A 72,089-nucleotide genomic window follows, 5' to 3' on the forward strand; every position below is an offset into this window, starting at 1 on the left:
TCTGCTAATACATTGATTAAGAAATAAAGGAAGAGGCTACCAAAAGCCTGGACTTTAACTATTACCTTTGAAAACTGGAGAAAAATAGATGGTTAGAAATATTTGCTCATTTTTTGGTAGGGTGAGTCATGGCGAAGGCTCCAGACATTTAGAGAAATTATCTCTGAAATACCAAATGCCTTCCAGGACTGTCATTCAAGGTATACTAATGCTGCCATGGTGGCTCCTTTAAGAGGCAAGATTTTCAGTAGGCACTCTACTCTGCAGGTGCAACCAAACAAGAGACCTCTTTATTTAACAGCTTACCTTCATATGAGCTTATTCTACATTTGGTTTCCTCAAGGTGTTAGTCCTTTAATTCTGGTTTTTTTCATTCTTTTGCTCTGGCCTCACCTCTTCCTTCTGGTCAGCTCAAGCTTTGGTGTGGTTTCTGTTTTTGCCTGCTTCTCTATTTGTTAGCTTTGCTTTGTTTCCCCACTTATCCTGATTTCTCACTTCTTCATTAGTGAAAATAAATAGTCATCTCTCAAAGAGACTTTTATCCACTCCTGGACATGGCTTTCATCTCTTAACTTGCCAACACACATGCCAGACTTCTGCTTGGGTCCATGACTGAGAGAAAGAAGTTGGTAAGATGGATGATAGTTTTCAGATTCATAGAATTTGAATTCAATAGAACTCTCACATAAACGAAAAGGAATCTCTCCTGACCCTTGTGCTCTGCTTCCTATTCTAATGCATTTCCAAGGTAGGCCATAGTCATCTGTTTTAGTTCTTAAAGGCCTCACTCTTCCCTGAACTTCAAGAAGATAGTGGCACTTCTGGCACTTCTATGAAAGTAAGAGATCAGATAAAAGATAAAATGGGGAGGGGGAACCTGAGGGAAGCATGAAACTTATGTTTTATCCATTGTTTTAAAAGGCCCGCAGAGAAGAAACTACACTAGTTCCCTCTATAAGCCACCCCAAGGATCAACAGCGCTCTCCTTTAAAACATCCCATTTCTCCTCTACTCTACCTTAGCGAAAACAGAAGGCACCAATGTCTTCAAAACAGTCCCTATTATCCTTAAAAATCACCCAGTCAATTTCTACCCTATCTCAACTCTAAGACAAAATCTCAAGTTCGCAGAAAATATGTATCCTCCCATTGTGAAAGTAACTATGAAATATCATCAGGACAAATGCAGAGATGGATGGGCTAATGAGATATTACTTCCCTGTGCCATGTGAAATATGGGTTTAATACAATTTTTCATTTTTCTCCAAGGCATGCAGCCCATCCCCTCACTGCACTTTGCCAGTGTGCCCTTATGGATTAGTCATTTTATTTATTTTTAATTTCACCTATACATTTGGATAGCTGATGATGGCTGTGTAGGTGGCAAGATGAACTGTTAATGAGAGGAGTTGTTGCTGATAACCAGAAGGAGTAAAACCTTTAATCTCTGTCAAGGATATAGTGTAATTTTGCTGTGGGAATGACAGTATAATGAACACTGAAATGAGATTTCCATTAGACCTTTCCCTCACTGCCATATCCCACCCCCTACCCCCAAAAAGAATTTCATTTAATGTTGCTATTTAAAAACAACTTGATTTTATAAGAAAATATTTCCTTTTTGTTTTGTTTTAAAAGCTAAACAAGGGCTAAACATTAATTCCAATGGGGCAAAAAAATCAGAAATTCCCTAGTCCAAGGGACAACAATTAGCCTGAATGCTGAGGGCCTCTAAGAACGCCTAAATACCAGCAGACCTCAGGGCTTCTGTTTCTTTCAAGATTCAGCTCAAATGCCACCTTCTGCGGGAGATCTTTCCAGTTCTCCCAGCCCCTCATGCCTTCCCTTCTGAGGCTATTTTTTATCAGCTCTGCAAGTATCCTGTAGGTACCTTTTTATTTACATGCTCATCTTTCCCTTTAAAGTGTAAACCTCTTAAAGACCAGAACTGTTTTTACTTTGTATCATCAGGGCTTAGCACAGTGCTTGGCACAATGCTTAGCACAGTGCTTGGCACATTGTAAACACCTAATAAATACTTGTTGATTGACTAATGAGGCAGAAAAGCAGTAAAGGAGTTAGAGAATTAAGGAAAGAACCATGGAAGAAGAGAAAGAAATGGAAATAAAGAACTTTGTACTTTGTAGGAAGTGGGAGAGGATCACGAGAAACTCTTAAAAATTCCTCATGGCAACTTATAAAGAAACTAGGTACTTCAACATGTGCCTTGGTAAGATAGGAACAATAGCTCAGTATCTCACCTCATTGAAGGTTAGCCTCATTTTCCTTAAAGGTGTTGAGATATTCTGATATTTTTCTAGACGTGATTGGCTTAGTGGACAAATAGTTCAGACTGTTGGCAGCACTTCCCCATCACCTGAGTACAAAGCAACCACAAGTATTAGGAATTCTCAGATACTTAGCTGTTGGGGGAGAGAGTTTTGTTCAAGTGAATCACCTCAGTGTCTTTCATGCCTGTTCAAGTTGAATAACCACCTGCTATGGCTAAATATTAGCTATTTAATGATCTTTGAGTGCCTCATTTTGTTCTAATATGGAATCTAGAATACTGGGGGATTGATCCAAGTCAATCCCAGCCTAGAACACTTGGTCCTTATTGCACAACAATAGTAGCTCTGTTGTCCAGAACGCTTTCTTCATTTTCACTGGAAATAGCTCCTGGATTTCACATGGCATTCTGATGCTGAGTTATGATATCATAACACAATTATGGCATGTAAGAAATAGTATGCAAATTTCCTATTAAGATTTCTTATCGGTCTGTTTACTTTTGCCTCTACTGTTCTACCTGCTTCTTCTCTCAGTCCCATGCCACACTTTAGAATGTTAGAGATAGAAATGTACTTGATATTCTGATCTAGTCTCCTACCTAAAGCATGAATTGCATTGGCAAGCTGTAATCTATTATCTGCTTGAAGAATTCCAATGGCAGGAATCTCACTATCTCCCAAGGTAGCACATAGCATGTCCTGATTATTCGGATTTTTTTTTTTTTTTTTTTTTTTGCAGAGCTCAGATCTGTCTCCTTCTGGCTCCTGTTCATTGGTTTTAGTTCTTCCCATTAGAGCGAAGCAAAATATGTCTAATCTCTCATATCAGTTCTTCAACTACTTAAGATGTCTTCCATGCCTTCCTTACTTCTTTTCCACTCTATGCTAAGCATCTCCAGTTCCTTCAGATCGTTCCTGGATGGCATGGATTCAGTTTCTTATGTATCTATTCTAGTTTGCAGTGTGTTTAGATGACAGTGTGAACAATGGGAAAAACTAAAGCAAAATGAAACACTCAATTTGGAGTCAGATGACTTCAGTTCAAATCCCTGACCTTTAAACTTATTATTTCTGCGATACTGGAAAAATTATTCAACTTTCCTGGGTTCCACTTTCCTCATCGATAAAAATGGTTTTGAAGTAGGTGACTTTACCATCCCTCACAACTCTAAAGCTATCATCCAGTGATGCTTGAAATGTTCCGTGACGAATGGGGCACAACTTTAAAGAAACACAGTTTTGTGGAGAGAAAACTAATATCAGTCAGAAAAGACCTTTGAAGATATATCTGCATTGCCTTTGACACACTTGGACAATGTAACCAACAGAAAGACACTAAAGTTCTCAGTGGCACAGGCAATCCTCTAACGTTTAAATTGTTGGTGTTGACCTACATTGGAAAAAGGGGTTTCCTTACCAGGAGTTCCCACATTATTAAAATCACGAGTATAAAACCAAATAATGATGATGATGATGAAAAGAAGGAGGAAGAAAAGAATGTTAACAGATGAAGTTTGACCAGGGGGTTATTGTGGTAATGAGAACAATCCACAGAGGCCATAGGAGAGTGGAATTTGGGGTTTCTCTTGAGTGACCACACCATTTCTAATAAGAAAGGCATGAAAAGTATCAGAACCTTAATTACTGTTTCTGTGTGAGTAGGAAGATCTTTCCTCTGGAAATAGTCACTGAAGCTATACTTATACAAATCTTCCAGTAGCTAACTTATGCCCTAGTGGAAAGGAACCACGCGGTAAATAGCAAACCCTAAACAATACATCTACATTCTCTTGGAAGAAGTAACATGCCAGTTATATTCCTTATTGATAATATGATTTTGTGCATCTTAAGGCAATACATGATGCATCTGGAAACCATACACAGTGGAGCTTGTTGTTTGGCAGGTTTTTTCCTTGGGATGACAGATTTGTCAAGGGAAGGGTAGAGAGGTTGAAAAAATACTAACAGACAGATTGTCAGAGGTTCTACTCAGAGGTCTGAGTAGAACCATTATTTGCACCACAAGTATTTGCAGTGATGGTGGAGAAATGTGGAGAATTGCTATACCATCATAATATTGGTCAGAGGTTTTGCAAGCCCACAATAGTGTTCTATTAACACAAGGATGTGAGATTTAAAAAGTAATCTACTAATACTGTTAGTGGCAGAATTATGTCAAGGACACAAGGTGCTACATTCAAGGCTGAGGCTGGTGCCAGCACCTTAAAGTGCTATGTCAGAATCTGTGGGCAAGCCTACCTATATTGGGTGTAAACCTACACCTGTGTCAATAGGCATAAATTTTATGGCTAAATTACCACCGTCTCCGATATTATTTCCAATTTATCAAGGCAGGCATCATTCTCTTAAGGACCATTTTTCTAGGATGTGCTGTTTCATTCTTGAGCCCAGTTTACTATCATACTGCAGAAAACAAGCTCTGCCTTTCACATTTTATACTTTGAACTAATGTGTTTTTCTTGAAATTCCATAGAAGCAGTAAGAATGACTCACACTTGGTTAAGAAGGATCTACTCTTTATAAGAAGAGTGTGAAGGAAAAGAGAGTAGACAATATAAAAAAACAAACAAATAAATAACTAAACAGACAAATAAATAGATGAATGAATGAAAATTAAATAAAAATAAAAAAGAAAGTAGATAAAAATTTAAAAGTTAATAACAATGATAGTAGACAATCATTGATTCTCTGAGTTGGAAGGGACCTCAGAGGCTATTTAGTACAACCCATACTTAACTGAGAATCTCTTCTCCAGTATACCCAAGGAATGGTTATTTAGCTTTTGTTTCAAGACCCCCCAGTGAGGGGGAGCCTTTGTTTGGGCTAGGTCTAATTGGAAGGGAGCTTTTTCTTTCAAAATCTTTTTTGAGCTCTTCCATGGCCTGAGCCCATTGAATATTTATTTTGGATGATTGGGATACAGAAGCCTTGATTTCTATGTCTTTCCCTGATGGTAAGCATTGCTCTTCCTCATCTGATAGGAAGGGAGGAGATATCTGTTCACCAAGAAAGTAGCCTTCTATGCTCTTATTTTTCTCCCCTTTTCTGGGCATTTTCCAGCCATTTACTTGACTTCTGAATGTCCTCTCCACACCCACCTCACCTCCAGGTCTGCCCAGCCAGCACTTGGGGTCTGATTCAAATGCTGCTTCCCAGCCTCAGGGCTTTGGGTGGGGGCAGGGCTGCTATTCAGTGTGAGATTAAATTCAGGTGCTCAGGTCAGGGCAGGGCTGCCACACAGGGCTCAGTTCCCTCAGGGGTTTTATGCAGAGACCTTTGACAATGGATTCAGGCTCCTGCCTGCTTTGGGAGCCCCTGTCTTCTGCTGCCTCTATGGCTGCCTCCTGATGTGGCCTGAGTTATGGGGACACCCCACTCCCCTTTCGGCTAGCTGAAAAGACCTTCTCACTGACCTTTGGCACCTGTGGGTGGAGGGACCTGTGCTGCCACTGGAGATTCTGTCCCTGAAGCCTGTTTGGATATGCTCTCCTTGGTGCTGTGCAGCCAAGACAGGGCTGGGATCTGCTCCCGGTACGGGTGCGCGACGGACCATTGGTGTTGGTTTTTCAGCGCTCTCTGGAACAGAAATCTCCTCCACTCCATTGTTCTGTGGCTTCTGCTGCTCCAGAATTTGTTGGGAGTTCTTCTTTACAGGTATTTTATGGACTGTGGGTTAGGAGCTAGCATATGTGTATCTTTCTACTCTACCATCTTGGCTCTTCCCCCAGGAGTTTTTCTTATATCAACCTGAAATCTATATCTGTGTAACTATAAATGAAATTTATATCTAGGAAGCTGTGTTTCCTAGATCTGATGCTCAGACTAAGCAGAATAAGTCAAAAATCTCTTCCACTTTCCCATGAAAATTTTTCAAGTTCTTGAAAATCATGCAGTATGATATTGTGGATTAAGTATTAGAGGAAGGCATGGGGTTGAATCTTATCTCAGAATCTTAATTAGCTCCATAGAAGGAGGAAGCTCTCACCTGATAGTTCTGTTGTGAAGATCAAATGAGATAATGCGCATAAGCACTTTGCAAGCCTTAAAATTCTATATAAATGACAGAAACTTTCTATGCTTGAAGACAAGTACCAACTAAGTGGCTCAGTAGGTAGAGGGCTGGGCCTAGAGTCAGGAAGACCCAAATTCAAGTCCTGAGAGCTGGTCTCCGACACTTAATAATTGTGTGACCCTGAGTGAGTCACTTAATGTGTTTGCCTCAGTTTCCTCAACTAAAAAATGAGGATAATATACCTTTATGAGGATAACCTATCTTTCAGAGTTGTACTGACTTGCAAATGACATAATATTTGTAAAATGCTTAGCACGCTGCCTGGAACATAATGCTAAATAAACGCTTATCCCCTTCCCTAAGTCGTTTCTACGCTAAATATTCCAGTTTCTTCAGAAGCAGGGATGTGCTAGAGCTACTGGCTCATAAGAACTAATTGTTTTATTTTCATTGTGAGCATTTATACCTAAAAATGGGAAAGTGCTATCAATTGGGGCTTGATTTATTGTTTTGTTGAATTCTAGACTTAAAGGAGGGATGGAGAAAATGTTGATAACAGATTAAACTTGAAAGTGCATCACGCATGCTTTCTTTTTTTCTGGAGGGCTAGATATTAAACTTTTACCAGCACATCTAAGCCCCTGTGGCATGTTCTCTAATTCACTCACCATCCTGGTTGTTTTCCACTGAATATACTTCAACCCTTCAATGTCCTTCATAAAAGAGAATGCTCAGGATTGCCCATAGTACACAAGATCTTGGATTATAGGCAGATGTGAGGTTAATAATAGAATGACTATTTAGCTTGGAAGGGATACAAACAGTTATCCTTGGGAGTTGGTGGAAGATGTCTATAGCCCCATGCTCTTGGAATTTTCACCAGGGATACTCCAGAAGTAGTGGAGCACTCTGAAAGAAAGTAGAACAGTATATACAAGAATATGAGTCCTTTCTGAAATCCCAAAGGGTTAGTGGTCTCTCTCTCTTGAACTTGCTTTTTTTTGTGCTTTTTTATGCTCTTTATATGAAAGAGGAATTATGACATAAGAAGATTTGGGTTCAAGAACCAATTGGCACACACTGACAGGGTGCTTCTGGACAAGTCATGTAACCTCTCAGTCCCCAATCCTGCAATGACCTAAGATTCTCAGTTACTGAATGATTATTCACCTGTGCATACTCAATATATCTTGGGACAGCTCACATAGATTATGTACAAAGTAATTTCACAGCTTTCTTGCAAGAACTCATGTTAGCTACCCTAATTAGCACTCTACTCTATTACACTTATTTTTTTCTTGGAAATGTGCCTTGTACATAGGAGGCTTTAATAAGTATCTGCTGTTTTAATTGAATTCAATTAAAACAGAGAATTCAATAAAAACAAAGAATGGATACTCAGCTATATTAAAGGTAGCCAGGTTCTTAAGGACAAATGCTACCTGTCTCAAAAACAACACACACACACACACACACACACACACACACACACACACACACACACACACACACACACACACACACACACACCCCACCTTGTCCTTGAAAGGTTTCCTGAAACTTTATGCATTTATAAAAAGAGCTGTTAAGATGGAAGGGATCAGGTAAAGCTACTTTATAACTGATTGCATGGTCCAAAAGAGCTCAATTACTTCAGCAAAGTGTATTTGTGGTAAGTTTGGGGGAAGAGGTGAATACCTTTACAAATGGATAGTAGTTAGCTTCAAAGCCCTGTTGTTTTAAAATACTTTTGGGGGAAAAATGTTGAAGTCAGATACCAGGAGGTGAAGACAATTTCATCTAAGTTATCTAAATGACGTGGACTTTGCCCCCATGGAATGAATCTAATCCAATCTAATAAATCTTTATTAAGGACCTAACTATGTGCTGTGTGCTATGGTGGAACAGGGGGCAGTGGGCAGATTAGGTGGCACAATGATAGAGCACCAGGCCTGGAGTCAAGAAGATGTATCTTCCTGAATACAAATCTGCCTTCAGATTCTTATCATATGACCCTGGGCAAGTCACTCAACCCTCTTTGCCTCAATTTCCTCATCTGTAAAATGAATTGGAGGAGGAAATGGCAAACCACTCCAGTATCCTTGCCAAGAAAATCCCAAATGTGTTCACAAAGAGCCAGACATGACTGAAAATGACTCAACAATGACAAATGTGCCAAATATTACACTAAGTTCTGGGGACACAATTAATAAAAAGAAAAAATAATCCCTGCCCTCAAGGAGTTTAAAACTAAAGGGGGAGTTGACACATAAAAGGAGGAAGGAAAGAAGGATCTCAGTATACCAGGGGCTATCTGGCACCCTACATCTTTTTTCATGGAGTTAAAACTAGGCAGGCCAGCTGATGCCAATAAGAGTCTAGTTATGCCCTTTATAAAGGGAGGCAGTGGGAGGAGTTTGGAACTCTGCTCTCCAGCCCCCTAATCAGAGTGGACAGGAGACTGAGGGAGGTAGTGTCAATCAAAGTTTGAATTAACTACATGGTAATGAATTTAGAAGTGATGAGTTTATTCTGGGAGGGGCATTTTGTTCCATGAAATTAAAATCAGATTGAATGGATGAATGAAAAATTTGTTAAGTACTTGCTATGTCAAGTCTATATACCAAATCTATTAAGTACTTACTTGTACCAAGCAGTGCGAAAAGACAGACAAACAAAACCAATGATACCTCTTGCCCTCAAAATGCTTTTATTCTGCTGTGGAGACAACACCAGTGCATGTGTTCCATTGTTTTTTCTATGTTAGGAAGATAGTCAGCGGGAGGAATCATCAGTGCTATTGTACATTAAAATCTGAGTTGAGACCCTAATTCAAATTTAACAGTGGATTTTGAATTTCATTGGTGAACACCATACCATTCCCATCCTCTCTCTCCCTTTCTAATCTAAAACGAATTTTATAAGGCAAATGGACCATTTAGCTTCCTGTCCTGCCTTGGAGCCTCCTACAAGGTAAATACCATGTATAGTACATAGTGAATAGTATGAAGGATGAAATATAGAGTGAGCCCCTCTCCTGATAAATAGCTTCTCAGAATTTACTTTTTCAAAATGAAATATTTAAAGAGTTATTACATGGAAGAGGGACCTACTTGACTTGTTCAGTTTGATCTCAGAAGAAGAATTAGGAGCAACGAGGGGAAGTTGAAGAGGTTAAAGATAAGCAAAAAGTTTCATAACAGTTAGAACAATCCCAAAATGCAATGGACTTCTAGTTGGCCTCCTTTTACTGAGAAATCATCTGTTGAAGATGTTGTAGGAAAGATTCTTCTGCAGGTACCAGCAGACCTAGAGTAAAGGGTTTTAACCTTTTGTGTGTCGTGGTATCCCTTCTGGCAGCCCCAGAAGAAATTCTGTGTTTCTCTTTCATATATGGAGCCAATTCACTATAGTCTGTGTGCCTAGAAACACATTAACAACAGAGAATGTGTGTTCAGTTATGTTAAAAGTATTCAAGTTCTTAAAGACAAATTCCACCTTTCTCAAAAAAAATAAAAAATAAAAAGCAAAGCACCCTTCCTTCCTGAAAGGTTTCCTGTAACTTTATGCATTTTGACTGCTAAATAAAGCATAACAGAAAAATAATACATCAATTTGATTTGAGATTCCACAAATTTCCCGTAATAAGGATTACTAATGCTTCATTTAGGGTCCACTGAATAACTAATTTAAACTTTTTTTTCCTCATTACATAGACAATTCATCTAATTTGAAAAGACCAGATTTTATTTCCCCCTACTTTTATTAGGTTTTGGCCATTTCCCAACTTGTCTTAATCAAAATGCTCATTATTTGTGTCTTGCCATTAAAGCTAATCTAGTTAGAATAAGGATAGAAAATTACATCTGAAAAGGGGAGAATTCAGCTGCTGCACCAAATAGTTCTGTAGTTCTTTCTAAATAAAAGCAAAATATTATTCAAGTCAGCAGTATTGAGTTGGTTCTAGGGAAGAAGCTAAGATGCAGCTGTATCTTACAGGAAGACAGAGTATGAATGAGTATCTTTTACTTGAAATGTCATTGACTATTTTCCCCAATTGACTTATAAGGGAAAAATAGAGCTTTCCAAATATGATCCAAAAATGTATGTATGTATGTGTGTGTGCGTGCATGTGCACCACTTCTCCCTCCCTTACAAGTAGTAATGGTCACAAACATATTTAGAACTACTTTTCGTTCATCTGAATTCTCTACATTCATTTCATAGGTTTATAGTTGCATGTCTTTTAGAAAAGTTAATAAATGATCATCTGCTTAATTTTGACTTGAAACAATTATTCTAAATCTTTGCCTTTCTTTGATAGATCATGGATGTGATAGAAATTGATGGGCTCAAAATATCCCGAGCAGTGAATAAAACTGAGATTTATACCATACTTCTCTCAGTCTTTTACATGTGAATCAAGAGATATACTCACAAAGAAGAACTCCTTTATCAGTATATTGATAATTCTCCCTCATATAGTGCTTTACAAAGTGCTTTTTCCTAAGTAACTTTGTGAGTCAGGTAGTTCAAAATTTAGTATCCCCATTGTACAGTTGAGGAAACTGAGGGCTATAAGTTAACAATCGTAGCTAATATTTATGTAAGCATTTAAAAGTTTTCAAAGCAATCCTTATAAAACATCACAAATCATTTAATCATAAACAGCAACCCTATAAAGAAAGACTACAGGCATTGCTATTTCTATTTTTCAGATAAGGAAACTGCGAATCACAGAGATCAAATGATTTACCTCAGATAATGCAGCCAGGTACTTGACAAGGTTTTGGGAACACAAAGACAGTAGTGAGACAGTCCTCACCCTCAAGGATCTTCACATTCTAAGAGAGATGTAGCATATTCCTAGATAAACAAATGCAGGATGTGTACAGAATAAGTAAATGGTTCTGAGAGAGGGATTAACAACTAGGGGGACTGAAAAAGTTCTGTTCAACTGGAATTGAGGGCTGAGTTAAACCTTGATAGGAGCAAGAGCTTCAAAGAGGCAAAAGTGAGGAGAGAGAGCAGTCCAGGCATTGAGAATCTGGTGCCCAAAGATATGAAATTGAGGTGAACATTCAGGTTCATGGAAAGTTAACAGCAAGTGAGCCAATATAGGCTGTGAGGTGAAGTAATGCATAATCTTCCTGGTAAGATGCTGGAGTCAGATTGTGAAAAGCTTACTTTAGAGTCACCAATGAGATTTGAACCAAGGACTCTCTTGACTTTTAATTCAAGGCTCTTTCTACTCTGCCACACTAAAATTATATAAGTTGCTCAAGATTACACAATTAGTAAATGACAGACCATTTTTTCCAGTATTCTTTACTTGTGCCTTTGAATGGGTCTGCAACTGCACGGACAACTCTGCTAAGTATTTGTCACCTGGAGATAAGGCAGTGTTGATAGTTGAAAATTGAAATTATCCTTGCTCAGAGCCAACTTGTAATCGTAGAAAAGTCCTTTAAAGGAAAATTACGTCCCTGAGGGCAACCCAGTCTTTATCTTGTTTTCCAAACTCTAATTTTCTACCCTAAAAGGATGAAGTAATAAGATAATGTCCCACTTAGTTTCATGTCAAATTTCTAGCACCCTCAGCCTTCCAGAATATAGCCCTGAGGTCTTCCAAATAGCTGCTACAAAATATGTGAAGTAAACCTGGGCTCTTGAACTTTCACCCAGAACCTTATGAAGTCTTATTTATTGTAACTAAATTTGTTATGAATCTTATCTGGTTTCCCATCCCACAGAAGACTAGAAGGAGCAACCTACAGGAGAATGGACACTGACAGAGCCACATGGATAGAGTTTATAAGTGACAGCCTGTTGGTGATGAAATGCTCCCCAAAATCTCCAAACCAATTGCTGTCCTGTACTGCATATTACAACAGCATACAAGGGTGAATGGTCATGCTGATGACCCTGAGGCATGAAGGAAAAAAAGCATTATATTTGCTCCTACATCCTTCATTGCAGGAAGCATGGGTGTATATAATGCATTTTAGAAAGTATCCATCAAAATGGTCAAAGTAAACCAAAGTTAGGTGCTTGGAGGTTATAACCAGTTATTTGGAAAATTCATGTGAAATACCATATTCCCCATAAGTTCTAGTTAAACGTGGCATGACTAGAACCAAGCATGCAGAGTCAGCTTCGTTCATTCAAACTTCACTAATTCAGAATCCATGATGATCCAGACATTGGTTAATCTGAAGCCAACCTTTTTTTTGTAGCAAAGTCATAGCATAGTCATTCTAAAAGAGGATAGTTAAAATACTCGAAAAGCCACAAGTTTTCATACCTTTGGAAAGGGTCTGTAGCTTTCCTATATAGAATACTTATCAATGCTGATTATAAATGATACTTTTTTTATTCATTAAAGCATGTGTTTGGCACCTTTTCATCCATCAATCCAAATTAGTGAAACTAAACTCTGTGTAATTTAGCTTTAACCTTTTGTTATGAAGACTACAGACATCCAATATCCCATCTGTCTAATGACTCTTCTCTACCATCATCCACATTGCATATACCTAATTCTCTCTCTCCCTCTTTTTCCCTCCCTCCCTCCCTCCCTCCTTGCCATTGTCCCTCCCTCCCTCCCTCCCTCTCTCTCTCTGTCTTTCTCTCTCTTCCTCTCCCTCTCCCTCTGTTCCTCTCCCTCTCCCTCTCTTCCTTTCCCTCTCCATAAGCCTGACAAGCTCACCAAATAAATGCAAGTCTGTACCTGTGTCTCCTGTGGGTCCAAATCATTTCAGCCCTGTCTTGTCAAGGAATAATCATCTATGTTCAACTAATTCAGCAAGAGATATATGGGAAATGGATATAAATATATTAATTACAGATACAGGGAAATTAACATTAGTCCTAAGGGAGGTAGATATAAGACTTCTAAAAATTAAGAATTTATTTGAAATAAGTGAATCCTTCCTTCTCTTTTAAGCTTGTCTTACTCAACAATTAAAGTGCATACTTCCTAAGACTTTTCTATGTTCTGGAGCTCATAATGGTAGGCCCCTAACATGTGGGTATTGATTGCTTGATTGAATCCTGTGATCTTTAAATATGAGGGAACCAAAAAAAAAAAATCCTTCACATGAAGCACTCCTTATGGGACCATTCCCTTCAACTGAACACACTCATATTTACAAGCTGGATGAAGAAGGTGACTCCAGAAGGTGGCTCCAGAAGGTGACTCACTATTTTTCCCCTTGGAATTCTAAGCATAGCTTAGGAGTCTAAGGATAACTCTGAGCAGCTGAGAATTTCTAGCTCTGTCATAAATGAATCTCTAATTCTGTATTTTCCCATAATAGTTAGTCAGTAGTTATCCATTAACAGTTAGAAAAGAGATTTACTGAGAATAGTTAACAAAAAGAGCTGAAAAACATTCATTCATACAAAACATCCCTCCTCACACTTGGGGGCATATACCCTCATACCTTATGTAATACAGTTCCTGAGGAATGTGGGCTTAAACTTAATGTGGTAGTCATGTAGAGAATACATGTGTCAAAGGAGTACCTTCTGCTTCTGACTCTGAAAGTCCTTTTACTCCTTTTGAGGAGGTCTCTCTTGAAGTGCCCCTTAGATACGGCTCTGTGTTGACTGGGCCACTGAGCTGAGATCCCTGAATCAGTTCATTTCTTGAGTCCACAAACAGGCATTTTTTTCTGCAAGGTTTATGCTCACTGAAGTTACCAATTTTCTTGGGTTACTGTCTTTTTTCATCTGTCTGCAGAAGCTTCCACAGTCATCAGTCACTAGTGGCTTCTATTCCAGTGGCTACTGCTACTACTTCCAGTTGCAAGTGTGACTCTGGATCAGTGGAACTCATAAGTTTTTTTCCTGGACATGCCTATTTTGGAATATATACTTGAGAGGGAAGGAGGGAGGGGTGGAGAGAGGGAGAGAGAGATAGAAGAAGAAGAAGAAGAAGAAGAAGAAGAAGAAGAAGAAGAAGAAGAAGAAGAAGAAGAAGAAGGAGAAGGAGAAGGAGGAGGAGGAGGAGGAGGAGCTATATATCTACACTCATGGGGAAAGGTAAAGGAAAGACATCTTCCTACTAAGACCTTCACACAAGCTCATGATGCCTAGAACTAAAAAGGAAAGAAAATAAGAGATAGGTGTGTCAGCTTTTTGTGTTCACTTAGTTACAACTAAGCAATCCCCCAGTCATTGGTTCTTACAGCTCTGTAGTCAGTTAGACTACAACTGTCATCACACAGCACCAACCACTGAGCCATGAATATATAGACATGTTATTACTGTATGTTTCCAAATGGTGACTTAGTCTGGAAGCATGCCAGAGATATTGACAAAAGCTTCAAGCGTAGTCCTTTATAGACTAGTTTGTCTCTGCTAAATGTAAAATAAAGTTAAAATTTTAAGAAAGGGGATGAACTTATAGACTTTGTGGTAGGGTTATCTAATCTCTATTGGAGCAGCTAGGTCATGGAGTGCATAAAGCACCAGTGCAGGAGTCAGGAGGACCTCAGTTCAAATCTCATCTCAGACACTTGACACTCACTAGCTGTGTGACCTTGGGCAAGTCACTTAACCCCAATTGCCTCATCCTGGGTCATCTCCAGTCATCCTGATGAATATCTGGTCACTAGATGCAGATGACTCTGGAGGACAAGTGAGGTTAGTGACCTGCACAGCCCTCCCTCACTCAGAACAAAGTCAAGTGCAAGTCATGTCATTATTGAATGGTGTTCTTTGGCAACAAAGAACAAACATACTACACTCTCTAATCCCTACTTGGCCACTAAATAAGTCAGTCTGTTAACCTCAGCGTCAGTCTTCTCATGAGACACCTGGAGGCAGAGTAGAGTTAGAAAGACCTGGATTCAAATCCAACCTCAGATACTTTCTAGATTCATGGCCCTGGGTAAGTCACTAAATCTCTATTTGCCTCAGCAGCCTCAGCTGTAAAATGGGGATAATAATAGTACGTACCTCACAATGTTGTTCTGTGGATCAAAAGAGATGATACTTGTAAAAAACACTTGGAACAGGGCCTGGCACATAGTAAACACTACAGAAGTGCTCATTTATTGTTTCACTTTCCCTTCCTTTCTCTGTAAAATGAAGGAATCCATCCAGAGCAGTGATTGTCAAAGTGTTGTCTGCAGATTCTTGGGAATTGACGCAATCTTTTCAAAGGATCTGCAAAATCAAAACTATTTTCATAATACTGTTAAGATGTTTTCATTCCTATTACAGCATGTCTCATATGTCATTTTGAAATCATTTATTCCCTCATTTCTTAAAGAAAAATAGTATTTAATCAAATTTATATGGCACGATTTATTCAGCCATTTCTCAATTGATAGACATTGCAATAACTTCCAGTTTGTTATTTCTGCTGTTGTTGTTTTGCCACTACAGAAAGCTGCTATGAAGAGTTCTGTACACAAAAGACCACAGAATGAAGCAGAACCAAAGAACAGTGGATGCCATAATAGCAATATTATAAAATGATCAATTTTGAAGACTTTTGTATACTGATGAAGAATGAAATGTGCAGAAGCAGGAGAACAATTTGTACAGTAACAACACTGTAAAAAAAAACATTTTTGAAAGCTGAAGGAACTATAAGCAATGCAATTACCATTCATGATTTCAGAGGACTGATGATAAAATATGTAATCTATTACAGAGAGCCGATGGATTTGAGGTACAGAATCACATACACATGCATACATGTATGCATGCACACAAACATATATATGTGTATATAGATGAAGAAATACACACATATATAAACATAATTTGCATGTAGACCTTAAAATTATTTTGATTGACTGTATTTTTTGCAAGAAATTTGCTTTTATTTTCTTTTTTCATTCAATGGTATAATGTAAGAAAGAGAGAAAGTAAATTTCTGACATTTTACTTTTAGTAGAGAGTTATGGGGGTCCTACAGATAAGAAGTTTTTAATATACTTTCAGATGAGGTAACTGAATTACTCTTTTTGCTTAACTGTTTTACTTTGCTACAACATACCTTGAAAATAAAGTGATAGTAATTTGAAAATATTAAGTAAAAGCTTTTTTCAAAACTCTTGAAAATGGGATATATTTACCCACATAAAGCAAAGTTCTTGGGAAGGGTGGTTCTCAATATTTTAAGAGTATAAATGGGTTCAAAGATCAAAAAGTCTGAGAAACATTAGCCTAGAAGATATAGTCTAAAATCTTTCCAGCTATAATAATAGTCTGAAGTTACCAAGAAAAATAAAGTTTCCTGATGGACACCAGACCATATCAGCCTAGATGTCTCAGGGTAGTTCTGGTTCCCTTTTGCTCTATCCCCTGCTTTCCTTGATTCTCCAGCATAACAGTATTTTTATTTCATGCAGTGCCTGCAGCAAGCCAGCTCCCTGCTTCCCCTGCTCTACCAGAAATCTCCTCTGTGACTCTGGAAGAGAGAACATTTTTACATTCTTTTTGAAAAGGGAGCCCAGCCTTGTCTAGAACCTTTCCTAGGAGACCAAGGGAGCTACCTCCTGCCTGAGGTGTCTGGCTTGAAGATTTCCCTGCTTTTATTTCAGGAAATGCTCTTCCTTCCCTTTCTCTTCTGGGAAATGCCACTATTCAGACCTGACACTAATTAAAGGATTCTTAAAAAAAAAAATAAAACCCAAAACTTAAAAAAACACTATTTGTGAACATTCAGCCACTGTCTATTCTGAGTATTTAAAATAATGCCTTCCAATAATTAAAACACAAGTGATAATGTCAGCAATTGGAGCCCTTAATTGGCTGAATATATCTAAGGCAGAATTAGGGAATTTGTTTAATCAGGACATTCCTGTGTGACTTTAATGCAGAATGACTAACATCTTCATTGGTGGGGAGGGTAAGGACCTTGACGGCCAAGAAAATAAGCAAATCAGAGACCTTACAAATGGGATAATCTGTATTCATCTACACTGACCAACATACCATAGTGCACATTAACGTAACTCTAGCCCATCCATAACCACCATCCAGGTCTGAAATATATGGAGTATAAGTCACTGCTTAACTAGTTACCTAAGAGGTATGTGGGTTTGGGGGAGGGTTGCTGGGAGAATAGGATAATTGACATTTACATTATGCTTTTCAATAACCCATTTTTTCTGAGATGTCATTTCATTTGATCTCGTATTAAATCTGAGGTAATTAATAAAAGCATCATTCTCATTTTACAAAAGAGGAAACTGAGTTTTGCAAAAGTTAAGTGATTTGCCCAAGTTCAAAAAACTGTTTATTAGTAGAACCAAGGCCAGAGCCTAGGACTTCAGACTCTGAATTTGGTGCTAATTTTACTATACCAGGCTCAGTTTCTACAAAATTTTTAATCTCTAACCAAACCCCTAGACAACTAGGCCCTAAACCCTAATAAAACCAACCAAGCTACGATCCCTAACCAAATATCTGATAAAAACATGTTGGAACCTGATCATAATTAATCCTTCTAACATATAACACTTGGTTTTCTTTTCTAGTGTTTGATTTGTTTTTTTTTTTCATTTTTCTTTTTATGCTCATAAGGTCTGAATGCTGATTTTTTGCATCTAATTAATATTCATAATACCCTGAGGATAAAGGTTGTTTCTTCCTCTTTATCTTCCTCTTCCTTTCTTCTTGCTCTGGTTCCCATACCATCTTTGTAATTGCCCTATTGTGGCCTCCCTTTGTCTTCAAAGGGATTCTGTTCATATAAGTACATGCATTAAGAAGGCAGGAAGTTGAGCTTCATGCTAATTTGTTGCCAGAATTAGGTACTAGAGCTTTAAGCAGTAATCCTTGATGGACTAAACAGGTACAGGGTTAGAAAAGTCCAAAAACACCTCTAGACTTAACCGTAATTAATGAAAGAAATTCCTGTTGGGAAATATCAGGGAGTGGCTGGAGACAACAATGACTTTAATAGATCATTTATACTACAAATATTAGCCTTGGGCTTTCCCAACTCATGAGAATATGAAACTAGTAAAAAAATAAAAGGATAAGTTATCTCTTAAGTTCTTGCCTCTAAAAAATTCGTTTTCCCCTCAATAGCATTGTCAAACAAAACTGATATGCTATCAGGCCAAACTATGCTTTCCCCTATAGACAGCAGCAGCAGCAGTGGCTGTTTCCAGAGCTCTAGGTCCAGATTGTGGGTGATGGAGCAGCTATCAGTACACATCCCATGCTCCTGGAAGCAGAGAACTACCTTGACAAAGAGTTCAAAAGTCAAGTAGTTGACTGGGAAAATGAGTAAAAACAGGAAAAAATCAGGAAAAAATATAGAATCTTACTTTGGTGACAAGGAAGACTATAACATACAACCAGAAGAAGACAACAGAGATAAAGCCCTCATGCCAAAAGCCTCCAAGAAAAAAATGAATTGATCTCAGACCATGGAAAAGCTCAAAATGTATTTAGAAAATCAAGAGGAAAAATTGGGAAGGAAAATGAGAGTGATGCAAGAAAATCATGAAAGGACGCATCAACTACCTGCTAAACGAGATGCAAAAAATTGCTGAAGAAAATAACTTAAAAAATAAACTGACTGAAATGGCAGAGGAGGTCCAACAAAACAATAAGGAGAAGAATGCCTTAAAAAATACAATTGGCCATATGGAAAAAGGAGGTCTAAAAGCTCACTGAGGAAAATAATTCCTTAAACATTAGAATGAAACAGATGGTAGCTAATGACTTTATGAAGAATCAAGAAATTATAAAACAAAATCAAAAGAATGAAAAAACAAAAGACAATGTGAAATATCTCATAGTAAAAACAGTTGACCTGAAAAATAGATCCAGGAGAGAAAATTTAAAAATTATTGAACTATCTGAAAGCCATGATCAAAAAAAGAGCCTAGACATTATTTTTCAAGAAATTTTTAAGGAAAACTGCACTGATATTCTAGAACTATAGATATAGAAAGAATCCATAGAACATCTCCTGAAAGAGATCCCAAAAGGAATACTCCTAGGAATATTGTAGCCAAATTCAAGAGTTCCCAGTTCAAGGGGAAATATTGCAAGCAGCCAGAAAGTAACAATTTGAGTACTGTGGGAAAATAATCAGGATAACACAAGTTCCAGTAGCTTCTCCATTAAGAGATTGGAGGACTTGGAAAATGATGTTGCAGAGATCAAAGAAGCTGGTATTAAAGTCAAGAATCACCTATTCAGCAAAATGGAGAATGGTACTTCAGGATTAAAAAAGAGACATTCAATGAAATAGAGGCCTTTCATGCATTCTTGATGAAAAGACCAAAGCTAAAAAGAAAATTTTACTTTCAAATACAAGATTCAAGAGAAGTTTGAAAATGTAAAAAGGAAAGAGAACTCATAAGGTACTTACTAAAGTTGAACTGTTTACAATTCTACATAGAAAGGTAATATTTGCAGTTTGAGAGTTTCTTTTAGGGTGGTTGGGGGATTAAATATAGAGACAGAGGGCACAGGGTGAGTTGAATATGAAGGGGTGATATCTAAAAAACTAAAATTAAGGGGTGAAAGAGGAATATTTGGAGGAGAAAGGGAGAAATAGAGTGGGGTGAATTATCTCTCACATAAAAGAGGCAGGAAAAGCGTTTTCAATGGAGGGAGGAAGTGAGAGGGAATGAGGGAACCACAGTCTCATCATATTTGCTGTAAGGAGGGAATAACATGCATACTCAATTTTGTATGAAACTATGTGTTATATTATTTATTTTCAGAGTTCTACAATCACTTCCACATAACTTAGATTTTTCCCCCTCCTTAACTCCTCCTTCCCCTTCCCTCCAAGAGTTGGCATGCAATTTTATATAGGTTCTACACATATATTCCTATTAAATATATTTTCATCTTAGTTATGTTCCATACAAGAATTAAAATGAAAGTGAGAAATCATAAAACAAACCAAAATGTAGTACAAAAGAAAAGGATTTGTTACATTCTATGATAAAATTTCATAGTTCTTTCTCTGAATGTGACTGCTGTAAATATTTTTGTACATATGGGACCATTTCCCATTTTTATGATCTCTTGGGGATATAGTCCTAGAAGTGGTATTGCTGGTCAAAGGGTAGGCACGCTTTTGTAGCCCTTTGGTCATAGCTCCAAATTGCTCTCCAGAATGGCTGGACGAGCTCACAGTTCCACCAACAATGAATTAGTGTTCCAACTCTTCCATATCCTCTCCAACATTTATCATCATCCTGTTTTGTCATGTTACCAATCTGACAGGCGTGATGTTGTATCTCAGAGTTGTTTTGATTTGCATATCCCTAATCAGTAGTGATTTAGAGCATTTTTTCATATGACTATAGATAGTTTTGATTTCTTCCTCTGAAAACTACCTGTTCATATCCTTTGACCATTTATCAGTTGTATTCTTGTACAATTGGCTCAGTTCTCTATATATTTTAGAAATGAGGCCTTTGTCACAGACACTAGTTGTAAAAATTCTTTCCCAGTTTTCTGCTTTCCTTCTGATCTTAGTTGCCTTGAGTTTGTTTGTGCAAAAACTTTTCAATTTAATGTAATCAAAATTATCCATTTTGCACTTCATAATGTTTTCTATCTCATGTTTAAGTCAAAAATTCTTCCCTTCTCCATAAATCTGATAACTATCCTATTCCTTGCTCCACTAATTCATTTATAGTATCAGTCTTTATACCTAGATCATACACCCATTTGGAATTTATTCTTATTATGTACAGTGTCAAGGACTGGTCTATGCCTAGTTTCCACTATACTGTTATCCAGTTTTCCCAGCAATTTTTGTCAAACAGTGAGTTCTTATCCCAGAAGCTGGGGTCCATGGGTTTATCAAACAGTAGATTGCTATATTCATTGACTACTGTATCTTGCGTACCTAACCTATTCCACTGATCTACCCATCTGTTTCTTAGCCAGTACCAAGTCGTTTTGATAATTGCTGCCTTATAATGCAATTTGAAATCTGGTAGGCCTCCTTCCCTAGCATTTCTTTTTATTAGTTCCCCTGATATTCTGGACTTTTTGTTCTTCCAGATGAATGTTGGCATTATTTTTTTCTAGCTCTGCAAAATAATTATCTGATAGATTGATTGGTATTGCACTGAATAAGTAAATTAATTTAGGTAGAATTGTCATTTTTATGATATTGGCTCAGCCCACCCAAGAGCCACTAATGTTTTTCCCACTTACTTACATCTGAATTTATTTGCGCAAGAAGTGTTTTCTAATTGTGTTCATATAGTCCCTGGGTTTGTTTTGGCAAGTAGACTTCCAAATATTTCATAGTGTCTACCAAAGCTTTAAACTGGATTTCTCTTTCTATTTCAGGTTGTTGGGCTTTGTTAGTAATATATAGAAATGCAAAAGATTTGTGTAGGTTTATTTTGTAACCTGCAATTTGGCCAAAGTTGTTTATCTAAGTAGTTTTAAACTTGATTCTCTGGGTTACTCTAAGTATATCATCATATCATCTGCAAAGAGTGATAACTTAGTTTTTTATTTGCCTCCTTCAATTTCTTTTTCTTCTCTTATTGCTACAGCTAACATTTCTAGCACCATACTGAATAATAGTGGTGATAATGGACATCCTTGTTTTACCTCTGACTTATTGGAAATGCATCTGGCTTATCTCCATTGCATATAATGCTTGCTGATGGTTTTAGGTGGATACTGCTTATTATTTTATGGAAAGTTCCATTTATTCCTATGTTCTCCAGTGTTTTCAATAGGAATGAGTGTTGCATTTTGACAAAAGTTTTTCTGCCTCTATTGTGACAATCATGTGACTTCTGTTAGTTTTGTTGTTGATATGATCAATAACGTTAATAGTTTTCTAAATACTGAAACATTCCTGCATTCCTGGTATAAACCCTACCTGATTATAATGTATTATTTTCTTGATTAGTTGCTGTACTCTTTTTGCTAAAATCTTGTTTAAAATTGTTGCATCTATATTCATTTCTGAAATTGGTCTATAATTTTCTTTCTGTGTTTTGACTGTTCCTGGTTTAGGTATCAAAACCATATTTGTATCACAAAAAGAATTTGGGAGTATTCTTTCTACCTCAATTTTCCCATAGTAGTATTTCCCTATATGGTATTGGAATTAACTGCTGTTTAAATGTTTGATAGAATTCACTTGAGAATCCATCTAGCCCTGGAGATTTTTTCCTAGGAAGTTCATTGATGATGTTTTCAATTTCTTTCTCTGAGATGGGGTTATTTAAGTATTCAAGTTTCTCTTCTTTTAGTCTGGGCAATTTGTATCTTTTAAAATAATCATCTATCTCATGTAGATTGTAAAATTTATGGACATACAGTTGGGCAAAGTAATTTCTTATTATTGTTTTAATTTCCTCCTCATTGGAGGTGAGTTCACCCTTTTGATTTTTGATATTTGTAATTTGGTTTTCTTCTTTCTTTTTTTAATCAAATTGACCAAATTGATCAATTTCATTGAGTTTTTCATAAAACCAACTCCTAGTTTTTTATTAGTTCAATACTTTTCTTAATTTCCATTTTATTAATCTCTCCTTTAGTTTTCAGTATTTCTAATTTGGTATTTACTTGGGAATTTTCAATTTGTTTTTTTTCAAGTTTTTTCAGTTGTATGCCCAATTTATTGATCTCCTTTATCTCTATTTTATTCATGTAGGCACTCAAAGATATAAAACCTTCCCAAGGAATTGCTTTCACACTCCCCCATAAAACTTGGTAGGTTATCTCATTATTGCCATTTTCTTGAATGAAGTTGTTGGTTGTTTCTATAATTCATTGTTTAACCCACTCATTCTTTAGGATTAGATTGTTTAGTTTCCAATGAGTTTTTGGTTTATGTTTCCATGGCTTTTGATTACATATAAGTTTTATTGCATTATTATCTGAGAAGAATGCACTGACTATCTCTGTCTTTCTGTACTGGATTGTGAGGTTTTTGTGGCCTAGTACATGGTCAGTTTTCATATGTGTGTCATGTACCACTGAGAAAAAAAAGTGTATTCCTTTCTATATTCATTCAGTTTTGTCCAGAGATCTATCATATCTACCTTATCTAAAGTTCTATTCCCCTCCTTAACTTCTTTCTTGTTTATTTTGAAGTTAGATTTATCAAGTTCAGAGAGGGGGAGGCTGAGGTCCCCTGCTAATATGGTTTTATTGTCTATTTCTTCTTGTAACTCCCTTAACTTCTCCTCTAAGAATTTGGATGCTATACCACTTGGAGCATATATGTTTAGTAATGAATTTGCTTTGTTGTCTATGGTGCCTTTTAGCAGAATATAGTTTCCTTCCTTATCTCTTTTGATTCGATCTATTTCTGCTTTTGCTTGTCTGAGATTAGGATTGCTAACCCCACTTTTTTTATGTCAGCTGAAGCACAATAAATTCTGTTCCAGCCTTTTACCTTTACCCTACGTGTATCTCCCATTTTCTTATGTGTTTCTTGTAAACAACATATTGTTGGATTATGGTCTTTGATCCATTCTACTATCCATCATTGTTTTATGGGAGAGCTCATCTCATTCACATTCACAGCTATCATTATCATTTGAGTCTTTCCCCCCATCCCCTTTCCCTTTGTTTATGCTTTTAATTCTCCCTTCTCCCTTCCCCTCCCCAATAGAGTTTTAATTTTTGACCACCTCCTCCCTCAGTCTTCCCTCAGTTCTTTCAGCCTCCCTTCTTTTTAATCCCCTTTTGTCTTACTACTTCTTCCCTCCCTTTTAGCCTCCTCTCCCTTTTTCTTTCCCCCTTACCCTCTATTGCCTATAGAGTTAGTTGTATTTCTATACTTAACTGAGTTTGTTGTGTCCTCCTTGAATCCAATCAGATGAGAGTACCTCTCCAAAAATACTCATCTCCCTCCCCTCTTTCCCTCTACTATAATATATTTTTGTGACTCTTCCTGTGATGGAATTTATTTTTTTCCTGTCTCCTCCCTTTGACATCTCCCATTACAATCTCTTCATTCCTTTCAATCATTTTTGTTTTCATCACATCATTTAATTTATAGTCACTCCCTCTATCTATGTATAGCCCTTTTACATTTCATAATAAATATACAATTCTCAAGATTAACAGGTATTATCTTCCCTTATAGGGATGTAAACAGCTTGCTCATATTGTGTAACAAGATTTTTTTTCCCATTTACCTTTTTGTGCCTCTCTTGAGACCTGCATTTGAAGACCAAATTTTCTGTTGTGTTCTGGCCTTTTCATCAGGAAGTTCTGGAAATCCCTTATTTCACTGAATGTCCATTTCCTTGTCTGAAATATTTTGCTCAACTTTGCTGGGTAATTAATCCTTGGTTGTAGTCCTAATTCCTTTGCCTTATAGAATATCATATTCCAATTCATTCGATATTTTAATGTGGAAGCTGCAAGGTCCTGGGTGATCCTGACTGTAGCTCCTTGATATTTGAATTGTTTCTTTCTGGCTTCCTGGAGTATTTTTTCCTTCACTTGACAGTTCTGATGATATTCCTTGGTGTTTTTAGTTTGGGGACCCTTTTGGGAGCTGAACTGCGAATTCTTTCAATGACTATTTTGTCCTCTGGGTCTAGGACTTCTGGGCAATTTTCCTTGATGATTTCTTGGATGACATCGTCGAGGCTCTTTTTTACATCATGGCTTTCTGGTAGCCTAATAATCCTTAGATTTTCTCTCCTGGATCTATTTTCGAGGTCAGTTGTTTTTCAAATTAGGTATTTTTCATTTTCTTCTTCCTTTCCATTCTTTAGACTCTGTTTGGCTGATTCTTGATGTCTCATAGATTCATTAGCTTCTACTTGCTTGGTCCTATTTTTTATCAAAATGTTTTCTGCAGTTAATTTTTGCATCTCCTTTTCCATCTCTCCAATTGTTCCTTTTAAGGAGTTATTTCCATCAGTTAGGTTTTGTATTTCTTTTTCCATTTGTCCAATTTTCCTTTTAAAGGAGCTGTTCTCTTCAGTGAATTCTCTTTTCATATTTTTAAAATCATTGGTCAGTTTTTCTTCTATTTCTCTAATTTGGGTTTTAAAATCCTTCCAGAGCTCTTCCAAGAAGGTTCTTTGCTCTTCTGACCAGTTCATATTCCCTTCTGAAGTTTCAGATGGGAGTACAGTCTCAATGCTGACCTCTTTGGTATTTGTGCTTTGGTTCTTGTCCCATAGAAAGATTCTATGATCTTTCCTTTTCTGCTTTGCTTTTCACTCATAATAATAATCCTTTTCCAGGCTTTTAAGGTAGAGTTCTGCATCTGTGGCAGAAGGAGCTCTGTCCCACAGTTCTTGTGCCTAAAACTTGAGACTTTTTGTGTTTTGGCCTCTGGTTCTTTCAGCTAGAAATTAAATGCTTCAGCTTACCTGGTGCTGAGCTGACTGGTGTTTGGAAGCAGAGGCCGGTTAGGTTTTTTTGGGTTTCCTTGCAGTTACCCTGGAGGTAGCATGTTAAGTGTGTAGGAAGAGTGGTCTGGACACTGGAGGCTCCTCTGCTGAGCTAGAGCATAAGCAAGTTCAGCTGTCTGCACTAGCGTCTTCTGGATTCCACTGAGTTGCTGAGGCACACCTGCAGTCCTGGTGTTGGCAGTTGCTGCCTTCACCTGCCTGGGGTTCAGGGTCCTCACCCAGTTTGTTGAGGTAGGACTGTCTAGGACAGCTCTGATCCTGCACTGGTCCCCTTTGGTCACAGCAAGAGGAACCCTTCTTAGGGATCTTTCTAGCCTCATGGGCTGAGATTCTGTTTACCCATTCTGCTGCTCCCACTGTTCCATGGCTTTTTCCTACGGAAATAAACTCTGGGCTGGTCAAGGTCAATAAGGGGAGGAAGATAGCAGTTACTGATCACTCTGCCATCTTGGCTTCCAGAACTGGAAATGGGAAACTAGAAACTCTATTTTACACTACAGAAAAGTAGGAGGGAAGAGAATACAGGGGGTGATAGAAAGGAAGGCAAATGGAAGGAGGGGGTAATTAGAAGGAAACACTTTTGAGGAGGAACAGGGTCTAAAGAGAGAATTGAATAAATGGGAACAGGATAGAATGGAGGGAAACACAGTTAATCTTTCACAACATGACTGTTATTGGAGGTATTTTGCATGACTACATATGTATAATCTATATCAAATTGCTTGCCTTCTCAACGAGGGTGGGTGGGGAGTGAGGAAGGGAGAGAATTTGAAACTCAAAGTTTTAAAAACAAATGTTAAAATTGCTTTTACATGCAACTGGGAAATAAGACATACAGATAATGAGGTATAAAAATCTATCTTGCCTTACAGGAAAATAGAGGGGAAAGGGATAAGAGAAGGGGGGAGAAGTGATAGAAAGGATGGCAGATTGGGGAAGGGGTAATCACAATGCACACTGTCTTGAGGTCATGGTTGGGGAGAGATGGAGAAAAAATTTGGAGCGCAAAATCTTGTGGAAGTGGATGACAAAAATTAAATTAATTTTAAAAAGACATCACATAAAATGAACTGTATTCATGTGGAATTAGATAAATCTGAGAACATCCCATAGGGTAATGTTGCTCAATGGATTGACCATAGAATAGCCATCTTGAATCTGAAGTTGATTTCTGTCTCCTGCTAGTCAGCCAAGGTTCTTCATTAGGCTACAGAAACATAGAATTCTAGATCTAAAAAGGATTCCTCTGATAGTCATAGAAAAAAACCATCATGATCAATTGACAGACAAAGGTAACTATTTCAGACCCTTGACTTTATCTAAAGATGCCCATAACAAGGCCTTCTTAATAACCCAAGCAATCATTTACAAAATGTAACATTCAGTTACATTTCCATTTATTGATCTCATTTTGCCAAGTCCTGTGTCCAGTGATGTGAGAGAAATAAGAGAGGTAGAATGTAAGACATAATCACTTTCCTCAATACATCAACAGTCTCAACTGAAAAGTAAGTCTACCACACATGACATAGCTTACAATACTAGCAATTCTCCAACAAACAAGCCTTATTACAAAATTTCATTTATATGTCAGTTATTTGGGACTTCAAATATTGATCAGAATAATAAGTGGGAGATAAATTCTTAGCTAGTCTTCTACTCACTTTCACCATCACTATCATCCCAAAATAATTATTTAATACATAATATAGCACAATTCCTGGCACATAAGTAGTAATTAACAAAGGTTTATTGCTTGAATGAATTATGGCATCTCCAGGACTAGCCTGAATTCTCAGTCCTGGTGAGCAGGGAACTGAGGAAGAGAATGGTGGATACCTATCACTGATCAATATGCTTCAACTCCCTATAACCAGCCAGTGCCCAGATTAGTGAAGATTTATCTTAGATTTTCTGCCACAACACCTACTTTGCCTTTTACTATGACTAGATCCAGAAAGGTTGGGTACCGTGTTCATACTCAGAGATTGATTTTGAAAGGTTTCTCATTCTGGAACCTATAATATTGTGCCCATTCTGTGCTCAATCACTGAATTGTTCCTGAAAAGGCTTGATTTCTCCATAATCACCTAGATACAAGTCCTCTGCTCACCAGGACAAGCACCTGAGATACTGGTCTCACTACCAGGATCAGATCCAGGACCAAGGCTTCAGATATAAATATGATCAGAAGCCAAGTGGATGCTTGTGATCAGATAAGTGTCATCATTTACCATCTTGGCTTGAGGCAAAGGAAAAGGTGCCAATAGTAGGTTCAGTGAGATTCCAGAGATCTTTATCACTAGGAATTTATCAGCTAGGGAAGCTGAGCCATCTTCCCTGCCTCCTCCACCCCAAACTCCCAGAGCTTCATCATTTGTAACATAATAGTACCCTAAATTACTACCTTGAGAATCTATTTGGATTTGGCCTCAAAAATAATACAATAATGTACAGATCTCCAATCCACTGAATCTTTTCCACTTTATATCAATCATATGACTTCACATCACAAGGGAAACCAAAACAGTTTACCTAAAGTAGAAAGCACGAAAGTTCATCAACAGCATTAATTCCTTTCACTAATGGTCCCACTCAAATCAGAAATTTATTCCATTGTCCAAGGAACAGAAACTTGTAAGTGTAGCCCAATACTCTGTAACCTGGCCTAGGCCTGGTTGTCAGTCTAGAGGAGCTGGAATCATTGGAATAACAACCTGACCTGTGGATGACCATAAAAGGTGATATGACTTCATATCTCCATAGCTTGTACTGTTCATTTGTACACATAGATAAAAGAATAAGAGTTGGCTACTATATTCCATCACAAAAGTGTTGTGATGTCTTCCTGGGATCTAGAAGAACAAAGGGGAAAAATGACAATATATCTCAACCCTACTCCACTGCATAGATAGAATTCCCACTGGTGTAATGTATTACAGATATTAAGTTTGGTGATTTTTTTCACTTATTTTTCTTGCTCTTTTTTTCTTTAAAAATATAGTTTTATATGAGATGTCTGTCTGGAATTGAAAGGGAGAAAGACACTGAAAGAAATATTCTCATAATGTAAAAGAAAATCAGTGAAATTTATTTTTTAAAATAAATCATACATAACAGTATAAATAAAAAACACCAAAACTTCTTCATGTCCCACATAAATTGTTACTGTTAAAATATCAACCATTTCTTTATTGTTCTCTGTTCTCTGAATTACTGTTATGAAATGGGTTGTGTGTTAGTATTGTGACTAATGGTTTGCATGTAGTGTATTCATTTGGTTATTCAATCATATTAGGGAGGTTTGGGTGCAAATAATTTCACTATTTTTTTCATCCTATAAGTTTCCAAAGGGAAAGTACAAGATTGGGGTATCTATAATCAGTAGCATCTCTATAACATCAGCAGAAGAGAGGGTGAAGTGAACCAGAGTTAAATTTCTGTCACTGCATTGAAAGCTGTCATGTTTTGTCTGTTTTAGGTTTTGGGTTTTGTCACAGGACCATAGTATCAGGCCTCATTCGGAATGATAACTTCTCTCCCTACTTGAAATGAGCTCATTGTCCTTATTTATTTTCATCCAAGGTTCAAAAATAATCAGGGGATATATCTTGACATTTCCTTATTATTTCTAAAAGTTGTACCACCTTTTTATTAATAAATCAATCACTTCCTACTCCAGTTTATTAAATAATATTTATTCATATCATTAAGCATGGAGAAACCTGTTCTTTAATAAACTTTTTTTTGTCTTTCTCTTCTCAAACTCCTCAATCTCCTAAGCTTAAATAAACATCAGCGTTATTGGCTACACTTGCATGATCAACAATGAAGAGTTAAAGACTTCTTTATAATGTATCAGCTATGGGAAAGACCATATCCAAATTCACCTTTATGCATCATTACAACTGATGACTTCTCCTCAGTTCTAAACACAGATCCCACAATCCAGTTCTCCCAGAATACCAATTACATTTTCTTCTCAAGAACTCTCTTCATGATTCTTCATGATCAGGATTAGACTCAACTCTCTTAAGAAATTAGTCATTTTATTTTTTTTTTCTCTGGTCTCTCTTTAACCATAATTCTTAATCTTTTTAGAATACTAATTAAATTTTCAGATCTCTTACAGATACCTTAAAGAATATCAGCTAAAATGTCATTTCAAGATTATATGACCTCTTAATGATACAGTAGCAATATTTACTATTTTTGTAGGAAAAGCCATTAAAATTGTTCTTCTTCTTGTTGTCCCTTTAAATGTTCTACTTCAATAACATCTAAGATGAATTTATATTCCATCACCCACTCTCTTGCCCACCCCATTCACCATCCCCTAAGTACTGGCTAACTTTAAAATTACCATGCCAATTTTTGGTCCTTTGTTTCATTCATTGTATTTGTATCTCCATCCCCTATCAACTGTAAATTCTTCTGAAACACCCCCCCTAAAGTGCCCTGCCCAAATACGCTCCTACTTCTATCTAATATCACTCTTTTGGTCAATGTCACTAATATTCACTCAGCATCTCATATTGGAAACCTTTGTGTTATCTTTGACTCTTCTCTCTCCTTTATCTCTCACCTCTAATCAGTTACCAATCAGTCTCTTCTCACCATAATCACACTTAGCTGACATACTGAAATGTACCCCCATGCCTCCCATACTATTCTCACTTCAGGATATGAAGCTTCTGACAAAGAGGGTGTCACTGGAATGAATCCTCTTTGTTGTCCGTGGAGGCACTACTATTTCAAAAGCCTTCAGCTTTGAGGGGGTTCCTTTCCATGCAGCTTTTTGTACCTTAATTAAAAGGCCCCCAAAAGCCTTCTCACATCTAAAAGAGTAACATGAAATATTAATTCCTGGCATTGGGAGTGAACGAATGCAAGCTAATAAATTCACAAATTCAATTACCACAAACTATCACATGTCTTTGTGTTTAATTGCTCCGGATTACTCTTTAGACATCATAATGAAATAAATAGAACATGTTGGTGATCCATAGTAATGGATGAATTGATTAATCGCTGACACATAGATTCTTCCACCCCTGGGCACTATTATTTATTGCCATGCAGTTCCAGAGCAAACACCTTTGAAACAGGAAGAGAGGAAAGAGGTTTGGACATTATCCCAAGTTCAGTGTGGGGTGATAGGGCTCTTTGCATATATATGGAGTATGTCACCCTTGAAGGGTAAGCTCTATGCTGTTCATTAATATATTATCAAGGTCTCTTCATAAGTGAAAGAAACACAGTCATCCTTCATGGATGAGTTATTGTATTTATTCCGGGAAGATTTATTAAAAATTAACACTGTATCATTTTACATTTTTTTAGTACCTGCCAGTCCCTAAAAATACATGGAATGATGCATATTGGTATAGGAACATTTTTTTAACTTGCTAAATATTTTAAAAATTCTACCTTCCAAAGTAAACAATCCTTCCCTCCACACTCATTCTCAATTCTGACTCCTGCACTTCCTGAGGGCCAGGTTAGAATGAGAGAATCATAGTCTGCCTAATGCAATGGCTTAGTGACATGCAGAAAACAGAGACTATTCTTAAGGTGAGAAGGAGGCTGAATTACTAACACATTCCACACATCACTTTAGCAATTAAGAAAACACGACTCCTCTCTTCCTCAGCATAGCAGAATGGCTAGGGTATTGATAGGCGCTCAGTAAAATATAGGGTTCAAATCCTCCCTCAAACATCAGCTCTGTTCAGGAGACTTCCTAAGGATGTAAAATAGTAAAACAGATACATGTCATATATGTGGTCCCTCTAGCTCATTCCTGTACTCTTAGTTAGAAGTCCAGATAAAAGTTTTTTGGAAGGGGGTAGTTCTTTTTTTCTTGATATTTACTTCAGAAATTAGTTATGTCTTCAAAACACACTGATTTTCCTTAACATCTAATAGTGGATTTATATTGTCTATGAATTTATCTATTTTTGAATATATATATGTACACATATAATATGTACACATGTAGGTACAAATTAGGTAGATAATTGTGGTTGCTTTTTCAAATTTATTTCTCCATGAGGTGTTATTTTGTTGTTGTACTTCAGTTGTTTTTCAATCATGTCCAACTCTTCAGGATCTCATTTGGGCTTTTCTTGCAAAGATACTCAAGTTATTTGTGATTTTCTTCTCCTGCTCATTTTACAAATAAGGAAATGGAGGCAGAGTTAAATGATTTGCTCAGGGTCATACAACTATAAGTGTCTGAGGCCAGATTTTCATTCAGGGAGATGATGCCTAGCACTCTATCCATGGGACCACCTAACTGCCCAGTGGTAATTTACTCCCCATCATATCAAATAGTATATTCTTTTTCCTATCTTCAATTCAAGTCACTCAGTTTTCAAGGGGATGGTCTTTACTCCTGACGTTCTAAGATCTGGTGAAAATGTGCATATTTATAATATCCATACTTTAGTTATTATTGTCCTCTGTAAGACAAAATTTTTGAGCTGGAAGGGACCTTGGTCAGTGGTCATTTATTCTAACTCCTTTATTTTATAGGTGAAGAAACTAAGACTGGGGGATAACGAATCTTGCTCAAGTCATGTGGCAAATTAGTAGTGGGTAGAGATAAGAAATCTGGTCTTCTGGCTCTTAGTATTCTTCCCACTAGTGCCCATGACCTTCCATAATTCCAGAACCTCTCCAGTGATTTGAGCCACAAGCAATAAAGTTGAGTCATCAAACGACATACAAGACAGAATCATTAAATTGGAAAGGACTTCAAAGTCCATTTAGCCCAAATTTAATTTAGTGAAACAAGACCCCACCCCATCAAGCAAAACTTGATGAGTAATCATGCAAACTGTACTTGAAGTATCTTCAATAATGGGGAACCCACTATTTTTCAATATAGTCTATTCTAATTTGGGACAGCACTGAATATTAGGTAGCTTCTATTAAACTCTATTTTGTTCCTCTGTAACTCATATTGAACACTCCTATTGACCATTGCCTTCTGTGGCCAAGCAGAGTATCTTTAATCCCTCTTTCATGTGACATTCCACTAAATACTCGAAGATATCCTTCCTAAATACCCTTTTTTCATGGCAGAAATCTCTCATTCTTCCCAGCAGTCTCCAAGTGGCATGATCTTGATGCCCTTTACTATGTCAGTTTTCTTCATCAAGATATTCTCCCACTTATCAATACTATTTTTAAAAGTAGTACCTAGAACAGTACCTACAGAACAGGTGAGCTGTAGCCTGACCTGTGCAGAGAATAGCAGGACCATCATGTCCCTTTATAAAGACAATAGACCTCTGAATGCAACCCACACTCACATTTTACAGATGCCTAAACTAAGACCCAGAGAGGTTAAGTGACTTGCTCATGAGCACATAAGGAGTAAGTCGTCTGACTGCCATGCAACTGATCTTGGGTGCCACCACTACAACTCAGTGGAAGGATGGATATTTCCTAGCCAGGCAAGGTAATCACTCATTCTATACGCAACCTTAGCATACAACCCCTTCCTCCAAATTTTAGCTCTGGAAATATCAATATCAATAATTAAAAGATTTAAGGGGAAAGAAAGGCTTGTTAGATTCAGGAAAAGGGAATTAAATCCCACCTCAGGCACTTATTAGTTCCTGTCACAGAACAAGTATTAAATATATGCTTATTATGTCACTGATTGATCATTATGCCCGTGAAGTCAATTAACTTCATGAGCCTTAGTTTTCTTTATCTATAAAATGGGCATAATTACCATACCTGCTTTACAGAATGATTGTTACGTCTCTAATGAGATGCTTTAAATAAGTTCTTTCAAACTTTAAAATACATTATAAAAGTGAATTATTGTGATTAGCATTATTATTCTTTATTGAGAACGGTCAGAGGAGTCTTGTTTTGGAGTCTGATGTGGACTGGACAAGATATACATTAATTTTCTGAGGTGAGGAGATAGGAGAGGAATGAGTTCTGAATTTGTAGGAGTCAAAGAAGCTAGATTATTTGTACCATAACACTGTTCCTCCCTCATCAACTCATCTCACTCTCTACAAAGGCTCTTCCAAGCCTTTTAATCCCTGCTCAAACCTCCTGTGATTCCCCTTCCTACCACCATCTCAACTGAGAAATTTTCATCATATTTTACAGAAAAAAAAGAAGCCACTTGCCATGAGCTCCTTCTTCTCCCCTCTTCCATGTTTTATCACTCAGATGCCTTCTGTCACTATCTCTTCCTTTACACTTTCCTCACATAAAGAGGTGGCCTTACTCCTTACAAAAGGCATCCCTCTACCTCGACAAGTGATCCCATTTCATTTTGTCTCTTCTCACAGATTGTCCCTTCTGTTATCCACACTCTATTATTTTCAATCTTTCCTTGTCTAGTAATTCCTTCCCCACCCTCTACAAGAACACCCAAATCACCCCTATCCTCAAAAAATCCTCCCTTGATCCTTTCATTCCCAATAGCTATTATCCTATATTTCTTCTGCCCTGTGTAGCTAAACTCCTTGAAAAGGTCGTCTATGATATGTCTTTACTTTCTCTCCTCTCCCTCTCTTCTTAACCCCTTAATTCAGGTTCTGATCTCATCCTTCCATTGGAACTACTCTCTCCAAAGTAACTGATATTTATGATGATTGATAATTGCCAAATACAATGGCCTTTTCTCAGTCTTCATCATTGTCAGTCTCTCTACAACCTTTGACAGTGCTGATCATCCTTTCTTCCCTGATGCTCTCTTCCCCACAGGTTGTTGGGATACCATTCTCTCCTGTTCTTCCTCCTACCAATCTGATTGCTCCTCAGTCTTCTTTGCTGGAGATGATGCAGATCATACTATCTAAGGGGTAGCATGTCTCATAGGATTGTTGATATCCCATAGGATTCTGGACCATTTAGCACCTCCCTCTGTACTGTCTACTACATTTAAATGCTACATTTCTGCACCAAACTAATTACCTTTCCCCCTAAACCCTTTTGCCATCAGCCCAGCCAATCTCTCAGGCTCACAATTTAGGAGCTATCTTCAACTTTTCTCTGTTTCTCACCCTCCATATCCAAGCTGTTGTCAAGGCTTGTGGATTTTACCTTTGTGACATCTTTTAACTATACCTCTTTCCTCTGGTAAATGCCCTTATCAAATGTCCTGGTGTAATAACCTGCTAGTGGGTCTGCCTGCCTCAAGCTTTTCCTAAAGACTAGGTCTAAACATGTCATAACCTCTTTTCCCACACACACACTCAACAAATTCCATTAACTCCCTAAACTTCCAGGATGAAATGCAGAATCTTCTGTTTAACATTTAAAGCCCTTCACAAGCTAGCCCTGCCTTACCTTTGCAATATTCTCATCCTCTTTAACCCAGTGACACTGACCTTCTTGTTGTCCTATGACCAGTATCGTCCATTTCTTGGCTCTGAGCATTTTCTCTGACTTTTCCTTATTTGAAATACTCTTCACCTTCATTTCTACCTACTGGATTCCCTGGGTCCAAGTAAAATCCAGCCTTCCACAGAAAATTTTTGCCAACCCCTCTTAATTTTAAGGCTTTCATTTTCTCTTTCTTATTTCTTATTCCTTATTCTTATTTTCTATTTTGTATATAGCTTGTTTGCATATATTTGTTTATTGTCTCCCTCATTAGATTGCATCTCCATTTCTTGGCACAGTGCCTGGCACAATAGTAATCATTTAATAAATGTGTATTGACTATTGACCACAAACCATAGCTATATAGAAGAGGAAACATTACCTGGATGGCACAACTTTAAGCATAGCACTTATTATTTTCAGTTAGGACTGGTTAGGTTCTGCTGCTCTACCCTCTTAGCCTAGAGTTTTGAAATGCATACTCCCTGTTATCATAAATGTACAGTACAGTAAACTGGTTAGCTAAGAAAGCAAATATTGGTGATATTGATTCTTTGGAAGAACTGAAATTATTGGAACACTCAGAGTTGTTTATATCCCCATTACAACTGAGCAGAGGCAGAGAGAAAAGACCTAGTGTAATATTTCATGGACTCAAAAGTGACGTTTGTGCTCTAGTTAAAATAAACAAAAAAATCTTAGAGGCTAAGAGGGCAGCACCTTGAGGTCAAGCTTAACAGTGAACATTTCTCTTCTTACATGGCAAGAAACAAATATTTTGATTTTCTTCTCTATGACTATTTTACTGTCAGAACTCAAACAATGTATTTCAGGGAATAATCCATCCATCGATAAGTATTTATTAATCATCTAATGATTACTCAGCCTTATGCTAGTCAAAGAGTTGGAAACAGTATGAGTAAAAAATAAAATATGACTTCTTTCCTCAAGGAACATACAAGCTAGTTAGAGAGATAAATGTAGTTCGTAAAATAAATAAAACACATTCAATAATAGAATCGGGGTGGTTTCTCCTAGACTCAGAGCTGGGAAGCCCAGGGTTCAGATCCTGTCCCTGATATATACTATCTTGTACAATGCTTGACAAATCACATATTTGGCAACGTAAGATTTGGAGATAGAAGTGAAGAGGTAATAAACTCTAAGTGCTATAGAAGAAAAGAGAGGATATTATTGTGGCTGGAATAATGACAGAAATTTTCACAGATCAATCAATCAACAAGCATTTATTAAATCTCAGGCTAGGCGCCGGGAATACAAGTATGAAGAATAAAACATGTAATGAGCTTATGTTCTAATGGGGAGACAGACATAAACGTATACAGTTACACTTACATTTATAGCATCAATACTGAATGAATAAATTAAAAATATACAAAATAACAGATTGCTAGCTCATTTGAAAGGGAAGACCAACTGGGAAGACCAAGAAAGTTTTCAAGAACAAAATGGTTGTTGATGATAATAACTAGTATATATTTAAAAGGAAGTGGTATATAATCGATTTTCAGTTTGATGTACAATCATCTCTTTTTCTTATTCTACTGTTCTGGAAATGCTAGTTTTCCTTCTAAATTTCAGGATAAAATTAATAATATTAAAACAAGAAAATAAGAGAAAACCTCTATGAGGTAGAGGTAAGGAAGAAGTATATTCAAGACCTGTGGGATTCTCAGTACAAAGGCATGGAGACTGGAGATAGAGTGCCATCTGTGATGAGCAGAGAGAGTCAATTTGACTGAGTTTCAGAAAGAATAAGGCCCAGTGAGATTGAAATCAAGGGGCTTGATTCTGTAGCACTTGTGAAGCTAAACAGAGGAGTTTGTCCTCAGCCAACTGGAAGTCACTGGAGTTGATTGAATAAAGGAGTCACATGGCTAGATCTGCAATTAGGGAAAATTATTTGGAAATAGTGAATAGAATGAACTGAAATGGTAAGAGACTTGAGGCAGGAGGACTAATGGAGGAACTGTTGGAATTAGGTGAGAGATGATGAGTATCTCAACTAAGGTGGTCGCTGTGTGAGTGGATATAAGAATGGTGGTAGAAATTGTACTGGTCTTTGAAAGATGCAGAGAATTTTATTTAAACTTTTCATCTACTTCTCTCAATCAATCAATAAACATCATTTAAGTGATTACTATTCCCAGGGACTGTACTAGGAGTACGAAAAGAAGCAAAAGGCGATCCCTGTCCTCAAAGAAGTTACAATCTAATGGGAGAGATAACATGCAAACAATGTACATACAAAGCAAGCTATACACATGATAAAATAGTAAGAAATTGACTGAAGAAGGCACTAAAAAAAGAGGGTTTGTGAAAGGTTTTCTGAGATTTTAAAGAACTTTAGTTGGGACTTAAAAAGAAGCCAGGGAAGTTAATTTGTAGAGTTGAAGAGGGAAGGTATGGGGTATAGAGAAAATGCCCAGAGGCAAGCTACAGAGTATCTTATTTGTGGAACAGTAAAGCACCTAGAAGAAGACTGGAAAGACAGGAGGGGGATAGGTTTTGAAGGACTTTAAATGTCAAACATAGCATTTTGTATTTTATCTTGGAGGCAATAGGAAGCCACTGGAGTATATTGAGCAGAGGAGTGACAGGTTTATAACTGCTATTTAGGATAATTATTTTGATAGCTGTGTGGAAGAGAGATAGGAATGGAGAGATGTGAGACAAGCAGACCTACCAGAAGGCTATTACAATAGTCCTGGTATGAGGTGATGAGGGCATGTACTGTACTCGTGGCAGTGTCAGAAGAGAGAAGGAGGTATGTTTGAGAGATTCTGCAAAGGTGAAATCAACAGGCTTTAGCAAAGGATTGAATATGGTGGGTAAGAGATAGTGTGGAATCTAGAATAAGAGCTAGATTTTGAGCCAGAGGGACAAGAAGGAGGATGTTGCCTAAATTGAGAATGTAGGAGGTGGTGGGAGGGTTTAGGAGGAAAAATAATAAGTTCTGTTTTGGACATGTTTAGTTTAAGATATCTACCAGTCATCCAGTTTGAGATGCCTAAAAGGCAGCTGGTCATGAGAGATTAGAGGCCACCAGAGAAGTTGGGGAAGGAGAGATAGATTTGAGAATCATCAATATAGAGATGGTAATGAAATCCATGGGAGCTGATGAGGATACTGGCTGTCAGCACAGGAGCCATTCTCTCTTCCTCAAGGCACCCACTTACTGGGGCAGGGCAGCAGTCACAGAAGACAGAGCCCCTCACACTTGAGCTCAGGGCAGAGAAAGGGAAGCCCCACCACCAGCAAGCACAGAAGAATCCAAGAGGGAAAGAAATACAAGAGATGTAGGAAGACAGAAATTCCATCCTTCCACCCCTGGGCTTGAAAAATGCCAAAAAAAAAAAAAAAAAAAAGACTTTGTCAATGAAGTGGAAGAGGGAGGAGGTGAGAAGGAAAGAATGAACCTTACTCTCATCAGATTTGGCATAAGGAGGGAGTAACACGCACACACAATTGGGCATGAAAATCTATCTTACACTACAGGAAAATAGGAAGAAGCAGGTGGGGCTGGTAGAAGGGAAGGTAAATAGGAGGAGGGAATAGTCAGAAGTAAACACTTTTGAGGGGGTACAGGGTGAAAGGAGAGAATAGAATAAATTGGGAGCAGGATAGAAAGTAGGGAAAATACAGTTAGTCTAACACAACATGACCATTATGGAAGTGTTTTACATGACTACACACAAATAACCTATATCGAATTGCTTGCCCTCTCAATGGGGGTGCATGGGGAAGGAGGAAGGGAGAGAAGTTGGAACTCAAAGTTTTAAAAATGAATGTTAAAATTTGTTTTTACATGCAACTGGGAAATAAGACATACAGGAAAAGGGGTATAGAAATCTATCTTTCCCCACAAGAAAATGGAGGAGAAGGGAATAAGAGAAGGGAGGACAGATTGGGAGAAGGGATAACCAGAATGCATACTGTCTTCGAGTGGGCAGAGGGGACAGATGGGGAAAACATTTGAACTCAGAATCTTGTGGAAGTCAATGTTGAAAACTAAAAATCAATTAATTAATATTTTTTTTTAAATTGGGGAATGGCTGAACAACTTGTGGTATATACATACACAGAATAAATATATATATACATACATATACATATATGTATACATATATGTACATATATGTATACATATATTCATGAGTGCAGTGGAATACTATTGTGCTATAAGAAACGACAAACAGGTGGACTTCAGTAAAACCTGAAAAGACTTACATGAACTGATGCTGAGTGGAGTGAACAGAGCCAGGAGAACATTATACACGGTAACAGCCACAGTGTGTGAGGACTGTTTCTAATAGACTTAGCCCTTCACAACAATGCAATGACCTAAAACATTTACAAAGGATTTATGATTCAAAATGCAATCCATATCCAGAGAAAGAACTATGGAGTGAGAACGCAGAATAAAGCAGACTATTTTTTCTTTTGTTATGTTTTGTTTTCTTTTGTTTTTCTCACACTTTCTCTCATTCATTTCATTTTTAATTTTGATTTGATTTAATTTAATTTGCAACATGATTAATGTGAAAATGTGTTTAATGGAAATGTATGTGTAGAGCCCATATGAGATTGAATGTCATCTTGGGGAGGGAGGGGGAGAAAATTCGGAACTTATGGACATGATTGTTGTAAACTGAAAACAAATAAATTAATAAATTTGGAGAGAAAAAAGCACCAGGTTCTAGAATTCTATGAACTGGGATCAATCATGATACCACCACCAGCCCCTTAGTAATTTATCTTTGACTGGTTTGCTTCCACCCAAAGTTACCTCTGGAATAGCTCTAAACATACAAATATATAGAAATTTATACGTATGTACAAATCTACAAATATAGTATAAATATAGCTCATATAACTTTTCCCCAGCACTGGATTAAAAGACTCCTCATCTTTCTATAAATACAAAAGGGAACAATACACTTCAGGTATAGGCAAGCCTTAATTTAATCTAATGAAAAATGCAGAAAGAATTTAAAAGACTCACAGCAGCCCATAAACAATTCCTCTTCCTCTCTTATGGTTCCACATTTCCCTGGGTTGGTGCTCAGTCATTCAGTTGTATCTCACTCTTCATGACCCTGTGGACCATAGCATATCAATATTATCCATGGAGTTTTCTTAGCAAGGATAATGGAGTGGTTCCTTATTTTCTCCTCCAATGGATTAAAATACGCAGAGGTTAAGTGGCCTGCCTAGGATCACACAGTAAAACCTGAGGTCAGATTTGAACTTAGGTCTTAACTCCAGGTCCAACACTCTATTCACTGAGCCACCTAGGTGCCTACCTGACACATTTCCCCTAAGGTCTAGCAAATTCCCCATACGCATGATACCCTCTGGTTTAGACTCTCCTCAAAAGGGAAATAAACTTATGATGACCAGGAAAATAGCTCCCCAGGATTCTAGGGAATTTTGCTTTTATCCCAGAGAGATATAGAGCCATCTTGGTACCCCACAAAAGTTAGGGAAACTTAGAAGTCTTTTAGAGAATAACTCATCTTTCTAGTGTACCTCTATCATCTCAATTACCCTTGGAGAAAATAGAAAGCAAAGTCAAAGTATTTTGTTTCCTCTCCCACCTGTCCTTCTTAACATGACTTGGAGTGCCTTACTTCCAGGTCCAGAAGGCACATGCAAAATCCCCTTTTCCCCAAGAGAATGGCAACGTATAGAAACTCTTCTCCCATCTCATTCAAAAGCTGAGTTATAGGATTCTTTTGTTACTGCATTTGACTAGAATTGCCCATGGAGTCCCCACTCCCACTCCCACCCCACCCACACACTCCTTTGTCCAAGAGGCTATAGAGGAAAAATTAAAAAAATAAAAATAAAAACTTGATCCCCTTGACTATAATTACCATCACTAACACTAAGGGGTTATGTCACAGCCCTTTTAAGGATGAATCTAGAAAACATGGGGCCCAGGAACTCTCCTCTTGGGTCATATTGTTGGAATTACGATAAAGCTGCCCCCAACCCCAATATTCTAACTTCCTTGTGGGCCCCATGGAATAGCAGGCATGTCCTGATTTAACCACACAATCTGGCTTTAACCACTTCACAGACCCCCCAGACTCAATACAGATGCTCCCACTAGCTAGCCTCAGCCCCCAGATCTAATTCACATATTTAAACAGGTATGTTCTTGTACTCAATCACAATCCCATTGTCCATTTAACCCAAGTTACAGCCCCACGATACCTAACTATCCATCTTGATCAGACAGAATCACAAAAGCTAGCCAATTGGAGGGCAGCACTACCAGGATGTTTGACCACCAAACCATAGAAGGGACTCCTTCCCATTACCTAATCCCTTTACAGATCCCTCCTACCTTTTTAATATTCATAATCTCTGTTGCGTAATCAGCACTATAAATTTACACTATAAGTTTTTCTGTATTGTCTTACTAAGTTGTGGCTTCCTCTTGGAATCTACCCTGCTTTAGGAGGACATCCATCCTTAATAAATACCTGTACTCAGATTAAAGGTGGTCTGACTCTGAATTCTTTGAGACCATGCCACCATAATACATCACGAAACTGCAACAATATGAATTAGAACACATATCGTTCAGCCGTATTTTTCTCTTCCAAGGCAATCATTAGTGATTCTGAGAGTTAGGTTGGAGGGGGTGGGGTGGGAAAAGCAGGAATAGGTTGAAAGTATATACAAGATCCCTGCCCCCTACACAGGCCTAATCTTATCACTGCTGTTTTATTGTCTGTCCTCTAAAAAAGGAGAGGGGAGGAAAAAAAATCAAGCTAGCAATCAAGGCTTCCTTCTATTGCTATTATACATATTATATACTAATATATATTGTATAATTATATGATATATGATATATAATTAATATTATATTATGTTCAGCACAAAGAGATAACTCTGAGTCAGTCGAATCCTCAATCAATCTAAAATTAGACAGAAATTGCTCAAATGAGCACGTTCACAGCCTTTATAGGGAAATGAAATCAAAATCCCAAACAAAGTTTCACTATTCTGTAAGCTCCTCAGTTGTCTGGGGAGTGGATCTGATGAACTCCCAATGTAAAAACACATATATTCTGCAGATCATAAACACAAGACTCAGGAGGACTTTGAATGAGCCGGCTGCATAAAGTAGGCAACAGTGAACTTTTTGCAGTGAGATCAATGTGAAGAAGAAAGCAATAGAATATATTGGATAGAATATTACCTCTTGCAATAGAAAGAAAAATTGTCATTGTAGCTTTCCTTTGCAGGGAATAAATACCATTTATTCATTTAACAAGCACAGGTTGAGTATTCTCTCTGTGCTTACCTATTACACAGTGAGGAAATTCACAAGGCAAATTAAGGCATGAACCCTGTCCTATAGAGGTCACAGTCTAGTTGGAGAGGCAGAGTATATCTATATATATTATATATATATGTATGTGCATATATGCATGTATATACACATACATGCACATATATAAACATATATACATATATGCATATATTACATACACATACATATATATATACTTGAAGTAGTAACTGGTAGGTGATAGTACATGGTAAATCTCAAGTTGAGTAATGCAGCTGGAGTTGTTATTGTTCAGGGAGGGGAGTGGCCATAAAAGACTGGAAAGAACTTTGGAGGTCAGTATCAAGCCAACAAGAATTTTTTATGTGTTTATATATGCTGGGGATACCAAAACAAAAAACTGGTCCCTGTTCTCAAGAGCTCACAGTCTCCCTGGGGGAGGCAACATGCAAACAACAATGTACACGCAAGATGTAAATAGGATAAATTAGAGACAATCAATGAGGACTCTAGAATTAGTAGGTGAGATATTAACAAAGGTTTAAAGGATGGTGGGGAAGCTAGGATGTGGAAATGAGAAAGAAAAGAATTCCAGGAAGCAGCTAGGTGGCCTAATGAGTAGAATGTCCATCTTGGAATCAGGAGGACCTGAGTTCAAATTCAGCCTCAGACACATCAGCTGGGTAACCCCAGGCAAATCGATAAAGTGATTTACCCTTTACCTCCAAAAGAGAGCAAAACAAAAGGAGAGAGAAAGAGAGAGAGAGAGAGAGAGAGAGAGAGAGAGAGAGAGAGAGAGAGAGAGAGAGAGAGAGAGAGAGAGAGAGAGAATTCCAGGCATGTGGCAAGCTAACAATACCCAGAGATGGGAAATGGAACATCTTGGGCAAGAAACAGCAGAGACTAGTGTCACTGAATCACAGAGTATGAGGAGGGTGGAAAGATCTAAGAAGACTAGAAAGGCATTAAGGGGCAACGTTTTATATTCTAACCTGGCCATTTGAGAGAAAACAAAACTGAGATTGAGTAGTAAGTGAAGGAAATTTTCCAAAATCACAAAGTTAGTAACAGAAGAATAAAACACCGGACCTGGAACTCTAATCCAGTAATTTATTTATTGCATCATGTGATCTCTTTTTAATACTTTTTTTAAAAACTAAACTTGTGATTTTACTGAAATACGAGTATCTCAAGGAAGAATCTCCTTCTATCAATATGCTCTGCAATTTACAACACCATAGTATCACCCCAGGACACTATGAGATTGTCACTTGCCCAAGGTCACACTGTAGTGCTTGAACCCACTCTGAAGGTGGCTCTCTATTCACTCTGCCTTGCTATAGTTATAAAATAATTTACTGCAAATTATTTCACTTGATTACAATGTCTGGAACATAGTAGGTACTTAATAAATTATTGTTGACAGTGATCATCACAAAAGCTATGATATACCACAAATATCATCATGATTGGGAAACCCCAGGGCTCTAGGCTTCCCCTTGGTGTATGGACTCACACAGGTCAGACCTAATGATCATCTCTCTTTTTACTTGTTGACCTCAACTGGAGTTAGACCAGGAAAATATGCAAAGTATATCTTGATTATAATCTTGTGTCTAGGTTTTCCCAAAAGTGGTTAATAGGATCCCTAGTTCCTGAAGGAGCACTCAAGGTAAAATGCTTATGGGTCAAGGACAGTTTTTATTGAACTTGTTGAAAATTCAGAGGATGAAAAGCACTCTTAGGGGGTTGCAACTTCCCCAGGAAGACTATGACATTTGGGGCATGCTGAATAAAGGTTATTTTCCACTGAACCTGCCCTCTCTGAATCTTTCACATTATAGCTGGGGATGGTAAAGTCCTAATCTTGTGCCTCCCTGTGGTATGGCTTTTGTTTGACAGCTTCAGAAGTTATGTAGATTTTTTTCTTCTTCCCTAATGAGGTATATTACTCCAGGAATCTCTCTTCAGGAAGCCAGGTCTCTGAAATCTTAAACTTAAGAATTCCTGAGTTTAGGAGTCACACAAGAGATGCAATGAGTCACACAGCTCTCAAAGTCGATTCCTTCCAGGAAATCTTCCATCTCTAGAAGGTTAGACTCGATGATCATCGTGTTGCCTAGGAGATGGACTTTACTCCCTACACACACACACACACACACACACACACACACACACACACACACACACACACACACACACACACACACAAACATGAAATTGGAGTATAGGAACAAGAGCTCCCTTCATAGGCTAAGCAGGGCATGCACTGGTATGTTTTTATAAGTCTATCAATCTGTTCTCATCTCATAGGAACATCCCACTCTCTAGGCCCCAGTCTCTGGCCTTTGCTTACAAACCTGTAGATGGGTACATGTGAAATCCTTTCTACTTTTACCTGAAGGTAGCTATTACCATTTCCTAGAGTGAGACAGGGGAAAAGGAAAGAGTAGATTGGACCCATCATGGGTTTCTTTTCCCCAGTCAATCCATTAGCATTTATTAAGCTCTACTATGTGCCAGGCACTGTATATATTGAAGTGCTGTGTGTACAAATATAGAATAGCCCAATCCTGTTCTGAAGGAGCTTGTATTCTATTGTTAGAGATGCGTATATTCATTAGATTGTAAGCTTTTGAGGGCAGGGACCTTCTTTTATTTCTTTTGCTATCCCTAGTGCTTACTTCAGTATATGGCACATAGTAGGCCCTTAATAAATGTTAATTGATTGAGTGATATGCACATCTGTACATAACATACGCCCATATTTGCATATATGTATTTAAAATATACTAAACACATGTGTATATAGATATGCTAAATATATACAAGAGAATTTTAAGGTAGCACTAACATCTGATGTTCATGTAAACCTTCATGTAGAATGCTTTTGAGCTACTTTTTAAAGGAAGAAATATGAAAGGCAGTGATGAGAACTGAACGCCTTCCAGACAGGGGAGCCAGGTAGTTCAAAGGAAGAGAGAAAGCAGATGAGAAGTGCATCCTGGGGATTAACCAAAAGGCCAATTTGATTGTACCTCAGAGGGTGGAAGGGGGTAGTAATGCATAATAAGACCTGACCTTGGGACCAGGCTGTGAAGGTATTTAAATGTCAAGTAAGAGTTTATATTTTATCATAGACTTGATTGAGGACCACTGGAATTTAATTAATATGGGACTGACATGGCCAGACCTTGCTGTAAGCAAATCACTTCTGCAGTGGCAGCAGTATGGAGGATGAAATATACAGAGAAGAGACTTGAGGCAAGGAGAGCAGGAGGAAACCAGAAAGACTCACATTTGTTCTGTCACAAACTGGTTTGTCTTCTAAATAGAGAGATATTTAAAGGGAAGTACAAGAAAGGTCTCAACAAGTTCACTTTATAGATCATAAAGTGGGGTGGTTCCTCACAATGAGTACATCTTTCTTACTCCCAGTCTGGCTGACTATTTGAAGGCAATCCTAGACACTCAAAAGCAATCAAGATCTTAGAAACTGGAAACCAATTAAATGTAAATTGTGCCTACCTCACAGAGCTGTTGTGGAGATCAATTAAAACAACACATATAACATACTCTGTAAATCTTAAAATCTTACATACATGCAAGGTATTTTAATATGCAAATTTTGCATGTTATATACATATGTATGTATAGATATTTTTCTCTCATTTGTTTTTCTTTTTATATTGTCTGGGATTTTTATTGCTCGAATACTATGGTATTCCCTGAGAAATGAATATAGAGTATTAAGAAGAGAAAAAAGTCAATTGTCCTTTTAACAAGGTGTCAATGCAAATGTCAAACCCTTCATGGGGAAATGTCTCTAGATTGCAGACAAAAGCTTCTATCCTATAAGTTTATTGACTTGGGGGAGCTCAGCAAGCATATCAAGGATTCTCCAGATCAAAAGATTGGTCCAATGACACACAATGAATAAATGGCAGAACTGTTTCTTCTGACATTAGGATATTCTCTAGCTCTTTCCCCTGCCTGAGGGCCAGGGTCAGGCATGTGCTGGATCCACCTCACACCAACAGCAATTGTCAGATTTTCCACATAAGCATTTATACCTCAAAAGTTTAAGATTCTGTAAATCAGAGCTTGATTTATTGTTTTGTTGATTGCCTAGACTTAAGAAAATGGTGGATAAAATGTTAATAACTTAGATTGCATTTTAAAATGTGTCAGGCATGTTTTGGTTTTTTTGGTTTTGTTTTTGTTTTTTTCAGAGAGCTGGTTGTTGAACATTTGACAGCCAGACTGGTCAGAGTGGTCAGGCAAATCTTCCAGGTGGGAGATAGAATTTGAATCACTAAATGAATGAATGGGCCTTTAAGGACACTTAGAGAGGTTTTAGCAAGTTGGATAAGAGGGGGAAGGGCAAAAAATGATGTCATTTGCGATTGAAATAGCCGAACAGCACTCGGTTGATTGGTGATTTTAATTCTCTGGGTATGTATCATTCCAGCAAATCAATACACTCAGCCTGATTTTCCCCTGCTCCACATTTTGTCTCCAGTCTACCTTTCCCTGCTGACAGCTGGCATGTGTTCAGGGAATACAAACCTATTTCCATAAATGGATGTTCAGTCTTTCACAGAGGAAGATAACACTGCTGACCTACTGTCAGCAGGGAATACAGCTTGAGTTGTGTTTCTAGTAATTGTTATGGAAAGAGTTCAGTAAGTCATCCTCAATGCTCTTGATCCTACTTCTCACGTTGTGACCAACAACACCCATTTCTAAGATGGCTAGGTGAGGTTAGGGGTATAGTAAGGGGTCATTGAATATATTTTGCCTCTGTGTAAAGCCCATATAGAGAAACAAACAATTCTGCTTGACTCTGAGCAAGGACTATTTTCAGAAGGAAAGAGTACTAGACCACAACCCTCAGGTTCTATTGTAGTCACTAGGTGAGCTTTATCAACTTACTTAATTTCTCTAAATTTCAGTATCCTTGTCAGTCAAATAGGGGCAATGCATATTAAAGTGCTTTAAAAATAAAGAGTCCTTTACAAATGCAAGATATATTATTCATCTAACCAACTAATCAGCTCATAATAAGGAAGGTATTTGTTTTGCTGCAAATATACACTTTTGGTATTTTCTTTTACATGTTCTACTGCTTTAGAGTATTTGAATTCAATCCATTAAGTATTTATTAAGCATCTGCTATATATGTAACAGGGGCAGCTAGGTAACACAATGGATGGAATGCTGGACCTGAAATCAAGAAGACATCTTCCTGAGCTGAAATCTGACCTCAGACCATGAGCCAGTCACTTAACCCTTTTGCTTCAGTTCCTCATCTCTAAAATGAGTTGAAGAAGGAAATGGCAAACCACTTCGGTATCTTTGACAAGAAAAATACAAACAAGATCACAAGGAGTCTGACATACCTAAAAAGACTAAACAATTCTATAGTTATCCCTTCTGCATCACGAAGGGTAGGGGTGTGGTACCCTCTCAATCTGAAAAATTCACATAAAAATTTTGCCCCTCCATACCAGAAGTCTTTTTATTCTTTTCCTTTTATAGGGTGTTTACACAACATTATTGTAAAATTTGGGTTAAATATTTGGTCATAGGCTCTGTCTAATCTGCTGGTCTTTGAATGTCCTCTTTGACTTCTACAAAAGTGCTAAAAAAATTCCATTTAATTTTTTATGCCCACTGGAGATATATTGAAAACACTATGGGGAAAGTCTCCTTGTGGAAGAGATAGCTGTATATCCATCTCCAACATACTTTTTTGGACAGCTAGGTGGCGCAGTGGAAGAAGGAAATGACAAACTACTCCAGTATCTTTGCCCAGAAAACCCCAAAAGGAGTCAAGAAGACTGAAAAAAACAGTGAACAACAACAACATGTACAAAACAATGTCTTAGTGCCTAAGAAGGCAAAGTTTCCCTTATTTTGTTTTTCTCTTAGTTTTTTAATGACTCAGTTCCTTCCTTGAAAGAGCTGCCATTTTACCAGCAAAGGATGTACACACTAAGGGCCATAATACAAAAGAGATTCTTGTACTTTCCATCCAGCAACCCTGGTCACCTGGCTGTTCCTTGAACAAGACACTCCACTCTCCTACTCTAGGCATTTATGCTGTCTATCCCCCATGTTGTCATACTTATGTAAAGAAGTAAACACCCTCACTGCCCTGACTTCTTTCAAGTACCAGCTAAAATCCCACCTTCTATAGGAAGCCTTTCTGAAGTTCCCCAAATTCTTGTGTCTTCCTTTCGTTGCTTATTTCCTACTTATCCAGTATTTATCTTGTTTGTACATAATTATTTGCATAGTATTTCCTTCCATCAGATTGTGATGTCCTTAAGGACAGGGACTCTTTTTCCTTTCTTTTTGGCCAGTACCTAGTACAGTGTTTGGCACCAATTAAATACTTTATAATTGTTTATTGATTATTGACTGAAAACATGTGATGCAAGCAACGGAAAGATCCAGAATAATATGCTAGAGCAAACTGAAGATGGAAATAATAATTTTCGCCCAGGGAGGATGAGGTTCAGAGAGTTCTTTACAGAAGAAGAGTAAGCAGAGATGAGCCTAAAAGAAGATTCTGAGAAGGGGTCCCATGAGGAAGTGAACTGACACCTGATTTGGGAGACAGAAGACTTGATATCCCATATCTGCTACTTATTAGCTGCATGAACTATACAAGTCATCCTAATCTCTCTCACCTTTAGTTTCTTCATGTGCAGAAAGAAGGCACTGGGCTATAGGACCTCAAAGTCACTTTCTCTTTCCAACTTCATGTTCTTAAAGGCAGAGATGAGAAGGGAATGCATTTCAGATATACAAATGCATAGTGTTTGAAGATGGAATATCAAGTTCAAGGTCCTATGCCTTGAAATTACACCAAAAAAATAGACCAGAAGCAGATTTTGGAGGGGCTTATATGCCAAGCTAAGGAGTTTGCATTTTTTTCAAAACAATTGACATATAATGAAGTTCTTATCATTATTTTTGAGCCTCTCTTTTCAAAGATAATTTTGGCAACTGCTCAAATGATACATTGGAAAGACAAGTAGACCAGAGGCAGAAGGGCAGCTTATGAAGCAGTTGTAAGAGTCCAGGCAAGAAATGATGAGAGTTTGAGTTATAGTGGTAGTCAAAAAGAAAACCAGTTATGTAGCAGTTCTAGAAGTAGAATTGTGTTGGTTTGTTAAACAAAATGAGATTGTGGCTCACTCCACTTAGCTTATTGTACTCTATAATCCTTGTTGCATTCAATCACCCATATGGGAGAATTACACCCAGGAATTTTTCCCTTTTTTCTTGTTTCATTGTCAAGGGTCTAGTTGATTCATCTGACTAACATTGTCCTGATAAGAATATTCTTCTGCAGAGAAATTAGAACTTTTGTGCTGGCCAGAATGTTATAGAAACTGTGATTTTGTCAATGACAGGAAAGTCAGGCATATGGAACAAACATGTAGATAGATCGTTAGTCTTAAATTCAAATAGAAAGTAAAAAACCACAAATTAACAATATTTGTGTTGTATGCTATTTTTATTTATTGGTTAAATATTTCCCAATTGTATTTAAAGTGGTTATAGTTGTACTCAAGTGTTAAGAGTTTTGACTGCTAATTGAAGCCCTTGGGCTTTAACACTCAGGCTGAGATAGCCAGTTATTATGTTTTTGACCCTCAGTTGATTTGAATGTCAATGAGGGAGCATCACTGGAGTAGAGGAGGTTGTGTCAAGCATAATTCCTCTGGAGATGTGTGTGTGTGTGTGTGTGTGTGTGTGTGTGTGTGTGTGTGTGTGTTCCCAGAAATTCATTTGGGAATGCAGACTTACAATCAAGGATTTAACAGAAGTTGAGAGAAATTTTATAAACCCCCAGGAAGATTGTTGACTTAAGTGAGAGATTTTGAGTTGACAGCAAGAGAAAAGTGGGTTAAAAGAAGAATCTTGGGAGCAGAGCCAAGATGGCAGAGAAAAGGCAGCAACTCAGCTGAGATCTCCCCCAAAGCCCTCTTTCAATAATGCCATAAAACTATTCCAGCAGGAGCAGAACAGACAAAAGGATGGGGTGAAATACTTTTCCAGCCAATGACAACTTGGAATGTTGGCAGGAAAGGTTTGTTGCAACTGGGTGAGAGTGGAGTACAGTCCAGTGCAGGTCATGCCAGCACAGACCCAAACCCAGTAAAACAGGAATAGGCCTTTGAAATCACTGAATTAGCAGTGGCAGCAGCTGTTTCTGGAGCTCTCAGCCCACAGAGAGTAAGAGGGTCAAACAACTGGTCAGAAGGAGATAATAGAGGTCTCCGCTGACACTGAGAGAGGACTCCATTGCTTTGCCCATGCTCAGAGCCTGATCGCAGTCCTGGTAAGGAGGACCACTGGCACACCTCAGCTTGCAGTCAAAGTGGAGCGAGGACTTCTGTCACAGTTCCAGGGCAGAAAAGAGTGCTTGTGGTCAAGCACAGATGAGAGAACAGATCAGGAGAGTAGTATACACACCTCTCCTTTGATCATATCACCTTGGAAGAACTGAAAAATTACAGGTCCCTAGAAGTATATCTGAAAACAGCTGCATAGAACCCTGGAAGCTTGGAACAGTTCACCTTCCACACTGGAAGCAGAAACAAAGAGTTAAAAGTCAAAAAACAGATTTGGGAAATAAGCAAGCAACAAAAAAAATTCTGACCATGAAAAGTTAATATGGTGACAAGAAAGATCAAAATCCACACTCAGAACAAGCCAAATTTTCTACATCCAAAGCCTCCAAGAAAAAAGATGAGTTAGTTTCAGGTCATGGAATAACTCAAAAAGAATTCTGAAAATCAAGTAAAAGAGGTAGAGGAAAAATTGGGAAGAGAAATGAGAGTGCGTAATAGTAATTTAAATGGAAAGACTTTTCTCATTAATTAACAGGCCCATATGATCTGCTTAAATCACCTGAAAGCCTAAGTCACATGTGATGAGAGGTGCTTGCTTAAGAGGTGGAACAGGAAGGGTGGAGTGAAACCAGGAGGAAGTGAGTGAGTGGGGCCAGGTCAGAAAGGACAGAATGCAGGCCAACTGACACAGGTCAACTGACACAGTGTGTCAACTGATATTGAGAAGGCTCTGGCTGAGGGAAAGGAGGTTTGAAAATGGCTTTGTCCCCTGTTGTGATCATAATTATTAACTTCTTGGTCACCATGACATATTTTGCTTTCTGGTTCTGGAATTTGGCTTCCTGGTGTTTCAATAAATGTTTTTCTTCTGCTTTCTGTATGGCGAATCTTTTATACTTGACAGTTGAAAACTACCCTGGCATATTCATAGTTATCGCCAGTGCTATGAATATTGCCTTGGCCATACATTTGGTGTAACAAACAGGATCACAAGGTATAAAATCAATCTCAAGGTATTTGGAGGCAAAATTAACTTAGAGGAAGACATTAATAACACAGGATGGGAGAATTTGCCATATTCCTCATAGCAAGGGAGTGGGGTAAAAGCACTGGACTCTGTGAAAACTGGGAAGAGAGGTTACAGGAGGGGAAACCTGGAGATTTGGAAAGGTGTTTGCAAGGAATACCAATAAGACCAGGGAAAGAATTGGCAAAGATAAGTAGGAGAGGCTGGATTTTACTAACGACTTACCATATTATGTGTAGAAACAGAGATGAGCTGCTTAAGGAGAAAATTCTAATGGAAAAAGAGTACAAGAGCAGTCTGGGTGTGAGGGGGGGTCCCAGGCAGAAGGAAAGGATGTTCATTTAGCTCAGAAGAAGCTGAAGGCTAACAGAAGAAATGCACATCTGATCTTTGTGTAGACCCAGACTAGTTGTCTCAGTGACAAAGGATGTGAAATAATTTTAGAGGAAGAAGTTTGTCAGTCAGATGCATGCCCAATAGTGAGGCTAAAACAGGAGAACTAAGGAGGTAACCCAGGGTTTAGGGAAATAATTGAGGATTTTACTCAGCGGGAGGTCACAGAAATTTTGAGTAAATTCACCCAAAGTTGAGGGGAATCATTAATATCTTGGGTGGTGAGAATCAGTGATGATGGAGCTGGAGGAATAGCTATATATCCCATTGACTGCCTGAAATTTATAGGTTTTAGTCAGAATCCTTTTGTACAGCAAACTTTTAGAGATTACAATATGCAAGGAGTTAACAATACAACTAATCTGTTAGCTTTGACTGCAGCAGACAGTATCCTACTGACTCTATGTGATCTAGGGGAGACAGAATACTCCTAGGGGAGTATTCACTTAGGGACTGTATAAGAAAGTTAAAGGAAGAAGTAATAAAGACTGTCCTAATGATGGGAAATGCAGATGCACACTTTGATACTCCGTTTGCAGTGTGCCATAGGAATATAATAGTAAAGACAGCTCCTCCTACTTACAAGCACTCAATTTTGACTCTAATAACTGGGGAAGTAGGGCACCCTCTTTCAGAGGTGCTGGACAAGATTTCACAGTAAGGCAACTTTGGAAACTGGGGAAAAGACAACATTGCTGGAGAGAGAAGAATGAATAGCCAGCAGATTCAAAATCAGAACAAATTGACAAGGAGAGAATTGTTTACTGCTCTATTGATATCAGGGGTAGATTTTAGAACCATTGATGGTATTCCAACTTATGAACTATACAGAATGTACCAAGAAAAAGGACTTGATACTAGATGAAATCGAGAAGTAAGAACTGCCCCTACAGATCCCTTATATCCAAGTTTGTCACACCTTCAGAGAGAATAGGAAGTTGGCCAAGCCCCAGTTCAGACTAAAGAAATACACACATGGGATTACAGATCCCATATAAATTTGACCGTATATTGGAAAAATGGACCAAATACTATAACCAGGGCATTAATAGATACTGGGGTGGAGGCTTCCCTTATGTATGGAAACCCTGATAAGTTTAAACATAGAAGTCCTATCACCATCACAGGATTGGGAGTGACTGAAATATCAGCCAGAGAAGTTAATCTAATGTTGAAAATCAGGCAATTACTTAAGAGTGAATATACTGTGGTAACTGTACCCATTCCTGAATACATTGTTGGAACAGATATATTGAGAGGTATGACCTTAAATTTACCTGAGGGGAGATACCAGGTTGCTGTAAGGAAGACTGGAATTAATACAGTTTTAGTGGGTAAAATAAAAATGGACCCAATCACTTTGCCTGAACCTTCTGAAGTGATAACTTTAAAGCAGTATCATGTGCCAGGTGGACAAGATGAGATTACTAGTTCTATAAAGGAATATGTTGAAGCAGGAGTGTTAGTTTCTATGACCACTAGATGGAATAATCCTATCTGGCCAGTATAAAAGTCAGATGGGACATGGAGAATGACAGTGGATTATAGAAAATTGAATAAAGTCACTCCTCCTTTGGATGCTGCTATTCCAGATACCATTACTTTAATAGAAAAGATACAGAAATATGATGGAATTCAGTATGCAGTTATTGATTTAACCAATGCTTTCTTTACTATCCCAATTGATTCAAAACAATGGGACCAATTTGCTTTCGATTGGCAGGGCCAACAATATACTTTTACATGCTTGCCACAAGTACATCTGCATAGCCCAACTATTTGTCATAGGATTATGACTGAACATTTGGATGAATTAGAGCTATCTAGTGTACAGCTTATCCATGACATAAATGATATTATGATACAGGACTAAACTATAGAAGAAATGGAGAAGAGTTTGATGCTTTTAATTGAGCATATGAAAAACAAAGGATGGGAGATTACCCCTGCAAAGATTCAAGGTTCAGCTCAAGCTGTAAAGGTTTTGGGTATACAATGGAATCGAGCTGTGAGAGATTCTCCTACAAGTCCAACAAATTTCAGAATTTTCCTATCCCCACCAATAAGAAAGAGGCCCAAAAGTTTACAAGATGATTTGGATATTGGTGACATCACACACCTCATCTAGGACAAATTTTGAAACCCTTATATGAAATTACTAGGAAAAAAATATGAATTTGATTGGGGACTTGGGCAGACCAAAGCTTTTGATGAATCTAAGGTGGCTATTCAATTGACCCTAGATTTATGGTCAATGCAATGTGGCCCAGTGGAATTACAAGTGACTCTACAGGATGAATATGCAAACTGGAGTTCGTAGCAAAAACAACAAAGCTGAAATGTACCCTTAGGATTTTGGTCTAGGAAACTCCTTCTAGGAAACTCCCTTCATCTGGAGTTCAATATGCCCCTTTTGAAAAACAGTTGCTAGATGCATATTGGGCTTTAGTAGATACTGAACAGCTGACTTTAGGCCATGAGGTAATACCAAAGCCTGGAATCTCAATTATGACCCAAGTAGTGAGTACCCAAGTTTCTCATAGAATTGGACAGGCACAGGAAGCTAGCATAATTAAATGAAAATGGCATATTCAAAATAGATCTAAAACAAGCAAAAATGTTTTGCATGTATCTAAAACAAACATAGATACCAACGGAATGGTATACTCTTCAGACCAAAGCAACAGTTGTTACAATCCTTGGTAAAGTGGAATGAGGAATATGATTCATTAACTGAAGAACAAAAGAGACATGCATGGTTTACTGATGGGACAGCAAAATATTTGGGCCATAAAAGACATTGGAAAGTGGGAGCCTATAACCCATGTACAAGGCAGTCTTTTGAAAGCACTGAGATAGGTGGAAGTAGTCAATATCCTGAACTGAGGGCAATACACCAAGCTATTAGAACGGAACAAGGAGGACAGTGTCATATATTCACTGATTCATGGGCAATAGCTAATGGGTTAGCTACATAAATTGTTTTCTTCAGTTAGCCTTGCTGATTTGAGTATAAAAGTGAAGTGAATTTACCCAACTGAAAAATAATAAGGACCACGAAAAACAAGTAGTAGGGAAGCTACTCTGCATCCTGAACAGACCAATAACATTAAAGACTGAAGTACAAAGTTGTGATTAACCCTGTGCACATGGGATTTTTTCTGTCACATAATTTACCTGCCAGATTTCTAGGTCTACCCACTCTTTCCCTCTTCTCCTAGATACTGAAGGCATTGGTGGAGGAGTTTAACCAAGATTTATGTGTGGGTTGTGATGTATTTTATTATTCATGAACTTGAATTAATGTGAGTATCTGTGACATTATTTCTCTTTCCTTGCTGCTAAGTAAATGGCTATGTTTAAGATCTAAAAGTGTCATTGTTACTGTCTGATTTGTATAGTTGGAAGTGCATTGGTGTGGGTGAAAGGGCTTAAGTGATGAGAGTGGATTTGCCTTCATCAGTTACCTATGGGACTGTGAGAGAATACCAGTGATGGTCTTTCTCTAGAAACCTAGACCTGCCTGGGTGATAATTCAGCATCCCACTGAGTGAAGAACTGACTCTTCATATGGCATCAATAAAAAGAAATCCGGAATGTTTTCACGTGAGTCATTTGTGGAGATGGAAGCAATAAAGTAACCTTTATCATCATCACCATCTCATCATCATCATCAAAGTTGTTTTAAAACTTCAAGAGTTTAGGAGTCCATATTTTATTTCTGCACCAGTATATCTAGTGAAAACATTTTCTGTAAAAATAGCAATCAAATTTACTTAAAAAAATTTGTAGGTTAGACAGATTCAGCCCTCCTAGAATGTAACTGTCTACATATCAGAGAAGAAATATGAATCTCTGCAACTCTAAAATGTGGGTATAGATACATAGCATGCATTACCTACTAGAAGGGTGGCTACATATATATTAACCTAGAGGGGAAAACTGAACATGAAGAAAAAGTAACACGTCTCCTCAAATTCAGATGTATGTTCTCCTTTCCTTAACCTTGTTACAGAATGTCTCACTCATATCAGCCCCACCATCATGGGCTTTTTAGAGATTTGTAAGTTCAAATCAACAGTCAAGTGAAAATTAGATGTTACAGTACATATTGCTTATGTAAAATTTAGTTCAATTTTGCATTTTACCCAGAGTGGTTAGCTAACTTTTATGAGCATTAGGAGCCTCCTGCATTCCAAATGATAATTTTTTTTAATTCAAAGTGATTTTTATTGTGGAATTCTTTATGAAACCATCTTTTCTTATGATAAGTGAAGATTGAAACTAGAATACCAAAGTTTGGCATTTAAAAAAAATAAATTGTAATGTCTTTTGTTCTACATCACCTAACTTCCTTCCTTTATTCTTCCATTCCTTCTCATAGAAAGCTGTCCCATATACCTTTGTAAGAGAGAGAATGGGAAACAATTTTTTAAAATCGATTAATACATTTTTAAAAACTGGCAATATATACACTGTGCCAACACCTGTGAACCTTCACATCTGAAAAACAGTGTGGGGAGTTATTTTCTCATACCTTGTACGGTGAAACAATTTCTTATATTATATTTTAATGTTCATATTTTACTAGTTTGTGATGGTTCTTTTATCTTTTCCTTGTAGTCATTTTATTGTCTTCTCAGTTGTGCTAGCTTCATCTTGAATTTGTGGTAGAATCAATGGTTTTCTGATTCACTTTCTTTGACCTTGACAAAGCTTCCTTCCCCCATGCAACCTGATTAGTCTAAACTTCCCTGTTGCAGCCTCCTGGTCGGGGGGCATAAAAGGACCCAATCTATGTAGTTGTCACCTCTCACATTTAGTGATTAGCACATGAGAGAAACTTGAGGGGTAGGACAGAGAAGATTATGATTTATACAAGTTCCTGAGCAATAGTCATAGGTCTAGACAAGTAATCTGGATCCCGGAGTTCACAGGATAGGATGAAGTCTCTCCCATTTGGTGTCAGGACTAGTGGAGGAATTTTGTTGATTCCTCCCATTGTGTAGAGTTCTTTGTGTGGCATGTCAGCACCTATTAGAGACATTGGTTAAACAGTCAGGTTGGAATTCATAAATTATAAGAGTAGCTAAGGTTAGGGAGTGATCTAGTGTTAATATGGACATTTGGGTGGTGATACACTGTGCTGGACTCAGGACTTTATGATCCCTCTCACTAAGGAAACACTCTGCTCCTAACCCTAGTGGCCCTCAGCTAGTTCCCAACAGGCACTCCAGTGTGGTTTTTGTTTTGTTTTGTTTGGATCCAGTCTCCAGAAAGGATAAAGATGGTGTTTGGGCTTTTTCATTTGTTTGTTTGTTTATTTTTTGGGGGGGAGGGGGGAGCATTGTTTGTCTGTTTTAACATAGTTCTGGTTGATCCTCTCCAGTTCTTCCTTATTCTGTTCTGGCACAGAGTTATCTTAACCTTAAGGCCATTGCCTTATCAGAGTGCTCCATACACCCTGGAAAAGTATTCATATCGCCTTCAACTGACAGACTTCCTTTCCTTTTGGATATTTCAGGGAAATCATTTTCAGAAAAGGCTTGGGGATGCAAAGGTATATTGTTGGGAGTCACCTTGTTTATGCTTTTTATTAGAATGGGGGAAGTTAAATTTTTGCTATGTAATTGTAAGGGATATATATTTACCTGAAAGAAAGGAGATCCCACAGTTTTAACTTGATGGTAATTCTTCATCACTGAATCAAAATGGACAGTCCTTATTTAGCCATTGTGGAAGAAAGGGGCAGCCCTTCCACAGATGCCTCTAAGGAAGCAAAGATTTTACATATTGCCTGGATGTGACTCTTAGAGAAGGGGAGGTTTTAGCAAGTGGGCCATGAATGCTAACAGAGTACGGGTCCTAGAAGGGCATTATAATAACTTAGATCCTGGAACAGATTGTATCCAAGAAGCTTATGACCTATTAGCCAACTTGTTATAGACGACCCTGATGCAGGATGAAGAATTTTTAACTACGTCAGAAATGTTTTACAGAAGCCCTGATGTTCCTGGGGCTGTTCTACTCATCATCACCACATACATCAGGAAAAGAAATCTGATAGTACACTGTGGTGTCATCGTCTGCCCTGTGACTCTGATATCATTGGCACTGCTATGATTCATCGTCACCATTTGGCATTAGGAGATGCACTATGAACCACAAAAATATGTTATCACTCATTATGTGGAGCAGATTGTGAAATTTTGAGACATTCTTTCTGAAGGAGGAAGAAAAGACTTGGACTTTTGCATTTCTTCCACATTTTATTTTGCTTTTAATTTGTCTTTCTTTTCTTCCTTTCTTCCTATTCTCTTTGTAATTCCCATTACAGAACGTCTGTATAGCTATTTAACATAAGAAAGTCCTCGAGAAGTCAATTTCAAATAGACATGAATCCCTCTGGGATTCATATTGATTTGAAAATGACAAATTAACATTACCTATGTAGCATTGTATTTTTTATTTTGCTATATTAATCATGTTTACCATTTATTATAGAACCATAGAATTCTATTACATTTATGTAAAATTTGCTTGACCTTTTCAGTTAATTTGTTTCCAGTTCTTTGCTTCCACAAAGTGGTGCTACTGTGAGTATTTTGATGTAAATGAGGCCTTTCTTTTTGTCAGTGGCCTCTGGGGGTGATATGCCTAGCAGAGGAGTATCGGAGTCATTTAGTCATTTAGTCATTTTATTTGCATAATTCCAATTTGTTTTCAAGAATGGGTGTAGTAATTCACAGTTCCACCAATAATCCATTAGTGTTTCCTGTTTTTCCATAAACCTTACAGCATCAACTATTTCTTTCTTCTGTCATCTTTGCTAACATGCTAGGGGTAAAGTGATACCTGGGGGAAAGAGGCTTGATTTGCACCTCTCTTATTATTAGTGATTTGGAGAATTGTTTCATATATTATTAATGGATGCAATTCTGTTGAGAATGGTTTCTTCATGTAGGTTGACTACCTACTGGAGAATGGCTTTTACTCATATATTTAATTGTCTACATATTTTAAAAATTAAATCTTTTAATTGAGAAATGTAATGCATTTTTCTGTTCCATTCAGCTACTTCCATTTTTATTCTAGATGCATTATATCTTATGTGATATGGAGACATATATGTAAATTTGGGAATGTGTATATATACATACATAGGTGTATATATGCTATATATGACTCTGAAGTGTTGCATTGAATGTGTCCATAAATATTTGGTATGTTATTTTATAATTATCAGTGTCTTTCGTATAAATATTAATTATTTTTATGATTTGTTATTTGACTTATTCATTATTTGACATTTAAATTCTCCAACTAAACCTATACCTTGTATTTATACTTTATGAAATTACTATTTTATTGCACTCTGATTTGTAAATCATGCAATTCGTATTCCTTTTTGTTTTTTTACATTTATTGGCAATATCTGTCCTTCAATATATACAAATTTTGTAGCAGCTGAATCAAAGTAAGAATTATTCTAAGTAGCAGTGTCCCTTCCCTCTGCTACAATCATGCCCTGTAGGAAAGGATGTTGTCTCAGAAAATAATATTAGGTACTCAGCAGCTATTGAGCCTGAGACACAAAATTATCACCAACCAACTCCCTAGTGGCTTCTTGGACATGCTTGGACCTTGGAGCACATTCTCAAAGCAGGTGCAGACCCACTAGATGTCCTGAGGGAGACAAAAATTAGAAATGCTTTACTGGCAGCCTTCCCAGTTTTGGAAGTGCACCATCAGGCCACACTGGCATACACTAAGGAAAATCATCCTGGAGGCACCAGACTACTGCAAATGTACTCTGTTCTTAGAGCAAAATTCCTACCTGGATGCTTCTCTGCTTCTACTCACATTTGATCTTCTGTACCTATAGAATAATGAGGCCTGGGCTTAAAAATGTCAACACTTTTCTTTCTCTCCTTTCTTCTTATGGATTTTGTTAATCACAGTGTTTACTTGGGAAGGAAGTTTGGCAAACATTTCCTAGTGTGGAAGCCATAATATGCCCTTCTTCCCTCAAATGATTGCCTTTGCTTTATTGTCTTTACTAACATTAATCATTTTTTTCATAGGTGCTAGAGTTTAGAGCTAGAAAAGAATTTAGTGATCTTCTAGTCCAATCCTCTCATTTGGAAGAGGAAACCTCCCTTCCATATGTAGACTGTTATGAGCATGAAGTTCCCTAGAGTTCAAATAGAATACTTCATTTACTTTTGTCCCATCTTTTCCACAGGTCACCCTATTTATCCCTTTCAAATTGAGAGATGACTTCTATGTATTCCAATAATGAACTTTCTCCAGCACATCACAATTCAAAAAAACATACACAGAAAACATCAGAACAGAGATTGATGAAAGCTGACCAATGTGTCTCTGAAATTTAAATAAATAAATATGTTTTCTTCTTTTTTCCACATCTACCTTTTTGGAGACTGAAGCTAAAATAATTTACAAGGACAGGGCTATAGAAAAACAATCAAACCCACAAGGTAGGAACATATATTTTATTCTTTATGCTAAAACCAATACAGAAAACATGTATGTATATTGTATATATTTGCATGTATGTACATATGTATACATGTATAGATGTACACATGTGAATAGATAGACAGACAGGACAGATATAGTACCTCTGTATGTAACTTGTTTCTTGGATTGAGCCTTTCTAGTTTTGAAAGTAAATGTGAACTCCAAAAATGATTTTTGCTTCTTCCTTTTCTCATTAGATGGAGGGGAACCTAGATGAAAGGAAATTGCATAGATTTATAGGTAGAATCTACAGAATCTCTTGTGTTATCAAAAAGTTTCTAGGTTTATATAGAATGTCACTGAGGTTAAAAATAGATGAGTGAGTTCTAGAGTTCATTGGACCCAGATGGTTCGATTCCATTCCTAGGGGGATGGGGGTGGTCAGGCAGTTCTGGGACAGAATACAGACACTATTCTTAACTGAAACTTACAAGAAATGATGATTCCAGAGCAGATGGAATTAACAGAGACCATACAAGATTGGGGGAACTGTAACCAGCTACACAAGCTTAGAAGTTAAATCCCTTTTGATGTCAGTCTAAGAATTTTTTACTTGAACCTTTAATTACCTTATATAAATATATATTTCTGATTTTATGTAGATTTCTTTTTCTTGTAAATCATCCCTAGCAAGCTCTCTTTTATAATCTGACATATATACGGAGACAGGGGCTTGAAGAGTACGAATACAATGGATGCTAAATGTAGTCCACAGGAGGAGGCAAAATTAAAAACTGTAGATGATGGACAGGCACTAAGAGGTCAAGGAAAGTAGCTATCTAAAGTTAGGAAGTCAAGATAGCTCAGGGTCTGAGAAAGCTTCATCTTTCCAAGTTGTCTTTTAGTGTCAAGTGAAGGCTTAAAAAGTTGTGAAAAGTGTTAAAAGACTTGAGGCTGAATACACAGTTCCCTTGGAATGGTTCTAAGCAGAGGATTACAATCTCAGATGATGAGGTGGCCTTTCTCATCAAGGTTAACTCCTGAAAATATGCCTGTTACTTTATTCCCTTACATAATTGTGAGCAGACTGCTCCCATTATTACTTCCTCCTGGATATTCAACTACTCCCTACCTCCTAGGTTCTTCCCTAAAGTTTACAAACAAAACCCAGGCTTCCTTGGTGTTAAAAAAATGTTTAATAGACCCTTCCATCCTCTCAAGCTATTGACCTATATCTTTCCCCCTTTCACAGCTGAATGCCTAGGAAAAATTGTGTGTGTTCTCTATGCTAATAACTCCCAGATCTATACAACTATCCTTTTTCTCCTAAGTTTCAATCTTTCTTCACCAATTGTCTAATAGATTTTTGGCACTTGATGTCTCACAAGTATCTTAGATCTTATATCCAAAAAAGAACTCAGTATCTGTTCCCCCAAACCCCATTTTTTTTCCCTACTTCATGAGTTCTGTTGAGGCCAGCACGATTTTTTTTTCTTTTTTCTTTCCTATTTTTTAGCTGACAACAATTTATTGAACACTTACTATGTACCAAGTATTGGGGTTATAAATACAAGCAAAAAGACAGTCCCTGTCCTCAAGGACCTTACATTCTAATGTTTATTTATTTATTTTTAGTTTTCAACATTCATTTCCACAAAATGTTGAGTTCCAGATTTTCTCCCCATCTCTCCCTACCTCCACCCCATAATGCCTTGCATTCTGATTACCCTTTCCCTCAATATACCTTCTCTTCTATCACACCCCTACCTTCCCTTATCCCCTTTTTCTCTCTTTACTTATAGGGCAAGATAGATTTCTATACCCCATTACCTATATATTTTATCTCCCAACTACAGGTAAAAATAATTTTTCAACATTGGTTCTTAAAATTTTGAGTTCCAATGTCTCTCCCTCCCCACCCACCCCCACAGAGAAGGTAAGCAATTCAATATAGTCTATATATTTGTAGTTTTGCAACAGACTTTCATAATACTCATGTTCTGTAAGACGAACTATATTTCCCTCCATCCTTTCCTGCCCCCCATTTATTCTATTCTCTCTTTTGACCTTGTCCCTCCCCAAAAGTGTTTACTTCTGATAAATCCATTCTCCCATTTGCCCTCCCCTCTATCATCCCCCTCACCACTCTTGTCCCCTTCTCCCCTTCCCCTGTCCTTCTGTAGTGCAAGATATACTTTCATACCAAACTGAATGAGCATGTCATTCCCTCTCTAAGCCAAATGTGAAGAGAGTAAGCTTCCCTTTTTCCCTCTTACCTCCTCCCTTTTCTCCTCCATTGAGAAAGCTTTTTCTTGCCTCTTTTATGAGTGATAATTTGCCCCATTCCATTTCTCCCTTTCTCTTCCCAATATATTCCTCTCTCACCCCTGAATTTAATTTTTTTAAGTACCATCCCTTCTTATTCAACTCACAGTCTGCTCTCTGTCTACACATACACACACACACACACACATATACATGTGTATATGTGTATGTACAATCCCTCTAACTACCTAAATACTGAGAAAAATTTCAAGAGTTACAAATATCATCTTTCCATGTAAGAATGCAAACAGTTCAACTTTAGAAAGTCCTTTATGATTTCTCTTTCATGTTTACCTTTTCATGCTTCTCTTCATTCTGGTGTTACAAAATCAAATTTTCTTTTCACTTCTGGTCTTTTCATCAAGAATGCTTGAAAGTCCTCTCTTTCATTGAATGACCATTTTTCCCCTGAAGCATCAAACTCAGTTTTGCTGGGTAGGTAATTCTTGGTTTTAATCCTAGTTCCTTTGATTTCTGGAATATAATATTCTAAGCCCTTAAATCCCTTAATGTAAAAGGTGTCAGAGCCTGTGGTATTGATTGTATTTCCACAATACTTGAATTACTTCTTTCTAGCTGCTTGCAATATTTTCTCCTTGACCTGGGAACTGTGGAATTTGATTACAATATTCCTAGGAGGTTCTCTTTTTGGATCTCTTTCAGGAGGTTATTTGTGGATTCTTTCTATATTTATTTTGTGGTCAGGTTCTAGAATATCAGGGGCGTTTTCCTTAAGAATTTCATGAAAGAAGATATCTAGGCTCTTTTTGATCATGGCTTTCAGGTAGTCCCATAATTTTTAAATTGTCTCTCCTGGATTTATTTTCCACATCATTTGCTTTTCCAATGATATATTCACATTAGCTTCTATTTTTTTCATTCTTTTGGTTTTGTTTTATAATTTCTTGGTTTCTCATAAAAGCTTTAGCTTCAATCTGCTCCATTCTAATTTTTAAAGAACTATTTTCTTCAGTGAACTCTTGAGCCTCCTTTTCCATTTCTAGCTCTTCTATGGCCTGAGACCATTGAATATTTATATTGGATGCTTGGGATACAGAAGCCTTGAATTTTATGTCTTTCCCTATGGTAAGCATTGTTGATCCTCATCTGAAAGGATGAGAGAAGTTATCTGTTCACCAATAAAGTCTTATAGTCTTATTTTTTACCTTTTTTTTGGCATTTTCCCAAACAGTTACTTGACTTTTGAGTCCTTTTTCAAAAGTAGGGTTTACTCTGGGGATCTGTAAGATCTCAGTTCCTCCAAGATGGAACACTCAAGCAGGTACCATGGTCTGGGATCAACTAGAAACTTCTGTGTTCAAAATCTGTGAGTGGTAGAATTTCTGCTCCACAACCACCTGGCCTCCAGTTCCACCAAGCCAGAACTGGGGGCTGGGATTCAGATAAGTTGCTCAATTCCCCCAGGGGCTTTTGGAGGAGGCAGGGCCACCATGCAGGACTGAGGTAAGGATCCACTGCTCAGTTCCCCCAGGGGTTTTGCGATCCAACAATGGATACAGGCCACTGTGGGAGTTGCTGTGGCCTGATGCAGCCTCTGCCCATGACTGCCTGAGGCCTGAGCTATGGGAAGACCCTGCTCCCTTCTCAGCCAGATGAAAAAACCCTCTCACTGACCTTTGGTGTCTGTGGGTTGAGGGATCTGCAAACCACTGCTACTGTTGCTGGGGATTCTGTCCCCCAAGGCCTGCTCTGGTCCTTCTCCTGGCACTGTGAATTATAGTCAAGGCTGAGCTGGGCTGGGCTGGGCTCTGCCCCACATCTAGTGTGGTAGACGTTTCCCATCAGCCTTTCAGTTCACCCTGGGCTGTAAATCTCTTCCACTCCATTGTTCTGTGACTTCTACTGCTCTAGAATTTGTAGAAAGTGTTTCTTTACAGTTATTTTTATGGGCTGTGGGGGAAGAGCTAGTGTATGTACATTTTTCTATTCTGTCATCTTGGCTCCACCCCCTGGACAGCATCTTTTAAGAAATTATCAAAGATAGGGCCAAGATGGCTGAGTAGAAGGACAGAGCAGAAGAAGTTCTCCCCCCACAGCTCATAAAATACACATAAAAAAATGACTCTAAACAAATTCCAGAGCAGTAGCTAAAAAATGACAGAGTGAAAGAGATTTCCAGTCCAAGACAGCATGGAAGCCTGACAGGAAAGATCTATTGCACTGGACTCAAGACAGAGCACAGTCCTGCCTTGGCTGTTCAGCACGAATCAGAAAGGACTAAAGGAAGCTTCATGGTGATGAGTTCCAGGTAGCAGCTGTGGGTTCCCAGATTTCTCAACCCACAAACACTAAAGACTGCTTCAAATTTCAGTGAGAAAGCTCTTTCACTTTGGTGACAAGGGAGCAAGGTCCTGCCCTACTCCCAGTTCCAGGTGGCAGCAGTGTCCATTTTTGGAGCCCTTGACCTAAAGATCCTGGGAAAAGTGAGCAGCTGATCTGGATCTCAACCCTGAGTGGCATTCCTGAGCTAAGGAGGAGCACTGTCAGATGGAGCTGGTGGAGGCCCTGGAGAGGGAATTCTATTCACAGATTCTGGGCAGAATAGCTTGTGATTGCTTCCAGACCAGAGCACAGGTGAGAAGAGGAAAAACACCTTTCACTTCATTGTGACACTTTGGAGGAACTAAGAACTTACAGGTGCATAGAGTATAGCCTCCTCTTGACAAAGGAATCAAAAGTCAAGTAACTGGCTAGGAAAATGCCCAAAAAAAGGAGAGAAAATAAGACTACAGAAAGTTGCTTTCTTGGTGAAGAGGTATTTTCTTCCATTCTTTCAGGTAAGGAAGAACAATGCATACTATCAGAGGAAGACATAAAAGTTAAGGCTTCTGCATCCAAAACCTCCAAAATAAATATGCAATGGTTTCATGCCATGGAAGAGTTCAAAAAGGATTTTGAAAATCAAATAAGAGAGATGGAGGAAAAATTGAGAAGAGAAATGGGAGTGATGCAAGAAAATCATGAAAAGTGAGTCAACAGCTTGCTAAAGGAGAATCAAAAATGCTGAAGAAAATAATACCTTTAAAAATAGACTAACTCAAATGGCAAAAGAGGTTCAAAAACCAATGAGAAGAATGCTTTAAAAAGCAGAATTGGCCAAATGCAAAAGAAGGTTCAAAAGTTCACTAAAGAAAATAGTTCTTTAAAAATTAGAATGGAGCACATGGAAGTTAATAACTTTATGAGAAACCAAGAAATTACAAAACAAGATGAAAAGAATGAAAAAGTAGGAGACAATGTGAAATATCTCACAGGAGAAACAATTGACCTAGAAAATAGATGCAAGAGATGAAATTTAAAAATTTTGGGAATACCTGAAAGCCATGATGAAAAAAGAGCCTAGACAACATCTTTCATGAAAATATCAAGGAAAACTTCCCTGATATTTTAGAACCAGAGAGTAAAATAAATATTGAAATAATCCACCAATCTGGAAAAGATCCAAAAAGAGAAACTCCTAGGAATATTGTAGCCAAATTCCAGAGTTCCCAGGTCAAGGAGAAAATTTTACAAGCAGCTAGAAGAAAGCAATTTGAGTGCTGTGGAAATACAATCAGGATAACACAATATCTAGAAGCTTCTACATTAAGGGATGCAAAGGCTTAGAATATGATATTCCAGAAGTCAAAGGAACTAGCATTAAAACCAAGAATCACCTACCTACCAAAATTGAGTAAAATACTTTAAGGGAAAAAATGGTCATTCAATGAAATAGAGGGTTTTCAAGCATTCTTGATGAAAAGATCAGAGTTGAATAGAAAATTTGACTTTCAAACACAAGAATCAAGAGAAGCATGAAAAGGTAAAGAGGAAGAGAAATCCTAAGGGACTTTCTAAAGTTGTACTATTTATAGTTGTACTATTTATTCCTACATGAAAAGATCATATTTATAATTCTTAAAACTTCTTTCAGTATTTGGATAATTGGAGGGATTATACACATGTATATAGACAGAAGGCACAGGGTGAGTTGAATAGGAAGGGCTGATATCTAAAAAAAAATTAAAGCATGAGAGAAGAATATATAGGAAGGAGAAAGGGAGAAATGGAATGGGGCAAATTATCTCTAATGAAAGAGGCAAGAAAAAGCTTTTTCAATGAAAGGGAAAAGGAGGGCTGTGAGAGGCAAAAAATGAAGCTTACTCCCATCACATTTGCCTTAAGGAGGGAACAACATGCACACTCAATTTGGTATGAAAATCTATCTTACACTATAGGGAAGTAGGGGAAAAGGGGATAAGTGGAGTGGGAGGCAATGATAGAAGGGAAGGTAAATGGGAGGAGAGAGTAATTTCAAGTAAACACTTTTGGGAAGGGACAAGGTCAAAAGAGAGAGTAGAATACATGGGGGGCAGGAGAGGATGGAGGGAAATATAGTTAGTCTTTCACAACATGACAATTATGGAAGTGTTTTGCAAAACTACACATATATATCCTATATTCTCAGTGGGGATGGGTGAGGAGGGAGCAAGGGAGAGAAGTTGGAACTCAAAGTTTTAAGAATGAATGTTGAGAATCGCTTTTATATGCAACTGGGAAATAAGAAATACATGTGATGTGGTATAGAAATCTATCTTGCCCTTCAAGAAAAGAGAGAAGATGAGTATAAGGGAAGGGAGAGTTATTATAGAAGGGAAGGCAGATTAGGAGAAGGGATAATCAGAATGCAGTGTTTAGGAGTGGGGGAGGGGAGAGGTGGGGAGAAAATTTGGAACTCAAAATTTTGTGGAAATGAATGTTGAAAGCTAAAAATAATTAAATAAATTAAAAACAATTTTTTTCCCAGGAAAAACAAATTATTCCCAGAACTTTAACACAGTGACTGGCACATAGTAGGCACTCAATAAATGTTTACTGAATTGGAAAAAAAAATTGTCAAGGAAAACTGCCCTGATAAACTAGAACCAGATGATAAATTAGTCAGTGAAACAATCCACTAATCATTTCCATAAAGAGAACCAAAACTGAAAATTCCAATCAATACTGTTGCAAAATTCGAGAATCATCAGGTCTAAGAGAAAATACTACAAGCAGCCAAGCTGGCAAGCTTGCAAGCAAGGAAGAAACAATTCAAACATTGTGGAGCCACAGTCAGGATTACACAGAATTTAGCAGCTTCTACATTAAAGGATCAGAGAGCTTAGGATATGATATTCTGGAAGGCAAAGGAACTTGGATTATAACCAAAAATCAACTACCCATCAAAATTTAGTATAATTTCCCACAGGAAAATATGGGCATTCAATGAAATGGAAGCCTTTCAAAATTTCTTAATGAAAAGAACAAAACAGAAAATTTGATCTTCAAATATAAGACACAAGAGAAGCATAAAAAAGTAAACAGAAAAGGAGAAAAACTGTCATTCAATAAGATTAAACTTCAACATCTTGGGAAGATGGAACTTGTAACTCTTGAGAACTGTTTCTTCATTAGGGCAGTTAGAATGGGTATACATAGAGTGTGTGGGCATAAGTTAACTTTGATTTGATGATATAAAAATATTAAGGGGTAAAAAAAAAAGAAAGATTGTCCTAGAGAAAGAGGAAAATGGGAGATAGAATAGAGTAAATTATGTTACATAAAGAGGCACAATTTTGTTATTACAGTAAATGGAAAGATGGAGGAGGAGCATTATTTGAAGCTTACTCATCAGATTTGGTTCAAAAAGAAAATAACATACAGGTTCAATTGGGTATAGAAATCTATCTTACCCCAATGGAAAAGAAAAGAAAGGGGGAAAAAATTGAGGAAGGTGGATAGAAGGGAGGATAGAAGGGAAGGAAGTAGTAGTAGGGGAAAGGGAAAAGGAAAAGGAGGAGGGTTGAGAGAAGGGAGAGTAAATTGAAGGAGGTGGTGGTCAAAAGCAAAACACTGGTGAGGAGGGACAGGGTAAAAGGAAAGAGAAAAGTACAAGCAGGGAAAATAGAATGGAGAGAAAGACAGGTAATAGTCATGACTGTGAATGGGAATGGGAAGAACTCTTCCATAAAATGGAAGCAGATAGAGTAGATTAAAAACCATAATCCCACAGTGTGTTGTTTACAAGAAATGAATCTGAAGCAAAGAGATACACACAGAGTAAAGGTAAAAGGCTAGAGTAGAATACATTATGTTTCAGCTGAAGAAAAAAAAATCCAGGGATAACAGTACTGATCTCAGACTAGATCTAATTAAAAGAGATAAGGAAGGAAATGACATCTTACTTAGATGTATCATAGACAATGAAGTAATATCAATATAAATCATATGTGCCACTAAGTGGTATAGCATCCAAATTCTTAGAGGAGGAATTAAGTGAGTAACAGGAAGAAATATACAACAAAACTATACTATTGGGGGACCTCAATCTCCCCCTCTCAAAACTAGATAAATCTAACCATAAAAAAATAAGTGAAGGATGCAAATAGAATTTCAGAAAAGTCAGTTATGATAAACTTCTGGAGAAAAGTGAATTAGAATACGAAGAAATATATCTTTTTTTCAGTGGCACATGACACCTACACAAAAACTGAGCATGTACTAGGGCAGAAAAACCTCACAACCTAGTGCAGAACAGAAGAAATATTAAATACATCCTTTTTCAGATAATAATGCAATAAAAATTATGTGTAATAAAGGGCCATGGAAAGAAAGAGTAAAAATTGATTGAAAACTAAATAATCTAATCCTAAAGAATGAGTGGGTCAAACAACAAATTATAGAAACAATCAGTAATTGCATCAAATAAAATTACAATAATGAGACAATATACCAAAAGATATGGAATGTAGCCAAAGGAGTTCTTAGGGTAAATTTTATTTCTCTAAATGCTTATGTTAATAAAGTAGAGAAAGAGGAGATCAAAGAATTGAACATAAAACTAAAACAAGCTAGAAAAAGAACAAATTAAAAATCCCCAGTTATATACCAAATTCTGAAAATCCAAGGAGCGATTAATAAATGAAGTTCAGAAAGCTATTTGATTAACAAATAAAACTAAGATTTGATTTCATGGGAAAAACAATAAAATAAATAAATCTTTGGTTTATTTGATGTTTTAAAAAAGAAAAGAAAACCAAATTTCAAGTATCAAAAATGAAAAGGGTGAATTCACTACCAAGGAACAGGAAATTAAAACAGTAATTAAAAGCTATATTGCCCATCTGCATGCAAAATAAATCTGATAATCTTAGTGAAATGGATGAATATTTGAAAAAATATAAATTGCCCATTTTAGAAGAAGAGGAAATAAAACACTTAACCCCATTTCATAAAAAGAAATTGAACACAACCTCAGTGAACTCCATAAGAAAAAATCTCCAGGGCCAGGTGGAATGAATTCTACCAAACATTTGAAGAACAGTTAATCTCAATACTGTATAAACTATTTGGAAAAATAGTCAAAGAAGGAATTCTACCAAAAACTCTTCCAAATTCTTTCTGCGTTACAAATATGGTGCTTATACCTAAAGCGGGAAGAGCAAAAACAGAGAAAGAACATTATAGATCAATTTTTGTAATGGATATTGATGGAAAGATGTTAAATAAAATATTAGCAAAGAGATTACAGCAATTTATCCTAAGGATAATACATTGTGACTAGATGGGATTTATGCTGGGAATGAAGGACTGGTTCTATATTAGAAAAACTATCAATATAATTGACCATATCAATAGCAAAACTAAGAAATCACATGATTATCTCAATAGATACAGAAAATGTTTTTGGCAAAATACAACACTCACCCCTATTAAAAACACTAGAGAGCATAGGAATAAATGGAGCTTTTCTTAAAGTGATAAATAGCATCTATCTAAAACTGTCAACAATCATTACACGTAATGGAGATTATAAGCCAGAAGCTTTCCAGATAAGGTCAAGGGTGAAACAAGGATGTTCATTATCACCACTGTTATTCAATATTGTACTAGAAATGTTAGCTTTAACAATAAGAAAAGAGAAAAAAATTGAAGGAATTAGAATAGTCAATGAATAAAGAAAGTTATCACTCTTCATAGAAGATATGGTGGTATACTTAGAGAATCAAATAAAAAGCTATGCAAAGTAACTAGCAACTTTAGCAAAGTTGCAGGATATAAAATAAACCCACATAAATCACTGGCATTTAAAGTAATTGCAATTTAAATATATAAAGATACAAATATAAACAATATAAAAATATGAAATATTTGGGAATCTACTTGTCAAGACAAACCCAGGAACTATATGAACCCAATTATGAAACATTTTTCACACAAATAAAGTCAGATCTAAATAACTGGAAAAATAATAGTTGCTAATGAGTAGGTCAAGTTAATATAATAAAAGTGAAAATTCTACCAAAATTAATTAATTTATTTAGTGTCATACAAAACAGATATATTTTATACAGATAGAAAAATAATAACAAAATTCATTTGGAAGAACAAAAGGTGCAGACTATTAAGGGAATGAAGGGAAAAAATGCAAAGGAAATGTGGCATAGCCATACATATCAGATCTAAAACTATACTATTAAGCAGCAACCATCAAAACTGTTTGGTACTGGCTAAGAAACAGACTAGTAGATCAGTGGAATAGATTAAATACACAAGACAGAGTAGTAAATAACTATAATAATCTACTGTTTGATAAACCCAAAGACTCCAATTTCTGTGATAAGAATTCACTATTACCTAAAACTTTGAGAGAAAATTAGAAAATAGGGGGTTAAGCCAAGATGGTGGAGTAGAAAGATGCACATACACTAGCTCCGAACCCACAAACCATAGAATTTCTGTAAAAAAGAACCCCCAGTGAATTCTGGAGCAGCAGAAGCCACAGAACAGCGGAGCAGATGAGATTTCTGTTCCAGAGAGTGCTGCAAACCTCTCACAAAAGGTCCATCACACTGTGGACCAGGAGCCGAGCCCAGCCTTGCCATGGCCAGGTAGTGCCAAGAGGAGCAGACCCGAGCGGGCTTCAGGGATAGGATCTCCAGCAGCCGTGTGGGTCCCTCCACCCACAGGTGATGGGAGTCGGTGAGAGGTTCTCTTTGGCAGGTCGAGAGGGGAGTGGGGTGCCACCATAACTCAGGCCCCTCGGGAGGCAGCAGCGGAGGTGGGAGC

General features: G+C 37.5%; 2 long non-coding RNA genes across 2 annotated transcripts; both read right to left on the reverse strand.

Moving 5' to 3' along the window:
• Positions 1–9,026: 9,026 nt before the first annotated feature.
• LOC140498636 (uncharacterized) lies at positions 9,027–14,184 on the reverse strand. The gene is made up of 4 exons (XR_011965154.1): positions 13,851–14,184; positions 13,054–13,119; positions 11,080–11,189; positions 9,027–9,745 (listed from the first exon to the last, which is right to left on the reverse strand). It is a non-coding gene; the product is annotated as an uncharacterized lncRNA (long non-coding RNA).
• Positions 14,185–15,273: 1,089 nt separating this feature from the next.
• Positions 15,274–52,072, reverse strand: LOC140498637 (uncharacterized). Its single transcript, XR_011965155.1, has 3 exons — positions 52,005–52,072; positions 40,077–40,170; positions 15,274–15,497 (listed from the first exon to the last, which is right to left on the reverse strand). It is a non-coding gene; the product is annotated as an uncharacterized lncRNA (long non-coding RNA).
• Between the last annotated feature and the right edge of the window lie 20,017 nt (positions 52,073–72,089).

Source organism: Notamacropus eugenii, chromosome 4 (assembly GCF_028372415.1).
Source record: "Notamacropus eugenii isolate mMacEug1 chromosome 4, mMacEug1.pri_v2, whole genome shotgun sequence".
NCBI lineage: Eukaryota > Metazoa > Chordata > Mammalia > Diprotodontia > Macropodidae > Notamacropus > Notamacropus eugenii.